General features: G+C 58.2%; 3 protein-coding genes across 9 annotated transcripts; 2 read left to right on the top strand and 1 right to left on the bottom strand.

Moving 5' to 3' along the window:
- Positions 1-271: 271 nt before the first annotated feature.
- Positions 272-12,531, top strand: CAPN10 (calpain 10). 3 transcript variants are annotated; one of them, XM_082396914.1, is made up of 12 exons: positions 273-529; positions 3,097-3,228; positions 4,372-4,568; positions 5,355-5,572; positions 7,157-7,298; positions 7,818-7,984; positions 8,250-8,470; positions 9,258-9,460; positions 9,546-9,801; positions 11,394-11,593; positions 11,848-11,893; positions 12,177-12,531. In XM_082396914.1, the coding sequence occupies exons 1-12, from the start codon at positions 404-406 to the stop codon at positions 12,204-12,206; spliced, it is 1,938 nt and encodes a 645-aa protein (XP_082253040.1). In that variant the 5' UTR covers positions 273-403; the 3' UTR covers positions 12,207-12,531. The 3 variants fall into 3 exon arrangements, with proteins under 3 accessions (XP_082253039.1, XP_082253040.1, XP_082253038.1); XM_082396912.1 differs by having other exon boundaries at positions 3,097-3,240; positions 9,546-9,834; XM_082396913.1 differs by lacking the exon at positions 12,177-12,531 and having other exon boundaries at positions 272-529; positions 3,097-3,240; positions 9,546-9,834; positions 11,726-11,862.
- Positions 12,532-15,214: 2,683 nt separating this feature from the next.
- Positions 15,215-40,184, top strand: GPR35 (G protein-coupled receptor 35). Of its 5 annotated transcripts, XM_082396476.1 has the most exons (6): positions 15,215-16,085; positions 16,174-16,298; positions 32,140-32,209; positions 32,500-32,578; positions 34,453-34,520; positions 38,150-40,184. In XM_082396476.1, the coding sequence occupies exon 6, from the start codon at positions 38,160-38,162 to the stop codon at positions 39,075-39,077; it is 918 nt and encodes a 305-aa protein (XP_082252602.1). In that variant the 5' UTR covers positions 15,215-16,085; positions 16,174-16,298; positions 32,140-32,209; positions 32,500-32,578; positions 34,453-34,520; positions 38,150-38,159; the 3' UTR covers positions 39,078-40,184. The 5 variants fall into 5 exon arrangements, with proteins under 5 accessions (XP_082252602.1, XP_082252601.1, XP_082252603.1 ...); XM_082396475.1 differs by having other exon boundaries at positions 15,215-16,298; positions 34,453-34,506; XM_082396477.1 differs by lacking the exons at positions 15,215-16,085; positions 16,174-16,298 and having other exon boundaries at positions 31,472-32,209.
- A 4,619-nt stretch (positions 40,185-44,803) lies between these two features.
- On the bottom strand, positions 44,804-55,428 carry LOC309630923 (aquaporin-12-like; the record flags this gene model as incomplete). Its single annotated transcript, XM_082396768.1, has 4 exons — positions 44,804-44,943; positions 52,317-52,522; positions 53,951-54,013; positions 54,809-55,428. 4 exons carry the CDS (start codon positions 55,426-55,428, stop codon positions 44,804-44,806), a joined length of 1,029 nt encoding a protein of 342 aa, XP_082252894.1.
- Positions 55,429-57,145: the final 1,717 nt, after the last annotated feature.

Genomic DNA, 57,145 nt, shown 5'->3' with positions numbered 1-57,145 from the left:
GCTGAGACACCTCCGAGCCCCCCGGCCCTGGAAAGAGCAGCGCAGCCAAGGCGACTAACCGGCTTCGCTGGAGCCTAGATCGAGAGCCACGCCCCCTGGGGGCTGGGACTCTGGCGCGGACTTCCCAACGCTCAAGTGGGATTGGGCCGTTCTGTCATGTGATCAGGGGCTACTCTCCTGGTTGGCTGCAGCCTAGATCGACGGTTACCGGGGCGACGGAGCGGGCGGGCACCGGGGCCGGGTGGTACTGTGGGTCCAGCGGGGCTGGGGGGCCGGGCCGGAAGGGGGAAGCGCGAGGCAGGCGGGACCGCGGCCGGTTCGCGCTCCCTCCGGGGCTGCGCGCCCCCTCGGCTGCGCTCGGCACCGGGGTGCGGACAGCAGATGGGACCTCGGGGTGCCCAAGATGCGGGCGCCGGCCAGGGAGCTCTTCCGGGACGCTGCCTTCCCGGCCTCGGACTCCTCGCTCTTCTCTAGCTTCTCCACTCCGCTGGCCCAGTTCCGGGAGGAAATCACGTGGAGGCGGCCCCAGGTGGGGCAGGGGGGCGCGCGGGTCTCACGGGTCTCGCGCCAGGCGTCCAGGCGCTCCTTCCTGCAGGGGTGCGAGCGCGGCAGCCGGGGTTAGCCGGGGCTGGGTGCACGGCGGTCGGCAGGGTCTGCCGCCGCTGTCCTCCTGCGTGGGCTCCCAGGCCCCCTCCCCAGCCCACTTGGGGTGTGCTGGACCGGAGTTTACGGCCCCTACCTGCGAGAGCTCCATTCAATAGGAGATTCAAGGCACAGCGAGAGGGGCGTTTTAACAGACGCAAACTCAGCCCCACTTGCGTCTGCTTTGAAGAGCTTCTAGTCTGCATGGCTCTTCTGGCCACAAGCGGTCTCGTTCTGTTTCTCATGCTGTTCTGGAAGGGCCAGGCTGAGCCTACAAAGCAAAGCCGTTTTGCTCTGCACGTTCCTGTCTTGGACCTCGTGCACTTGCACTTTCAGATGTAATTATTTTAAGGTGGCAGTTTAGAGGGATGCTCTGGCCTAGTGCTATGCTGATATCTTTAGAAATGGTGTATCAGCTGAATAAGACTGTCCAAGGAACAGTCTCTCCCTGAGCGTATGCAGTCTTAGTGGGGACATCTGCGTGCACCAGGCCTGGAAGAAGGCCAGACCTGGCTTTGGCTGTTGAGGTGCTTTCCATGGGCAACACTGAGAGGGCATGTTTGGCATGGAGGTGCCAAGGGCCAAAGAGCCTGATTGGCCATGCCAGTGGAATTTGGGTTAAAAAAAAGTGGGGGTGGATTTTAGGGACAATGGGAGGCCATTAGAATGTTTTTAGTAGAGGAGTGATTCGATTTGATTTATGTTTTAAGAAGCTCACTCTTACTGCCAGGTGTGAAGTGGATTGTTGAGGCAAGAATGCAGGTGGCCATTGCAGTGGTCCTGAAGAAAGATGAAGGAGCTCAGATTAGTGTGACAGCCGTTGGGATGGGGCTTTGGAGTGGATGGATTTGAGAGATATTTTGGAGGGGGGATTGATAGGTCTTAGTGACCGATTGGAAACTAGAGCTGGGTTCATGGTGGTCAGGAAATGGGAAGAGAAACATATTTACATAACACTCATTATATGCCAGTAAAGGCTAGGTATTGTATGCACACAGAATTTATGCTCTTGATTTTATTTAGTTCACCGAATAATTCTATAAGGTTGGTACTTGTATCTCCATTTTACAGATCAGGAAACCAATGTTAAGTCAAAACGTTGCCCAAGGTCTCAGAACTAAGAAGTGGCAGAGGTAGGTCTGAGACCCGAGTTTGTCTTAGTGACCGATTGGAAGTAGATGGTGAGGATGAAAGAGGGATCAAGAATGACTTCTAGATTTCTAGCCTGAGCACCTGGGGGGATGATGGTCCCGGTTGATGTGCTGGGGAAACTGGGAGGTGGAGGAGAGCTAGGGGTGGAAATGTAGGCTTGGGTTGTGCTCTCACAGGTTGAAGTGGAGCTAACAGTAGGCAAGTGGATATGAGAGTCGGGAGCTCAGGAAGACCTGGGCTAGATGCTCCACCTGGGAGCTGGGACTGTAACAGATGGCTTACTGTCCAGGGTCTGGAAGGGTATCTCAGGAGAAAGTACGGGCAGAGAAGAGGCGGCTTGGAACCGAGCCTTGAGGAACCGCAGGTGCCTTGACAGGTAGACTTGAGAAGTGGCAGGCAGTGAGGGGAAAGGACAGCCAGAAGCCCTTGGAATCATGGAAGCCAGGAGGGGGCTGCTGGGGCCGGGGGCAGCCACTGCTCTATGCTGCCGAGTGTTGGGAAAGACAAGGACAGAGGATGCCCGTTGGAGGTGACGACACGGAGGTGACATTGATAAAAGCGGTTTTGGGGGCATGGCTGGCTTAGAAGCAACGAGGTGTTGCAAGGAGCCGGAGGGAGGAAGTAGGGGCAGCAGCTCTTTCGAGAAGTCGGTCAGTGACGGGCCTAGAGGGGAAATAGTGCCCAGGGACAGTATCTTAGAGAAGAGGAGACATCCTCTCCCATGCCTTATGCTGGTGGGATCCTGCCTGCAGAGAAGGAAGGAAGCGGGGATGGTGGGAGGGATCAGATACTGAGGGCAGGAACGGGGTCAGGTCAGGGGGCTTCTGATGGAGCATCAGGTGAGGCCATCCGCTCAGAGGGGCGAGGGTGTTCTGAGAAGAGAAGGAGGAAGGAGAAGGGGTAAACTAGTCTGGGGTGTGGAAAATTGAGCCTTTTAGAGAAACAGTATAGAGGACCCACTTGAGACTTGCCTTTATGAATTTAAAGTGAGACCGTTTTCTAGACCAACATTGCACTGTTTTATGAAAGCGGGGGTAGGATTCATCCAGAGTTGGGAGTTTTGCCAATTAAGGAAGGTAGACAGAGACAGGGACCCCGGAATCTAGGTCGGATGCGATGATCTGAAGCCAAGAGGGGCTGGCGGATACTGGCTGCAAGAAGCCAGCTGCTTCCCGTCCCCTCTTAGGCAATGTGGATGACCAGAAAAGCTCCTCCCCAGCCCCTGTCACATAGATCCTGTGTTCTTAGTTTTAAAGCTAGCCACAGGCATGAAGTAATTCTGGACGATTTTCTTTATTTCAGGAAATCTGCGCCACGCCCCAGCTGTTTGCAGATCGCGCTCAGGAAGGGCAGGTGAAGCAAGGGCTGCTAGGGGACTGCTGGTTCCTGTGCGCCTGCGCCGCCCTGCAGAAGAGCCAGCACCTCCTGGACCAGGTGTCTGCCACAGTGCGCTTCCTCTCCGACCCTTGCTTCCTGTCTGCCCGCGTTGGAAGGAAACAGGAGGCAGCCAAGCTATTGCTCTGCGGGGCTCGGCCCTCGGGCCACGGGGGCTCCGAGGCGCAGACGCAGTGACCCCCTCCCGCAGGGGCCAGCAGGGGTGCCTTCTGCCCTGCTCTGCCATCTCCTGAGCCCTGGGTCAGGCAGGCATTTGGAATAAAAAGGCAAACATGCCAGCCCAGGGTAGGAAAGGGTTGGCTGAGAGGTCCTATGCTGCTTTGGAGTAAGCTTCCTAGCCAGTTGCGGTTGCTTTTTTTTTTAACAGGTTTTGAATATAAATTGGCAAAAGGTGGTTAAAACTGTTTCCAATGCTAAGCAGGTACCACAGTTATAGAAAGCCTGTCAGACTCCTTCCCCAGGAGCCCTCACGGCCTTGCTAAGTGTCACCGATACAGGCAACAGTGTTGATGGTGGTGACCCCTTTCCGAGCCGCTCCCACGTCCCAGGCCCTGCGCTAAGCCCACCCCAGTTGCTGGCTTTCATTCTCACAGGCCTTGCTGGCTTTGACCCTTTCTTACAAACGAGGGCACTAAAACCATTGTCATGTTCCCAGCTAGTAAGGGACAGAGCCAGGCCCAGACGAGGCCATCTGGGTCCAGAGCCCATCCTGTCTCTCAGCATTAGGCCAGAATCACAAACCCAGCAATGAAGAGCAGGCCGGGCACTGTCAGAGTTTCTGAGGTCCCAGGCTCCAGCCAGGGGGTCGCTGTACCTATGGTGACCTGCCACCAGCCGCTCTGTTGAGAACTGGGTCACTCGGGCCTATAAAAGTCACATCTGTTTTGGATTCAGGTCACGTGTTGATTGGGGACACTAGGACATGATGGTTGACTTTGACCTCTGGGAGCCAGTCGGCTCCCTCAGTGTGGCCCTAGCCTCTTTTATTGAAAGGTCTGTTAGTCTTCTGCCCAGTGAGCGGGTTTTGCACAAGCACTGCCAGCCAGGCGTCGGGGGAGGTGGAATCCTTTGCGCGACGGGAGGGTACCGTTGAGCACGGTCACGCTCTGCTCGGGATGCTGGGAGCGCGCCGTGTGGTGGCTTCTCTCACCGTCTCCTTTTGCCTCTCCCCACGCGCGGCAGGTCTTTCCTCCGGGACAGCCGAGCTGGCTCGACCAGACGTACCGCGGCTCCTTCACCTGTCGAGTTTGGCAGTTTGGACGCTGGGTGGAGGTGACCATAGATGACCGTCTGCCTTGTCTTGCAGGGAGACTCTGCTTCTCCCGGTGCCAGAGGGAGGATGTGTTCTGGCTTCCCTTACTGGAGAAGGTCTACGCCAAGTACGCACGCTGGGGGCGGAGGGGCCGGGCCAGGCGGGCTGGGGGCCCGGGAAGCACATCTGCTCGCCCTGGGCTGCAGCGTCCTTGTCAGCAGCGAGGGCCTGGTGGCCAGCCCTGGGTGGGGCGACCCGTCCAGAGACAGAAACTCTGAGACTTGGCCTGTGGTTTGCTCTCCCCTCTGCCCACTCCCTCTTTCCCTGCCCTCATTTCAAAGTCGGGCATGAAGGCCTCGCCTCCAGAAAGAGGGTGTGTGTCTTCCTCTCTCTTTCCTCAAACCCAAGCGAGAGAAATGTCTCCGTCTATCTGTGTCACCACTGGGGACAGGCGGCCTCTGTGCAGGTTGCTGGGAAGTAATGAGGCCGCCGAGGTACCATGCTCGTTTATCGTAGTCCCGAGGCCGAGGGCTTGCTCCCCCAGTGTGCCGATGGCCGTGCTGAAGGGCGCCGGGCCGGTAGGCAGGCCTCCGCGCTGGGAGTGAGCCCTCCACTGCTGCCGCTGGCGGGGCCGAGGGCCTCGATCACGACAGACGCAGGAGTGGGAGCGCACAGCCTCTGTGCCCGCCTCCCGCTGGTGCCCCACAGGGGCAGAGGCAGCAGGGCACCGCGGGGTGCTGTCCCTTATGGCCTTGGAGGCGAGCTTGTGTCTGCACTTGGTGAGGACAGGGTGGGAGGGAAAGAGGGGAGGAAAGAGAGGCGATTGAGGTGGGTAGAAGGCAGACCACAGGGGGCAGGAGAGGGGCAGGGGGCCTGGTGCCGGAGCCTCACGCCCTCCTGGCTGTCTCCCCAGGATCTACGGGTCCTATGAGCACCTGTGGGCGGGACAGGTGGCTGATGCCCTGGTGGACCTCACTGGTGGCCTGGCCGAAAGGTGGAACCTGAAGGACATGGCAGGAACCAGCGGCCAGCAGGACAGGCCGAGGGGCGCGGAACGTAGGACTTGTCGGCAGCTGCTCAGCCTGAAGGACCGCTGTCTGCTGAGCTGCTCGGTGCTCAGCCCCAGAACAGGTAGGGCGGGAGCGGGCGGCGGCACGGCAGGCCTGCGCACCTGGGCCCTCTCGGCCTCCTGTACGGGGCTTTTTACTGTGGTCCTATATGGACTAAGTGGAAAGCAGGACCTTCGGAACTGGTGTCTAGGTGTGTGACCTTCCCTACTGACCGTCCCTCTCTGGAGGGAAGTGTACCCTTTCCCCTTGACCAGGGCTTACCCCTATGGGGAGACAGGAGCCTGTATTGGGGTCACTGGGAACCAGGTGGTGGCACCATCTCTGGCCCAGGTGGTAATCTGGTAAAATCGACACTCAGGTTTTCACTTTAGTAATATATCTGCTCATTGAAAGAAATCCGTTGAAAGAAAAAAAATCACTCAGATTTGACTACTTTGGACTTTTTAGTCCCCTTTCTCAGTTTTTTTTTTTCAAAAAGATGTATACGTTTTGTATTCTATATGATATACCATTCTCTGTGTTGCTGTGTACACTTGGCAACGTCTTATTTTATTAGTGTATCTGCTGTGCTCTTCTTAATCCTTCCCTTGATGTTGGATATTTAAGGCCTTTCCCATTTTATGCTATTATAAATAACATTGCAGTGGACATCTTTATGCACAATTGTTTTCATATTTAGGATTATTTTCATAACGGGATTTTTGTCCGAAGAATAAGAACATCAAAATAAACTGCCACGTGTTGACCGTTACGCTGCGCGGCACGTGCGTGAGGGTTAGCACAACCCCGGTCTGGTTTCCCCACCTGCAGACCTCAGGATGGGGGTGGGGAAGCACACTTTGGGGGTGAGGGGGGCCCACAGAGTGCTGTGCTGGGGCGCCGCGCGAGACACGGCCTCAGAGGGTGGCCTGTAGAGCATCAGCTGCCCCCAGGGTGGGGTATGGCTAATTCTAGGCACGTCAGGCTTTGGGGGAACCCCCAGGCAAAGATGGAGAGCAGCTGGAGCCCACCGAAGTGGCAGGGGTCTGGGGACGTGGGCAGGACACCCAGAGTGGCGGCTCTAGTGCCTTTGTAAGCAAAGCCCTTAAAGACATTCCAGGAGTTTCTTCTCCCGTCTGGACCGCCCCCTGCCCCCCCACTGGTCTCTGCTTGGCCCCTCCACTTCTGCGCCTGTCTGTCCCAAGACCTCTGGCCAGGTGGAGGGTCTCCCACGGGCCTCCAGCTCTCCCCACCGGTTTCTGCTCAGACACTACCTGACGCCCCTGACACCCTAGCGGGCCTCTCCGAGAGCAGGTTTCGCTAGTTTCTGGCGTCACAGACCCACCCGTGACGGTGCTGGGAGCAGCCCTTTTGAGAACCTCCCTCATCATCCTCAGCGAGGACTGCGGCCCAGAGAAGGGAATGACTTGCCAGTCCTGGTGGCAGCCGAGCCAGAGTCTAAACCCAGGTCCTTCACTGTGACTCACGCTGCATAAGGCCACCCCTGAGCTGAGTTGTCTGCAGCGGTCAGGAAAGGAGCCCCTGGTGGCCCGCGGGGACCCGGGTGCCTGTGCAGCCGCAGTTGGGTGGGCTGGGGCGTCCCAGGGAAGGAGGCGGACCTGTGCGTCTGCGCGGTTTGGGGACTTGCTGGCTGTTCCTCACCCAGGTACCAGGGCGCTGGGGGAGTTTCACGCTTTCATCGTCGCGGATCTGCAAGAGCTCCGGGGTCGGGCTGGTCAGAGCATCCTGCTGCTGCGGATTCAGAACCCCTGGGGCCGGCGGTGCTGGCAGGGGCCCTGGAGAGAGGGGTGAGTGCGGGCCAGGGTGCGCTCTGGGTCATCGTGCCGGTCTTGGGGGGGGCGGGGCGGGGCCTGAGGGGCCGCCCAGAGCTGCCTCGACCGCGTGAGCGCCTGGTGTCCGAGGCCGGGCCGTGGTCAGGACAGGGTTTGGTTGCTCTCCTGCTCGTGGGCCACCGTGCTCTGTGCTCGGCCCCAGATGGCCTGTTGAGGCCGGCTTAGTGCTGGCCCTGTGACCCAGGTGAGCCGGGGCGGTCGGGGCCTGTCCTGAGGGCACCCACGGACTGGTGGATGCCCTGCCGGGCTGCGGGTGACAGAGACCCACGGGACGCCTGCACCCAGACCTCAGCTCAGCTTCGAGACCGGGACCGGGGCCGCTCCCCTTCGCCGGCCCAGGGTCCCAGAGCGGGAGCAGCACCCCCCCCGCCCCCGCCACCCACCCAGCCCGGCAAGGGCGCCTCCTGCCCTGCTGCCTGGGCACTGCTGTCGCTCTCAGGCGGGAGGCCTCGGCTGAAGGGAGGTTCCTTCCAGGGGTGAAGGGTGGAGCCGGGTGGAGTCGGCGGCCCAGCCCGAGCTGCTGTCGCAGCTGCAGGAGGGGGAGTTCTGGGTGGAGGAGGACGAGTTTCTGCGGGAGTTTGACGAGGTCACCATTGGCTTCCCCATCACAGAGGCTGGCCACCTGCAGAGCCTCTACTCAGGTAAGGGAGGCCTGCGCCCCGGGGGAGGCCTCATGGGGACGCGGTGGCCCGGACGGACTGGCCCCTGAAGTCAGGCACCACGTCCCACCGCGGGGCGCCTGGGCACCCCTCTTGCCCCTTGGCTTCTCTTCAGGGCAGAGCAACGGTCGGTCGGACCCCCCCCCCCTGCCCTGGGGGGACAGGTGGCGGGGTGGGGGCCCCCTGCCAGTGCAGGGGGCGTGAGGGGGACCCTGTCCCTGCGGCTGACGTGGGGGTCCCCGCCCAGGAAGGGCACTGTGCCACACTCAGGCGCTGCCCGGGGCCTGGGTCAAGGGCCAGTCGGCGGGAGGCTGCCGGAACAACAGCGGCTTCCCCAGCAACCCCAAGTTCTGGCTGCGGGTCTGCGAACCCAGCGAGGTGTACGTGGCCATCCTGCAGAGACCGCAGCTGCGCACGGCGGGCCACCCAGGCAGGGACTACCAGGCCGTGGGCCTGCACCTCTGGAAGGTAACCCGCCCGGGCCCGGCACCACGCTCTGTGGGATGCAGGCACAGGGATGAAGAGGCCTGAGCCCCAGGAGCCCCCGACGTGCCCCTCGCCCCCCCGGCTGTCCTCCCACAGACCCCGCTCAGATCTGAGTCCACAGGACTCACCTCCCTCCCCTGGCCCAGGGTGCGCCCTTTGGCCAAAGGCAAGCTACACAGAGGCAGCCGTTAGCAGAGCTGGCAGAGGTGTTAGGAGAGCTGCGGGGGGCGGCCTGGGACCTCCCTCAGTCCCCTCCCTGCAAAACGGGCATGGGGTCGTTGTGCTCCCGTGGGTTGTCTGAGGGTCTGAGGGTAGGTCTGTGGCTCCCGATGGAGACCCCTGTCCTGCTCTCCGAGGGGACGGGAGGGTGGCCGACGGGACCGCGCTGCCCGTTGGCTTGCCCAGTCGCTTGGTGTTTAACCCTGTATGTGCTGACGGGGTCTGACAGCTCACATCGCACTGTTCCCCGTCCCTGTGCGGCCACGGCCCGCCTGGCGTTCCTTTCCTCTTGCAGAAACTGCTGGCAGGCCGTTTGCCTGGCAGTCCCCAGGTTGCATCAGCCACCTGCCTTTGCGGGCGCGGCCCTGTCTAGATTTGTCTCTTTCCTCCCAGAGCAGGAGGACTTGCAGGCTTCCATGTGGGACGGAGCCGCTGACCCCAGGGCTGAGGGGAAGGCCCGGGTTCACCGGGGATGGCGGGGGGGACCCGTAGGCCTGGGTGCTTCGAGGGGGGCCCTTCTGTGACGGGTGCACGCGGGCCTCCCCTGCAGGTGGAGAAGCGGCGGGTCAGCCTGCCCAGGGCCCTGTCCGCGCCCCCCGTGGCGGGCACCGCGTGCCACGCGTACGACCGTGAGGTCCACCTGCGCTGTGAGCTCGCCCCGGGCTACTACCTGGCCGTGCCCAGCACCTTCCTGAAGGACGTGCCAGGGCAGTTCCTGCTCCGGGTCTTCTCCAGCGGGAGAGTCTCCCTCAGGTGAGGGCGGCGGGCGGGCCAGGGACTGGGGCAGGGCCGCGTGCGTTCGCGCCACGGCCGCCTCCTGTGCTTGTCTCCCTGGCAGTGCCATCCAGCCGGCAGCCCAGAGCGCTGCCCCCAGGGAGGCCCTGCCCGTGGGCGAGTGGGAGACCGTGAGGCTGCGGGGCTCCTGGAGAGTCGGCCGGACGGCGGGGGGCAGCCGGAACTTTGCCTCCTACCCCACCAACCCCCGCTTCCCCCTCTCGGTGCCGGCGGGCGCGGGCCCCCGCTGCGTCCGCATCACCCTGCGCCAGCACAGCCGTGACCACGAGGGCCTCCCCATCGGCTTCCACGTCTTCCAGGCAGGCGCCCCTGCTCCCGGGCGTCCGGGTGGGGTGAGCCGGGGTCGGGGCGAGAGGCCCCCTGGGGTCTGTCCGCGTCATCCAGTCACACGCAAGACTCATTTCTAGGTTTCCTAAAGTCCGTAGCTCACTGGGGGTCACAGCTCAGCTCAGGCAGCCCCGCGTCCCCTCGCCCGGGCTCAGAACAACTGGACCCTTGTGTCCTGAGCTGCCCCCAGCACTGCACCTCCAGCCAGGAGGCCCGAGAGGGCGCAGAGGACACCGTTGTCCAGCAGGAGCCGCCCTGAAGCCGCATGAATCCTCCCCGCCCCAAACCCCGTGCCTGAGTCTGGAACCAGCGAGGGCCTGGGCTCGTGGGGACCAGCAGGAAAGGGAGGGAGGGGAGGCCCACACCCGCTGAGACGCGATGGACGGTCGCGCCACCGAGCGAGGGTCTTTAGATCAGAAAGAAAAGACAGAGCTGGGGGTGAGGAGCTGAGAGCAAGGCCGAGGGGCGGGGCCGAGTCCCAGGCAGTAGGAGGGTGGGGTGGCCTTCAGGAACTCGGGAAAGTGTGCCGGTTGTCCCCACAGAAGAGAGGCTGCCCCCCGGGGTCATGGGGGCCTGGAGCTCTGCCCACGGGTAGCCGGAGACTGTGGAGGCCAGGCGAGGGCCAGGGGCTCACAAACGCCGCCCCGAGCGCCTTCCCCGGCCTCAGTCTGCCCTTCCCCTCCCGGCTCGTGAGCAGGGTGCACCTAGCGGACCTGTAGCTGGAGGAAGCGGGGAGGTGAAGTGCCAGAGGTCAGAGGTCGCAAACCCAGATCCCGTGGTGACGGTGTGGCTCCCCTGCTCCTTCTGGGGGCCCCGCTTCAAGATGGGCTTGGGCAGTGGCAGGTGCCCGAGGAGGGCATGGGCTGGAGGATGGCCCGGAGCTGTGCCATCAGGGGCCCGTCATGGGGCTGGCACGCTTAGCCTGCGGTACCGACGACGTGGGGGAGGGGAGGGTCGGCTCCTCTCTGAGAAGGTTCTGTGCCCTCAGGATCCCAACGGCTGAGGACGCGCTCTGGAGCCTCGCTCCACTGCAGGCCACCCCCGGGGTACCCCCCTGGCGCTTCGAAAAAAGTGCCGGTGCCGGGGCCAAAGAGATGAGTCCCAGGGCAGGGGCTTGCGCAGTGGGGGCCTCCTGGTGCCCTGGGTCTTAATTCCCCCACCTAGCTCCTCCCAGCGGCCACCCTGAAGGCTGGGCTGTGCCCTGGGACACCAGGTGCCCTGGTCTCTTCCCCTGAGAGCCCCAGGCAGAGCTTCTCGGGGCCCAGAAGCTGGGGCTGCAGTGACAGCCCCTGGAGGACGTGAGGGCGGGTCTTCTGCTGGTCCCCAGGCTGGGGCCCTCGGGTGGTGGGGCCCCGGTGAGTGGCGAGTCCAGCTTTGGGGGCCTGGCACGTGTGACGGGGTCCAAGCAGACTGCACCGTTCTGCTCCCAACCCAGGGCAGTGCTGCCGGGAAGGGAGCAAGGCCAAGGCTGAGACAGGGGACTTGCCTTCGCCGTCCTGGCGGGCACAGCCGATTTGGTCCGCCCACGGGCAGGCCGCCCGGTCTGAGCCCGGGCCTCCCCCAGGTCCCGGCGGACGGCAGGGGCCAGGATGCGCCCTCCTTGCTGCTCCAGGAGCCTCTGCTGAGCTGTGTACCGCACTGCTACGCCCAGGAGGTCAGCCGGCTCTGCCACCTGTCCCAGGGGACCTATTGGATCGTGCCCTCCACCTACCTGCCGGACGCAGAGGGGGCCTTCACAGTGACCGTGGAGACCAGAATAGACAGGTGGGGCGCCGGGGCCGTGTGTGTGTGTGTGTGTGTGTGTGTGTCGGTCGGGGGGCCGTGGTCCTCAGCATCTTAGCGCCCCTGGTTCTCTCCCGCCTGCCCCACACATCCCAGCTCTCACTGTCCTGGCAGAGCCCAGAGGCCTGTGGGAGGAGGGTGCGCCGTCTAGAGAGCAGACGGGCCTGGAGCGTGGCTGCCTCTCCAAGTGCGCGGGGAGGGACCCAGCGGGGTGACCGCGGTGTCTTCTCCCACAGGCGCTCCATTCACAGCCAGGAGATGCTGGGGCAGCTCCTCAAGGAGGTACGTATGGGGCCTGGGGGGGCCCAGCTCACTCTGCTTTGGGACCTCCTCGTGCCCTGGGTCGTAATTCCCCCACCTAGCTCCTCCCAGCGGCCACCCTGAAGGCTGGGCTGTGCCCTGGGACACGAGGTGCCCTCCTGGTCTCTTCCCCTGAGAGCCCCAGGCAGAGCTTCTCGGGGCCCAGAAGCTGGGGCTGCAGTGACAGCCCCTGGAGGACGTGGGGGCGGGCCTTCACCCCGCCAACCGGGGCAGTGCCACCAGCCCTCGCCATCTCCTCCCGCAGGCCTCCTTCGTGGCAGTGATGAAAGCCTAACCGGGTGACCCTGCGTGTCGGCTCCGGTGACCGGGGGTCTGAGGGGCTCCCAGTGGCCCACACGCCAGTGCCGCGGCGGCCGGGCCTGAGCGGGACCTGGCAAAGAACCCCCATCCCGGCAGGTGCTGCAGGAAGGGCAAGAAAAACTCAGGGTGGGCACCTTCGTTCCACGCCGCTGAGCTGACAGAGCCTCCCTGAAATCCTCCACACCCTGTCTCCTTGGCCCCGGAGAGAGGCCTTACGGCGCATCGGGACAGATCTTGTTTAAAACTATTTATTAGAAACGTTTTTAGGATGTAACTTTATAAATAAACATTAGCACTGAGCAGCTTCCAGCTGGGTCCTGGTTCAGGTAGCCAGCGGCTTCATTGGCTGTCACTGGGGGAGCAGGTGAGGGGCTCCCGCCCGGCTGCTGAGACATGGGGGGTGACCAGGTGGCCCGAGAGGGGCAGGGCTGGTGTAGGGAAGGAGGAGGTGGGTAGTGAGAAGAGAAAATTGGAGGGGCGGCACACGGCAGTCCGCGAGTGGCCGAAGCAGCATGGTACCATCAACTCCCCATCCACGCTGGGCCCCCAACCTGGCTGCCTTCTAGTCATCTGGTCTACCAGCCGACGGGCTCTGGTGTGAATGCTACCGCCAGTGCCCAGCGGCCTCCTGCTTCCTTCTAGGAGGTGCGGGATGAGGTCCTCTGCTCTTGACTTGGGAGGGGATAGCCCGCAGGCCTCCGACCCCGGGACCCCTCAACCCCTAACCATTTCTGGTGCCCCGATCTTGGCCTGGTTGTCTTCTGCCCCATCTTGCTCCTCTGACTTCAACACTGTGTCGTCAGCATGATCGGGGCGTCTAGCCAGTTGGGTCTCTTTGTCCTGTATTACAACATAGTTTCTTGGAAAAAACGGCCAGTGCCTATTCCATTCCGCGAAAACGTGGGCTGTTCCTCATCTTCCTGACCTGCTCCGTCCCGGAGCACTGCCATGCCTGACGCTGCCCTCGGGGAGCAGGAGTTGTCCTGGGAAACCCGAGTTCTGAGTCAAATGGAGCTAGGATGGGGCCACCACCCCCGATGGGACCACCCCTGCATCTTCGGGGACTCAAGGGGGGTCCCAGTCTCCACCCTCCCCCGAGGTACCATTTGTGATTTGTTGTCTGGGGCGGGTGATGGTTTCAGTCTCGCCCTTGGCCTTCCTGACGGGCGCCTCTGACCCCAGAGAGGGTGTTGGTGATTTGCCCGTGTGAATCCCAGTTACATGCTTGGAAACCAGGAAGTGACGCCATCGCCCGCTGGGAGCCGGTCCTGGCAAGATTCCACTGTCAACAGCCTCCTGTGTCCCACCCTGGAGGGCCCATGAGGATGCGCCAGAGGTCAGTGTCAGCTCAGGACCTGAATGCCCAGTGGTTCTCAGATGTCTGGACGTCCCCTCCCTCTCCCTGAGCACAGCCAAGGAGTAGAGGGCCTAAGGGCCAGGTGGGTGGGGGCATCTGGGGGAGTCTGCTGTGCACACTTGCTGTTGGGGGCGGGTCCTTCCTCTTGGAGCCCGGCCACCTCTGCAGTCAGTGGGCCCAGGCCTGGCTCTCTCTGCCCTGCAGCTGGAGCTTCTTCATGAGTGACCAGAGGCGGCCTCACACCTGGCCCCCAGCCACCTGCCCTGTCACCCTGCTGTCCGTGTATCTCAAACCCCCGGACGGGACGAGACCACCACCTGTGCCACCAGAGGCAGTCCCCCGTCGCCAGGCGCAGTGGGTGATCCAGCTCCAAACCCCGGGGTACCAACTCTTCTTGGACCTCGGAGGCCGACACGAAAACAAGTTTGGGGTGCAGGATGTTTATAAGGGAAGGAGGGGAGGTCTGACACGTGCATCCAGAGTCCCACATGGGGCTTAAATGCAGGGTGTTTACACCCCGCCTGGCTCAGTCTCCCCGGCAGGTTACCCCTTGGGTGTTCTTAGAAGAGGTAGCAGAGCTTCATGTGAGGGCACAGAAGGCGGCTCTCGCAAGCCAGGACGGGGGCCTCCGCCAGGAACCAAATTGGCCAGTGCCTTGACCTTGGACTTCCAGCTTCCAGAATTGGGAGAAATCAATGTCTGTGGTTAAGCCTCCGAGCCTGCGGTGTTTTGTCCTGGCAGCGACTGAGACAGGCTGCTCCTGATTCTTGAGCCGCGGCCTCAGGCTTCCCTGGAGTGGACTTTCTCTCTAAGTCTCCACAGGGTGCATGTGCTCTCTGCAGCTGCCACTGCCTTGAAGAGCCCTGTCCTGAGATCGGCTGTGGGTGGGGGGAGGGGTGCCTCAAGACCCACACGTCCCTGCCCAGCCTCAAAGCCCTTCTGCAGTCAGCCAGCTCACCCGATGGCCCCGCCTGGACGACCAGTGTCACTGCCAGCCAGCTGTGTGCCGGACACCTCTCCCTCGGGCCAGCCTGGGGCTCCCTGCTCCACCGGGGCGGTCTGGGGAGGCCTCCGGGGGGCGCACTCGAGCTGGGCCACCGCGTCTCAACTCTTGTCATCCACTGATCCCCTTCCCTTCCCCACTTGCTTCACTTCGAGGCACTTCATTTACATGAAAATAGAGAAAGTCAGTGCACTGTCTCACCCCCCGTGAGGGTTCAGACAGGGGCCCTGCGGAGCGCCACCCTTCCAAAGGGGCCTGAAAAGTAAAATGCTGCCAACTGCCCCAACACCATCGGCCTCCCACCCTGGGCAAGGCGCCAGGACTCCCAGAACCCCAGAAGGCATGGGTGGGCCTTCCCGGGGCAGAGGGCGGGACGCTGCCGGCTTCTCCCCAGGAGCCCGTGGGGTGACTCACGGTTCCCCTCGGCCAGACACCCTCGCTGTGCCCGTCTGGGGAGAGTCCTGGTCCCTCGCTGGGCGAGGGCCCCATCTGGGTCCCACGGCGGGGTCGTTTGAAGGCCAGGACCGCGGCCGCTGCATATGGGAAGGCGCCCACCACCTGGGCTTCTAGGCCACAGCTGGCGCAGCGGGCGCTGGCCTCGTTTACTGAGCCAGAGGAAGCAGAGTCTGGGCACCGAGAGGCAGGGCGCCGTCGGGGGTGGCCTCCGTGCCCCAAGCCCCAGGCCCCCTCCTGCCATCAGCCCCCGGCTTGCGCCAGCTGTTACATCATCCCTTCACAGTGGCCACCGGCCGGCTGAGCTGAAGGGGGCCCGTCCCCAGGCCAGCCTCAGGAGCCAGGCAGGCCCGGGTCCGCTCCACGCGGTCACCTCCTAGCTGAGCCACCGCCAGCGCAGCTTGTGTTCTCTGGGCTCCAGTGTCCTTGCTGTCCAGGCTCTGGCCACACTGACAGGGTGTCCCGTGCCCACGCTCTGGCCCTATGGTTGGCCCTAGAGTCCTGGGTCTGGATGCGTCTGCTTGGGTGGGGTCCGGCTCAGCCCAGGTCTGCCGACGAGGGGAGTGAAGGAAGGGGACCTGCTCCCCGAGGTCTTGCAGGGTCTGAGCCCGTCCAGCTGCGGTGGCCGTGCCCCCTCCTGCCCATCGTGGAACTCCTGATGCGTTAGAAACCTCGGGCCTTGCTTAATATCATGTCTGATGCTGGCCCCCAGGCCCAGTGCAGGATCCCCCGGGTCGGGGGGCACTGCAGAAGGCAGGGCCCCCGCAGGCTCTGGGAGGGCCTGGGGCCCCAGGGGCGCCCACTGCTGCCTCAACCCTCCACTGTATTGACTGACACAGACTGGGACCCTACTCTGGGCCCACCTGGGCTCCAGGGAACCCACACCGAGCTGAGTGCCCGGTGCTGAGCCCGGGGCTGTGTCCAGGGCCAGGCGCTGCCTGGGGTCCCTGTTCTGTGGACATGCCACTGGGTAAAGACCACCTCCCTCCCATGTGCCGTGGCCCTGGCTGACCCAGATGGGCGGGCCGGGGGGTGTGCAGGTGAGGATGCCTCCTTTCCCGGGCTCTCCCTGCGGACTTTGCCCTGAACCACCTGCTTGAGTTTTGTGTTTATCACTTCCTGCTCCAGGCACAGGAGTCAGTGCCTCCTCAGTGGGAACCGAGCCCTACTCAGTCCTGATCCTGATCTTCTCTCTCGCCATCCTCCCTCCCTCCCTAGGCCTGGTCAGCCTTGGGGGCGGCAGAGCTTCTGGGGTGAGTATCGAGATCCTGGTGCCCTGAGAGCAGATTGTCAGGGAGGGGGCCCGGCGGGGCAGGGCTTCCTGAGCAGGAGGCAGGATGGGGCCAGAGTGAGCTGGACAGGCCCAGCCAGGCCAGGGCCAAGGCTCTCAGATGCTCCAGGCCCTTTTCTCTCCATCTCTATCTCTCTGTCTCTGTCTCTGTCTCTCTCCATTCATAAGTATGCCTTGCGCAGTGTCCCATGTATGCCTCTTTTAGTTTTACTGAATTTTATTTTCTTCCCTGATGTTTAACAGATTAACCTAGCTTTTACTGCCGTTTGAAGTGAAGGGAAAAGTCACTTTGCTCCTGGGGACACAGCACGTGGCCTTGGGCATGGTGCTCCATCAGAGGAAGAGGCTTCTCCAGTTGAGAGGACGAGCTTTGCGGGCAGGCTGGGCTCGCCAGTCCCAGGAGTGCGCAGCTCTGCCGCTCCGGGGCCCTGTCCGTCTCCAGGGTTCTGGCTGCAACCCGGGGGCGGTCCAGTCTGTGCAGCGACCCTCAGGCCATTCCTCTCTGGTCCCTGGAGAGTACGGGCTGCGTCTGCCCAGCCTGCACAGCCCCGAGTATGGCCCGGGAGCCCTGCTCACTCAGGGTCCCTGGGGCCAGTGGCCGTGGAGGTTTAGTCAGGGGCAATCTTGTGCACGATTTCCTAAGCCTCCTGCCTCCCACCCCACTGCCCCGCCCCCCCCCCCCCACCCTGCCACAGGGCCGGGGCCTGTCCTCAGCTGCCTGGGGCTCCTGGTCCCTTCACAGATCACCCAGGAGGTGAGGCTGCAGGGTGAGGACCAGCACTGGCTTGGGCTGGGCTGCGGCTGCCCCGTCCGGGGCCAGGCCAGGTCCCCTGCAGGTTCCGGGGCCTGGGCAGACGTGTGCATGTCTCTGTGGGCTCCCCCCTCATCCCCCAAGCCCCATGGACAGGACCCGCCGGCATCTGCGATCCCTGTCCGCCACCTTGCTCCCCCGGTCCCTTCACGCTGAAGCCCCTCTGTGAGCACGTGCAGCTTCAGGCATGCAGGGTCCCCAGGTTGGACCGTCTGCACACAGGTCACCCAGAGAGTCATGACAATGACAATGATAGATGACGCGTGGGGGTGGCGGTGGGGCTGGGGGGGTCTTCGACCAGCCTGGGGTCTGCCAGGTGCAGGGCAGGGGCTGGCGGAAGAACCGGGCACCCTCAGAGAATGGAAAGAAGCTCTCTGTGCCTGCAGTGCGGGGAATGGGCTTGGGGAACAAGGCAAGAGCTGAGGCTGGAGAAGTATGTGAGGGTCCCGAGGCCGTTCCAGGAGCTTGGGCCTCACGTCTTGGGCAGTGGCAGCCATGGCAGTTTCAAGCAGGGCCCCACGTGTGCCTATTTGACATCTGTCTCTGGCTGAAGTCTCAGGAACGGACTTGGGGGAGGGGACCGACCAGAAGACTGCCGCCTTCTTGCAAGCGAGACAGGAGGGTGTCCCGGCGGGCGGGGGCGGGGGTGGGCGCTGAGGGAAGAGGGCAGTGCTGTGGTCTGCTTGGAAAGCAAAGCCCGCAGCACGTGATGCTTGATGCTTACTTAATAGGTTTGGTTATGCAGATGGACGTGAGGAGAATTGGGACCTTCAAATGCATGAGCATGGTGTAGCTATCCATTTTTGACATCTTAATTTCTCTCAGCAATATTTTGTGGTTTTGAGCATACCTGTTTTCCATTCCTAGTTTGCTGAGAGTTTCTATCATAAATGGGTATTGAATTTTGTAAAATGATTTTTTTTGCGCCTATTAAGAGGATTATGTTCTCCTTTATTTTATTAGTATAGCGAATTATATTGATGGGCATTCTAATGTTAAAATAAACCTTACAATCCTGGGATACTTGTGCATGGTGGATTATTTGGTTTCTATATTGCTGGATTCAATCAGCTAAAAATATTTTATTAAGGATTTTTGTGTCTATGTTCATACATGATGTTAATCTGTAGTTTTCTTGTAATAACATCTTTGTCTAGTTTTGCTATGAGGGTAAAACTTGTCTTTGAAAATGTGTTGGGAAGTGTTCCTCCTTATTTATTTTCAGAAAGTCTTTAAGATTAGCATTATTTCATCCTCAAATGTTTGATGGAATTCACCAGTGACATCATCTGGGTCAGGAGTTTTCTTTGTGGAAAGGTTTTTAATTATAAATTCAACAACTTTAATAGATACAGGTTATTCAAATTTTATATTTCTTGTACAAATTTTGGCAAGTTGTGACTTTCAAGGAATTTGTGAATTTCAACTGAGCTGTCAAATGTCTCTGCATACAGTTATTAATAATGTTCCTTTATCATTCTTCTAATGTCTGTAGGATCTAAGTGATGTGTCCTCCTTCATTCTTGATATTAGTAATTTATGGATTTTTTTTTTAATTTTGTTTTATTTATTTATTTTTACAGCAGGTTCTTATTAGTCGTCCATTTTATACCCATAGTGTATACATGTCAATCCCAATCTCCCAATTCATCCCACCACCACCCCCCTGCTGCTTTCCCCCCTTGGTGTCCATAACGTTTGTTCTCTACATCTGTGTCTCCATTTCTACCCTGCAAACCGGTTCATCTGTACTATTTTTCTAGGTTCCACATATATGCGTTAATATATGATATTTGCTTTTCTCTTTCTGACTTGCTTCACTCTGTATGACAGTCTGTAGATGGATCCACGTCTCAACAAATGACCCAGTTTCGTTCCTTTTTATGGCTGAGTAGTATTCCATTGTATATATGTACCACAACTTCTTTATCCATTCATCTGTCGATGGGCATTTAGGTTGCTTCCATGACCTGGCTATTGTAAATAGTGCTGCAATGAACATTGGGGTGTATGTGTCTTTTTTTTTTTTTTTTCCACACACACACTGTATTTTATTTTTACAAGAGATAAATAGACTGACACCAAGCTGTATGTGTCTTTTTGAATTATGGTTTGCTCTGGGTATATGCCCAGTAATGGGATTGCTGGGTCATATGGTGATTCTATTTTTAGTTCTTTAAGGAACCTCCATACTGTTCTCCATAGTGGCTGTATCAATTTACATTCCCACCAACAGTGCAAGAGGGTTCCCTTTTCTCCACACCCTCTCCAGCATTTGTTGTTTGTAGATTTTCTGATGATGCCCATTCTAACTGGTGTGAGGTGATACCTCATTGTAGTTTTGATTTGCATTTCCCTAATAATTAGTGATGTTGAGCAGCTTTTCATGTGCTTCTTGGCCATCTGTATGTCTTCTTTGGAGAAATGTCTATTTAGGTCTTCTGCCCATTTATGGATTGGGTTGTTTGTTTTTTTAATATTGAGCTGCATGAGCTGTTTATATATTTTGGAGATTAATCCTTTGTCTGTTGATTCATTTGCAAATATTTTCTCCCACTCTGAGGGTTGTCTTTTCGTCTTGTTTATGGTTTCCTTTGCTGTGCAAAAGCTTTTAAGTTTCATTAGGTCCCATTTGTTTATTTTTGGTTTTATTTCCATTACTCTAGGAGGTGGATCAAAAAAGATCTTGCTGTGATTTATGTCAAAGAGTGTTCTTCCTATGTTTTCCTCTAAGAGTTTTATAGTGTCCGGTCTTACATTTCGGTCTCTAATCCATTTTGAGTTTATTTTTGTGTATGGTGTTAGGGAGTGTTCTAATTTCATTCTTTTACATGTAGCTGTCCAGTTTTCCCAGCACCACTTATTGAAGAGACTGTCTTTTCTCCATTGTATATCCTTGCCTCCATTTGTCATAGATTAGTTGACCATAGGTGTTTGGGTTTATCTCTGGGCTTTCTATCTTGTTCCATTGATCTATATTTCTGTTTTTGTGCCATTACCATATTGTCTTGATTACTGTAGCTTTGTAGTATAGTTTGAAGTCAGGGAGTCTGATTCCTCCAGCTCCGCTTTTTTCCCTCAAGACTGCTTTGGCTATTCGGGGTCTTTTGTGTCTCCATACAAATTTTAAGATTTTTTGTTCTAGTTCTGTAAAAAATGCCATTGGTAATTTGATAGGGATTGCATTGAATCTGTAGATTGCTTTGGGTAGTATAATCATTTTCATAATATTGATTCTTCCAATCCAAGAATATGGTATATCTCTCCATCTGTTGGTATCATCTTTAATTTCTTTTTTTTTTAATAAATTTATTTATTTATTTATTTATTTTTGGCTGTGTTGGGTCTTTGTTTCTGTGCGAGGGCTTTCTCCAGTTGTGGTGAGCGGGGGCCACTCTTCATCGCGGTGCGCGGGCCTCTCACTGTCGCGGCCTCTCTTGTTGCGGAGCACAGGCTCCAGATGTGCAGGCTCAGTAGTTGTGGCTCACAGGCTTAGTTGCTCTGCGGCATGTGGGATCTTCCCAGACCAGGGCTCGAACCCACGTCCCCTGCACTGGCAGGCAGACTCTCAACCACTGCGCCACCAGGGAAGCCCTAATTTCTTTCATCAGTGTCTTAAGTTTTCTGGATACAGGTCTTTTGTCTCCCTAGGTAGGTTTATTCCTAGGTATTTTCTTCTTCTTTTTGCAATGGTAAATGGGAGTGTTTCCTTAATTTCTCTTTCAGATTTTTCATCATTAGTATATAGGAATGCAAGAGATTTCTGTGCATTAATTTTGTATCCTGCAACTTTACCAAATTCATTGATTAGCTCTAGTAGTTTTCTGGTGGCATCTTTAGGATTCTCTATGTATAGTATCATGTCATCTGCAAACAGTGACAGTTTTACTTCTTCTTTTCCAATTTGTATTCCTTTTATTTCTTTTTCTTCTCTGATTGCTGTGGCTAGGACTTCCAAAACTATGTTGAATAATAGTGGTGAGAGTGGACATCCTTGTCTTGTTCCTGATCTTAGAGGAAATGCTTTCAGTTTTTCACCATTGAGAATGATGTTTGCTGTGGGTTTGTCGTATATGGCCTTTATTATGTTGAGGTAGGTTCCCTCTATGCCCACTTTCTGGAGAGTTTTTATCATAAATAGGTGTTGAATTTTGTCAAAAGCTTTTTCTGCATCTATTGAGATGATCATATGGATTTTCTTCTTCAATTTGTTAATATGGTGTATCACATTGATTGATTTGCATATATTGAAGAATCCTTGCATCCCTGGGATAAATCCCACTTGATCATGGTGTATGATCCTTTTCATGTGTTGTTGGATTCTGTTTGCTAGTATTTTGTTGAGGATTTTTGCATCTATATTCATCAGTGATATTGGTCTGTAGTTTTCTTTTTTTGTAGTATCTTTGGTTTTGGTATCAGGGTGATGGTGGCTTCATAGAATGAGTTTGGGAGTGTTCCTTCCTCTGCAATTTTTTGGAAGAGTTTGAGAAGGATGGGTGTTAGCTCTTCTCTAAATGTTTGATACAATTCACCTGTGAAGCCATCTGGTCCTGGACTTTTGTTTGTTGGAAGATTTTTAATCACAGTTTCAATTTCATTACTTGTGATCTGTCTGTTCATATTTTCTGTTTCTTCCTGGTTCAGTCTTGGAAGGTTATACCTTTCTAAGAATTTGTCCATTTCTTCCAGGTTGTCCATTTTATTGGCATAGAGTTGCTTGTAGTAGTCTCTTAGGATGCTTTGTGTTTCTGCAGTGTCTGTTGTAACTTCTCCTTTTTCATTTTTAATTTTATTGATTTGAGTCCTCTCGCTCTTATTCTTGATGAGTCTGGCTAATGGTTTGTCAATTTTGTTTATCTTCTCAAAGAACCAGCTTTTAGTTTTATTGATCTTTGCTATTGTTTTCTTTGTTTCTGTTTCATTTATTTCTGCTCTGATCTTTATGATTTCTTTCCTTCTGCTAACTTTGGGTTTTCTTTGTTCTCCTTTCTCTAGTTCCTTTAGGTGTAAGGTTAGATTGTTTATTTGAGATATTTCTTGTTTCTTGAGGTAGGCTTGTATAGCTATAAACTTCCCTCTTAGAACTGCTTTTGCTGCATCCCATAGGTTTTGGATTGTCGTGTTTTCATTGTCATTTGTCTCTAGGTATTTTTTGATTTCCTCTTTGATTTCTTCAGTGATCTCTTGGTTATTTAGTAATGTATTGTTTAGACTCCATGTGTTTGTGTTTTTTATGTTTTTTTCCCTGTAATTGATTTCTAATCTCATAGCATTGTGGTCAGAAAAGATGCTTGATATGATTTCAATTTTCTTAAATTTACTGAGGCTTGATTTGTGACCCAAGATGTGATCTCTCCTGGAGAATGTTCCATGCGCACTTGAGAAAAGAGTGTAATCTGCTGTTTTTGGATGGAATGTCCTATAAATATCAATTAAATCTGTCTGGTCTATTGTGTCATTTAAAGCTTCTGTTTCCTTGTTTATTTTCATTTTGGATGATCTGTCCATTGGTGTAAGTGAGGTGTTAAAGTCCCCCACTATGATTGTGTTACTGTCGATTCCCTCTTTTATAGCTGTTAGCAGTTGCCTTATGTATCGAGGTGCTCCTATGTTGGGTGCATATATATTTACAATTGTTATATCTTCTTGGATTGATCCCTTGATCATTATGTAGTGTCCTTCCTTGTCTCTTGTAACATTCTTTATTTTAAAGCCTATTTTATCTGATATGAGTATTGCTACTCCAGCTTTCTTTTGATTTCCATTTGCCTGGAATATCTTTTTCCATCCCTTCACTTTCAGTCTGTATGTGTCCCTAGGTCTGAAGTGGGTCTCTTGTAGACAGCATATATATGGGTCTTGTTTTTGTATCCATTCAGCAAGCCTGTGTCTTTTGGTTGGAGCATTTAACCCATTCACGTTTAAGGTAATTATCGATATGTATGTTCCTATGACCATTTTCTTAATTGTTTTGGGTTTGTTTTTGTAGGTCCTTTTCTTCTCTTGTGTTTCCTACTTAGAGAAGTTCCTTTAGCATTTGTTGTAGAGCTGGTTTGGTGGTGCTGAATTCTCTTAGCTTTTGCTTGTCTGTAAAGCTTTTGATTTCTCCATCAAATCTGAATGAGATCCTTGCTGGGTAGAGTAATCTTGGTTGTAGGTTCTTCGCTTTCATCACTTTAAGTATATCATGCCACTCCCTTCTGGCTTGTAGAGTTCCTGCTGAGAAATCAGCTGTTAACCTTATGGGAGTTCCCTTGTATGTTTTTTGTTGTTTTTCCCTTGCTGCTTTCAATAATTTTTCTTTTTCTTTAATTTTTGCCAATTTGATTATTATGTGTCTCGACGTGTTTCTCCTTGGGTTTATCCTGTATGGGACTCTCTGTGCTTCCTGGACTTGGGTGGCTATTTCCTTTCCCATGTTAGGGAACTTCTCAACTATAATCTCTTCAAATATTTTCTCGGGTCCTTTCTCTCTCTCTTCTCCTTCTGGGACCCCTGTAATGTGAAGGTTGTTGCAATTAATGTTGTCCCAGAGGTCTCTTAGGCTGTCTTCATTTCTTTTCATTCTTTTTTCTTTATTCTGTTCTGCGGTAGTGAATTCCACCATTCTGTCTTCCAGGTCACTTATCCGTTCTTCTGCCTCAGTTATTCTGCTATTGATTCCTTCTAGTGTAGTTTTCATTTCAGTTATTGTATTGTTCATCTCTGTTTGTTCTTTAATTCTTCTAGGTCTTTGTTAAACATTTCTTACATCTTCTCGATCTTTGCCTCCATTCTTTTTCTGAGGTCCTGGATCATCTTCACTATCATTATTCTGAATTCTTTTTCTGGAAGGTTGCCTATCTCCACTTCATTTAGTTGTTTTTCTGGGGTTTTATCTTGTTCCTTCATCTGGTACATAGCCCTCTGCCTTTTCATCTTGTCTATCTTTCTGTGAATGTGGTTTTTGTTCCACAGGCTGCAGGATTGTAGTTCTTCTTGCTTCTGCTGTCTTCCTTCTGGTGGATGAGGCTATCTAAGAGCCTTGTGCCAGTTTCCTGATGGGAGGGACTGGTGGTGGGTAGAGCTGGCTGTTGCTCTGGTGGGCAGAGCTCAGTAAAACTTTAATCTGCTTTACTGCTGATGGGTGGGGCTGGGTTCCCTCCCTGTTGATTGTTTGGCCAGAGGTGACCCAACACTGGAGCCTGCAGGCTCTTTGGTGGGGCTAATGGCAGACTCTGGGAGGGCTCACGCCAAGGAGTACTTCCCAGAACTTCTGTTGCCAGTGTCCTTGTCCTCACGGTGACCCACAGCCACCCACTGCCTCTGCAGGAGACCCTCCAACACTAGCAGGTAGGTCTGGTTCAGTCTCCCCTGGGGTCACTGCTCCTTCCCCTGGGTCCCGATGCGCACACTACTTTGTGTGTGCCCTTCAAGAGTGGAGTCTCTGTTTCCCCCAGTCCTGTCAGAGTCCTGCAATCAAATCCCACTAGCCTTCAAAGTCTGATTCCCTAGGAATTCCTCCTCCCGTTGCCCTAGTCCTAGGTTCGGAAGCCTGACGTGGGGCTCAGAACCTTCACTCCAGTGGGTGGACTTCTGTGGTATAATTGTTCTCCAGTTTGTGAGTCACCCAGCCAGCAGTTATGGGATTTGATTTTATTGTGATTGCGCCCCTCCTACCTTCTCATTGTGGCTTCTCCTTTGTCTTTGGATGTGGGGTATCATTTTTGGTGAGTTCCAGTGTCTTCCTGTCAATGACTATTCAGCAGTTAGTTGTGATTCTGGTGTTCTTGCAAGAGGGAGTGAGAGCACGTCCTTCTACTCCGTCATCTTGGTTCAGGCTCCAATACATAATCTTGTATTATGTGTGTTTTACAAAATGAGGATAAAGAGGAACACAGAGATCATCTGGCCACAGCTAGTAAGTAGCAAGCGCTGGGATTTAAAGTCAGTCTGTTTGTATCCAGTCTGAGTTCCATTGCCTCTAGCTGATCAAGGAGTGAATGATCCTTTGTCTGGATTTTTTTTTCTTGATCAGTTTAGCCAGAGGTTTACCAGCTTCATTGATCTTTTCAAAGAACCACCTTCTATTTTATTGATTTTTCTATTATATTACTTTTACCTTTTCTTATTTCCTTTCTTCTACTTACTTGGGTTTAGTTTGTTGTTGTTGTTTTTTAGCTTCCCAAAGTGAAATCTTAGATGAATGATTGTAGGCCTTTTCTCTTTCCCAGTATTAGCACTTAAAGCTATAAGTTTTTCTCTAAACACTGCATTAGCTTTATCTCACAGATATTGATAAGTTGTGTTTTCATTATTAATTAGTTCAAAATATTTTCTAATTTCCCTTTTTTTTAATAAATTTATTTATTTTGTTTATTTATTTTTGGCTGTGTTGGGTCTTCGTTGCTGCACGTGGGCTTTCTCTAGTTGCAGAGAGTGGGGGCTACTCTTTGTTGCGGTGCACAGGCTTCTCATTGCGGTGGCTTCTCTTGTTGCAGAGCACGGACTCTAGGCACGCGGGCTTCAGTAGTTGTGGCTCACAGGCTCTAGAGCGCAGGCTCAGTAGTTGTGGTGCACGGGCTTAGTTGCTCCGCAGCATGTGGGATTTTCCTGGACCAGGGCTCGAACCCGTGTCCCCTGCATTGGCAGGTGGATTCTTAACCACTGCACCACCAGGGAAGCCCTGATTTCCCTTTGATTATTTACTTAACCTTGAGTTTATTATACTTATGTTGCTTAATTTCCAAATATTTGGGCATTCTTTAGATAGCTTATATTTTTTGCTACTGATTTCTCATTTAGTTGTGTTGTATTTGAAGAACATATTCTATATGATTTAAATCCTTTTAATTGTTTTGAGACTTGCTTTCTGGCCCAGTATATGGCCTATTTTGGAGACTATTCATGTGTACTTGAAAAGAATGTGTATTCTGCTCTTGTTGGGCATGCTGCTCTGTGGACATAGGGGTGGGCAAGTCGATTGATGTTGTTCAAGTCTACTATATCCTTAATAATTTTTTCTCAGTTACTGAGAGAGGAGTGTCAAAATAACCTATCATAAGTGTGGATTTGTCTATTTATTCTTCTGAGTTGATCCTTTTATCAATAGGAAGTGTCACCTTTTTATCTCCAGTAAGAGTCCCTGTACTGAAGTCTACTTAGATATCAATATAGCCATCCCAAATTTCTTATGATTAGTGTTTTCATTTTACATCTTCTTCCATTCTTTCACTTTGTTTTCACTTTTTACTTTTAATCTATCTGTTTGTTTAAAGTGTATATCATTTAGAGAGTGTATTGTCACTTTTTGCTTTTGTAACCAGTTTGATAATTTTTGCCTTTTAATTGTAGTGTTTAGACCAGTTATATTTAATGTAATTATTGATATGGTTGGGTTAGATCTACCATCTTGCGATTGTTTTCTATTTATCTCATCTATTCTTTGTCTCTTTTCCTCCCACTTTTGGATTAATTGAGTACTTTGTTTTGTATTCCATTTATCTCCTCTGTTGGTTTATTTATTATGCCTCTCTGTTTTATCTTTTCAATGGTTGCTATTGGGCTTACAATCTGCATATTTAACTTATCAATGACTGATTAGATGTAGGAGGGAGGGGAAATTTGTGTGTTAAGAATGACACTCAAATATCTGGCCTGGGCAACAAGAGGGATCATTCTCTGAGATGGGGAACTTTGAAGGAAGATTACAGCATGGGGGTATGATGAAGGGGCTTGATGACGTGGTCAGTTCTGGTCAAGTTGCGCTTAAAGTGCTTGTTATATGTCCAAGAGAAGATGCCTTGTGGACAGTCCATGTGTGGTCCAGAGGTCTGGGCTGGAGCTGGCAGAGGGGTCAGGGCATAGGGGTGATACTTGAATCAACAGGACTGGGTGAATCTGTATGGAGAGTGTGTGATGGGGCGAGAAAGGGCCCAGGACCAAACCCCAGCGAACCCCAAGTTAGGGACCCACATGGAGAACAACAGGGATGTGAGAGGAGAAGCCAGAGAGGAAAGAGCAAAATAAGGCGAGTGCACCACCGTCACAGAGCCAGAAGGGCAGTGGCCCAGCAGTTAGCCTGTCCCCTGGGTCCTGCTGCCAGATCCAGACAGTATGCAAGGGCGCCTCAAAGGTCATCTGAGGACCTCCTCCTTACCTGTGCACAGGTACCTGGTGTGCACTTAGACCTAGTTAACATTTTATTAAAACATTTTAAAAGTAAAGAACTAGGGATGGTTCATCTCTGCCAAACGCTGCTGGGAGATGGGACAAGGTGGTCTGCCAGGGCCTGCTGGGTCTACGACATGGCAGCCAGAGGGCCCTCAGGGCGGATGCCTCTATGTGCCGACCATGGTGGGTCCCAAACCCCAGTGGCGGAGTGAGGAGGGGTTGGGAGAAGCAGACACTGTGCGTGCAGACGTCTTTTGGAAGAACGTGTGAGCCTGAGGCACCGTACTGCCCTCTAGCCAGGCTCTGCAGAGGGCTGGGCCCCCTGGGGAGGCAAGCAGTCAGCCAGACCCAGGCCAGGCTTCTCCAGAAGGGGAAGTGCAGCGGGGGGGGGGGGGGGGGGGGGGGCATCGCAGCACCATGGCCGATAGGGGGCCCATCCTCTCGGCCGGCAGCGCTTCCCTGCAGACCGGTCTCACAAGTTGTGCTCTGTCCTGCTTCGGCAGCTGCTCTTGCAGCCAGCCGCCCCCCAGGGCAGGTTCCGCAGGCCCCACCCCTCTCCTGGCCGCTTATCCAAACAGGAGCAGCCCCAGCAGCTTTCCACAGCCCTGCAGCCTGACCAATCTGCCCCAGTGCTGACTTCCTCGAAGTGCAACCCCACCGCATGGGGCTGTGCAGACTGACTCTGACCTCGAGCAGGAGACCAGCTGCTCGGCTCAGGGGCCGCCGGAAAGCGCTCAGCAGATAGTGGGGGGAAACGAACAGCTGGTGGATGGGATGGCGGGCCTGCCGCAAGGGGCCCAGGATGGGCAGGTGGGGGAGGTAAGAGCAGAGGTTGGTGGCCCAGGTGAGGGTGAGCAGGTGCAAGGGTAGGGCCATGAATCCGCCCTGAACCGCTGTGGTGTGTGTGCATGTACATATACGTGCATGCATGTACACATATATGGGTGTACATGTATGTGTGCCTATGATTGTGTCTGTGTGTCTATGTACGCGTGTGTGCGTGTGTGTGTGTGCATGCATGTGTATGTACATGCATGTGTATATACATACATGTGCATAGGTGGGTGGGGTGCTTGTTAAGTTGGGCTCGCCCCAGACAGACTGGCTGAAACCAGCCTGAGCTAGAGGCTGGCTGCCCTTAGGGTAGGGGGGATGGGGAGAACCCCTCATGGAGAGACAGGACCCTTTCAAGGGAGACGCGCCCCTCCTGCTCTGAATCCAGCTGCTGACTTTAAGGCAAGGATGGTGTGTGCTGGGCACACACTTGGGTTGCTCTCTGCCCATCAGACTCCCCAGCCTGAGGTCGCCGCCGGGAGCAGGGCCTGGGAGCTGCTGTTGGGCAGTGGGGGCCCCTGCAGGGGAGTGGCCACCCGGTGAGGAAGGAGGGTGGAGAGTGGGCAGGGGATGCCCGAGCGGGGCGGCGCGGGCCGGGATGGCCATCTCTGCTGGGAAGGGAAGCCCGAGGCCAGGCGGGGCGCTGGTGCTGGAGGGCCGCCCGGGGACGTGGTGTCCCAGAGGGGGCTGGCCTGGGGCCAGCAGCTGCCTTCCAGGCAGAGAAACCCCGGGCAGAGAAAGGGGAAGGAGGCCCTGGAGCAGGCAGGAACCTGCGGTTGGACCAGCACCACGGCCCACCCACTGCCCCTGCGGGAGGGGTCCCGGGGTTCAGGGCAGGAGGCGGAGTGAGCAGCCTGGGAGCCGTCCCAGAGGAGGCCCGATGGGCCCTCAGGCGCCCCTGCCCTCAGCCAGCTGGGAGAGGACTGGACATCCCTGGCTTGGCCTCTGTTGGGCGCCACGGGGTCCCAGGGCGAAGGGAGCACGGGGGGAAGGAAGGGGCTGCAGAGCATAGGGGGGCGGAGGCGGGGTCTGCCTGGGGGCACCAGGGGTTTACGAGGGGGACCAGCTGGGGGAGCTTGAAGTGGGAGAGCAGGGGCGCCGGGATGCCGGACGCCACAGATGCCCGCCTCAGGGCCCCGGAATGCGTGCCCTAGACCCATGGCCTCTGTCCGCCGGGCCCCTGGCCTGTGCGATGGTCACAGATGGAGGGACAGTCCAGAGCCTGGAGAGCATCTGGAGCGCTGGCCGTCTGACCAGAGGACCACAGGCTCCCGCCCCGGACGTGCCTGCTCGCTCCTGGAAACAGGGCAGCCATCCTTGGGCCACTCAGAGCCTGCCCCCCGTGGGCTCACTGGCCGGGTGGGGACCGGGTGGCAGTGGAGGCCAGAGGCCGAGGGCAGGCAGGCAGCGTGGCCGCCACGTCCTCCCTGGTGTTTCCACGCCCGGTGCTCTCCCTCTCTGGCTGCGTCCCACTGACTCCACCGTTAGAGGGGGAAACACGAGCCCGTGCGGGGGACACAGTGGGCGTCCAAAGGTGGCCCGTGGAAGCTGGCCTCCCCGTCCCCTGTCCACAGGCACAGCCAGGCCCTGAGGGCGGCTGCTGGGGCTCTGGCACCCCCTGCCCTCCTGCCCGCACCCTTCCCCGCTCAGCCGCATTTGCTGAGTGGGTGAACGAATGAGCGAACGGGGTGGGGGGTGGTGAGCAGGGCGGGTCTCAGAGTCCATGTAGTGGCTTTGTGGAAGGACAGAGGTGGCGGCCGCAGGGGCAGGGGCTGGAGGCCTTCCCGCGGGAGGGCCCCTGCTGGCTGGGGCGGCATCTGCAGCTGAGCCAGGCGGGGCTGGCGGGCAGCAGGTGGGGTCTAGGAGGGAGGCGGGTGGCAGAACTGCCGGCTGCTGCGTGCCCGTCCCCTCCTCTCCGCCCACACGGGCCGAGGCCTTGGCTTTCCCTGCCCCTCAGACCACTTCTGTGGTGCTGTCCCCTCTCCGCCTGGCCAGCGGGCAGTGCACGGAGATGAGTCACAGGTCGTTCCCGAGGCCCTGCGCTGGCGGCCGGGTGAGCGCCGGGCTTGGCACAGAGCAAGTCTCGGGTTGAGGGCACCTCGGGCCGAAGAGCTGGACTCAGGGAGCCAGCCCCTCCCGCTCCACGTCCCCTTGCTGACCGGCCACCTCATCTGCCCACCTAACACAGACCCTTCCCCAGCCACGCACCTGTGTCTCTATTTTTATAAACTTTTTATTACGGGAAAGCTCAACTATATATCAAGGTAGGGAGTCTAGTACAGAGAACCCCAGGTCTCCTGCCCCATGAGGATCAACTCCCTGGCTCGTGTCCAGTTCCAGCCACTGTGTCACCCCAGCCAGCGACACTTGAGTGCGCTTCCAGCAGACAAGGGTCCAGCCAAGGTGCCATGATGGCGCCCAAGGGCAGAGGGCTGATTCCTGGCCTCGTCCCCTTGCTGGCCAATTCCCATCGTCCAGTCACAGAAGGATGCTTTCCCCAGGTGGCTCTCCCCAGGTGGCGGGCAGTCGGGCCCGCGAGGCCGCATCTGGCCGTGCCTCTGGTCTGTGGATCCCACCGCCGGGTCCCCTGAGGGGCTGTGAGGCTGGGGGCAGAGCCGGGGGCCTGGGTTCATCCACTGCCCCTTTGAGAGAGAGAGAGAGAGAGAGAGAGACCAACCTGCAGGGAGACAAAGGAAGCGAGGCTGGGAAGAACCAGGCGGGAGGGGGGGCTGTCGGGGGTGGGCAGGCCCAGCAGAGAAGGGCTCCTAGAGGCCAGCGGCTGCTGGGTGGGGTGACGGGGGAACGGTGCCGGAGAGGAGGGGCGAGGGGGCAGCCCGGCCAGGAAGGGTCTGTCCCCTGCCTCTCCCAGCCTTCCTCTGGGGAGCTGAGGCTGGTCTGACGGCTCAGGGGGGACCCCGGGGCCCAGGGCCTGCGGGGGAGAATCAGCCCGCCCAGTGCGAACAGGGCCTGCAGCGGTTCAGGTTTGGGGTGGAGTTCAGGGTGTTTCATTTTCCTGCGGGATGGGAGGGACGGTGACCCGCCAAGGGGGAGTGTTGAGCGGGAGCTCGAGTGGCCGGCATGAGGACCCGGGACAAGGCTGAAGGGCCTGTGAGTAAGAGCAGGACGGGGAGGTCCAGGGCAGGGCTGCCGGCCAGCGGGAGGAGGGCAAGGGCGATGCCGCCGCGGACGACCTGCACCGGTCACCTCCTCGCCCTCCCCCCCCCGCCGTGTCCCCATGCCGCTCAGTTTCCTGAGGCATGTGCCCCCCATCCTCCTCCACTCCCCCGCGTGGCATCCTGCAGCCACCCCCGCCTTGCCCCACTACGGTGATAGCAGGGGCAGATAACAGGGCCCCCGGGCTGGCTTTTGGCCAAACCAGCGGGAGGCGGGAGGGATGTTTCCCAGGCCTGGTTTCCGAGAAGAGGGGAACAGAAAGTTCCTGCAGTGACAGAAGTCCACGCCTTCTCTCTCAGCTCCGCAGGGATACCAGGCCCAAGGCTGAGCCCAGGGCCCTCGGGTGCCCCCCATCGCCCACCCCGGCCGGGCGCTTGGGCCAGGGCTGGGACCAGGGTGAGGCAAGTGAGGCCTCGGCCTCGGCACATCTAAGAGGCTCCACAGAAGTCAGTAATCAAGATAAACTGTCCTTCAGTGCAATATTTTAATACATCAGAGATAATGCAGAATCCACGATGAACAAAGAATCAGCATATTAGAGTAAAGGCAGGGTGGTGGGACCGGCATTCCTTTGCCGCAGGCTGAGAGGCGCAATGGAAGACCAGCCTCCACCCGGCCCGTCAGGCTGCACAGGGTCCCCCTCTGCCTGCACCAACGGCCACATCTCCCTGCGGGCAGTCAAGCTCCCCCCCCGCCCAGCTGCGCTGGGGATTGTGCAAGAGAGGTTGTCGGCTCCATCTCCAGCCTCTGTTCCCAGGGCCGAGGCCTTGCTCGCGCCCTTCCATCTTCCAGGAAGCCCCTCCCCCTCTTCGCTCCTCCCACTTTCCAGGTCCAGCTCCAGGGCCTCCTCCTTCAAGAAGCCTCCAGGTCCTGACCTGCCCTCTGTGAAGCCTCGCGATGTGAGTGCACGCTCCCCCCGTGCTGGGCACGCTCACCTGGGCACGCTCACCTGGGCCATCTCCCCCGCCCCCGCCCCCCGCCAGCCGTGTCCAGCACGTTTGCCCACGCGTGGGGCGGCGAGGGTGGGCACAGAAGAGGGGCAGACCGTAGTGTAGAGTGAGGGCGGAGTGGACAGAGTGCAGCCTGGGGAGGACAGCCTGGGTGGGTCAAGGCCCTTGGCCAGTGGCCGCACTGCCCGGCTCAGGACACCCCACCTGGGTGTCCTCAGGGTCCTTCGTCCTCTTTCTAGGCCAGCGTCCTGAATCCCCCACCCTCAGGGCTTTGTCCCCTCCTGGACACTGACGGCAGGGGCCTCGCTGCCACCTGAGGTGAGGAGGCGGGGGCTCCCGGAAGCAGTGGGGTTCCCGGGTGGCGGTGCGGTAGGGGCCCTGGGCCACGTCCACAGCCTCCGCTGGAGCGACTCCGCCTCCCGGGGGGCACTTCCCTCAAAGGGAGGCTCACCTAGATAGGGTAGCGATGCCAACTTCCACCCTTGTGAGCATATCTCCCAGCTGCAGCTGTCGCCAGCAGCCTTTTTCTCTCGAACCCCAAACGTTCGGAGGGGCGGGGGGCCGGGAGGAAGGGGCAGGAGAGACCCTCCTTCAGACCTGCGCCTGGCCCGCCACCACCCACGGGCCTGCCGCGTGGGCTCCCTAGCAGGTGCCAAGCAGGAGAGGAGGGTGCTGGCACGAGGCGCGGGGGCTCCACGGGGGGTGCCAGCAGTGGGGTCCTTCCCGCTCCTTCTCTGAGGATGGTCCTTTATGGTTTGAGACCAGCAGGCAGCGAGAATGGGCCAGGCCTCTCGGAGCCCCGGGGATCCAGTGGGACTGGGCCTGCCCTGAGCCGCCCCAGCTCCCTCCACTGGGAGGGAGCTGGCCGAAGGGCCAGTAGAGGGAAGGGCCGTGGGGCAGGATGGTGGGGAGAGGTGCTCCATCCCACTCCCGGCCGACAGGGTTCTGAGCCTGCGGCCACTCCTGTTTACAGAGCGCCCGCCCGCTATGGGCCAAGAATCTGCTTGTTCCTTGGCACTGGCCACCCGGTTGGATTCTCCGGTTGGGGCCCCTGCTGACCGGTTAATGGGATTTGTTGAGGCCCTACTATGCACAAGAGTGGGTGGGGTCCCAGCCACCGGCCAGAACAAGGACACAGGAGACATTCAGGGGAAGCCCTGTGGAGGACACCAGGCAGGGTGGGAGGCTAGGAACGGGCCGGCGGAGGAAGCTGGGGAGACTGGGGGCCGGGGGACGGGCAGAGAGGAGGCAAGGCAGGGGAGGAGCCCACGGTGGGACCCTCAGGCCTGGGTCTGGAGGGTGGAGCCCAGGCCCCGCCTCAGAGGCCTCTGGGCAGGGTCCCTGGTCCCAGGGTTAGGAGGCCTGGGCCAGCCACTCCCCTTCTCGGGGCCTCAGTTTTCACCTGTGGAAACGGGCAGGGCTGGGGTCGGAGCTCTCCCCAGCCCCTCGCAGTCTGTGCAGAGAGAGGTGCTGAGGTCAGGTGCTGCGGGACCCAAGGAGGTGGGCTCTGCAGGGGGCGGGAATAGCCCTTTGAGCAGGGTCTCCCAGCCCTGAGCTCAGAGTGGGGAGAAGAGAACAACCCCGGGAGGGCCTGGCGGAGCGGGGGAGGAGAACACTCTAGACCAGGGGAGGGACGGTCTGGAAGGAAGGCCCCTGAGGAGGTGGGTGTGATGAGGTGCATCTGGTGGACGAGCCGGCGGCTGGAGCCGAGCGGCAAGAAGCCCACGTGTGCCGGCGGTCACCGCGTCGGCGTCAGCGTGGGCGTGGTGCGTGCGAAGGTGCAGGCCTTCCTGCCAGCGTGCCGGGGTGGGGTGCGGGCACTGACTGCAGCCACGGGGCTCAGTCCTGGGAAAGGCTCGCGCCGTCCAGAGAGGCCAGAGACGACGGGGAGAGGATGCCGCCCGCCGCCCGGTGGTCTGGACCCGCTAGCTCGGGCGTCTCCAGAGCGCGTGCTCCGTCTTAGCAAGCACGCCGCTCCTCTGGAGGTGTTGACACAGGAGGCCTCTGGCACCCCACTTCCTCTCCCAGAAACTCCCCCAGGCAGCCCTGGGGTGGGGCTGGTGCAGGTGGTGGGGAGCCCCGCCACCCCAACTCTGCTGTCATCAGCCCGCCCACCGCCTGCTGGCTTTAAGGAGGGGTACAGTCAGGGGGACCGGCTCACCCCAGCCCTGCTTCCCCACCACCCCCATCAGGCAGCACCTGCAAAGGCTTCGGCAGCTCAGGAGGAAAACCAAGGCTGACTGCAGGTCAGTGCCAGCAGGTCAGTGCCCCTGGGGCCAGGGGTCTCAGAGCGGGATGAGGGCTGGGATGGGGGTCTCAGAGCGGGATGAGGGCTGGGATGGGGGTCTCAGAGCGGGATGAGGGCTGGGATGGGGGTCTCAGCAGGTGAGGGCTGGGATGGGGTCTCAGCAGGTGGGGGCTGGCATGGGGGTCTCAGCAGGTGGGGGCTGGCATGGGGGTCTCAGCAGGTGAGGGCTGGGATGGGGTCTCAGCAGGTGAGGGCTGGGATGGGGTCTCAGCAGGTGGGGGCTGGCATGGGGGTCTCAGCAGGTGAGGGCTGGCATGGGGGTCTCAGCAGGTGGGGACTGGGATGGGGTCTCAGCAGGTGCGGGCTGGCATGGGGGTCTCAGCAGGTGGGAGCTGGGATAGGGTTTGAACCTCAGCAGAGTGTCCTGATGGAGGAGCTCTGCGGGAGGTGATGTTCTAGAAAGGGGGCATGAGCGTGGACAGCAGTGCAGAGGAACTTAGGGTGTCTCCCAGGGCCTGGACTCCCACCTCATTCAAGTCTCTGAAATGTATCCGTGGGTTGAGACAAGCACGTGAAGCTGGAAGAGGAGGTGTCTGAGTGGGGTTTTCCTAGCACAGTGAGCGCTGCTTTGTGAAACTTGTCCTGGATCCTGGGCTATTTCTAAAGTGGGGTCCCAGCTCCAGAGGTCTCTATGGTGCCCAGGCAACGGGGGTCTGCGCCCACTCTCTGCCCCAGATCCCATTCAGGGAGTCTGCGGGGTTCCTTGGGGGGCCAGCAGGGAGGGCTGGCGGGAGGCTGTGCTGTGCTCAGACCTCCCAGACACGAGCAGACTTATCTCCAGTTGACAGCAAAGGTATCTCAGCGCATAATCAGAGGGCGGCTTCCTGCGTCTCGTAGGGGAAGCAGCCTGATCTCACTGTCACCCCTGGAGCAGGAAGTGACACCCCTGAGGTACTCCTACCCCTCGGGCCAGCCTCCCCCAGCAGGAACTGGCAGAGGGCCCCTGACAGCCGAGCGCGCTGAGCACCGGCCGTGCTGCAAGGGGCCCTAGCCGCCACAGGGCAATGGCTGCACAGTGTCTGTGGGAGGTGACAGGTCTGCACATCCAAGCAGGAGGCCAGCTGGCGTCCCTGTTCTCCACAGAGGGCCCCATGCCCTCGCCTGGCACAAGCAGGGACATGCACTTGTTGCCGTGCCTTCTGGGGACGCCATGCTATTGGAGCTGGACCTTGGGACTTGACTCCCCAAACTTTTTTCACCCTAAAGGACAGAGATGAGGTGCCATGAACAAGGCATTTCCTCAAAGTCTCATGTGCACCTTGAGACTCTTGCAAAGTTGGTGTCCTTCTCCCTGACAGTTAGTTTGTTTTATTATAAAAGGGAAAATTGAAAGACTGCAGTTAGATTTTTTAACTTTCCTGCACAAAATATTGGGCCACACTGAGGCTACACTGAAAGCTATACGCCCCCAGGTGTGTGGACCGGGGCCCAGACCCTAGGCAGCCGTCTGAGTGGAGGGCATCGAGGGAGGGGACAGGCCCGCCTCCTTCTTCTCCCGCCCAGGCAGTGCCCTGGGCCGCGGCTGACCCAGAAGGGACAGCAAGCATCCACTGCTGCGGGCACCGCTGGCCAGAGTAGCGAGGGGCAGGCCCTGCACCCGGCTCGGGTGGGGAGCCCCTGTGGCAGCTGGGCCTGCAGAATCGGGGGATATTCCCAGTAGGCTCCGAGGGTTCTGGGCTGGGGGTGCCACACACAGCTGGCCTGGCTGCGGCCAGCAGGGCAGGCAGACAAGAAGGGAGGAACCCAGCAGTTGTTCCAGTGGGTTCCGGGGTCTGAGGAGACTGCCTGCGGGGGTCCGGGGGTCACAGAACCTGTGCAGAGTGACGTGTCGCTCAGAACAGGGAGAGAACAAGCAGAATCCTGCAGAAACGAGGAGAGAGGCTCCTTAGGGGCTGTAGAGATTTCATACACAGTGAAAGGGTCCATGAAAATTTAATTGCTGGCGAACGTGCCGTTTAAAATTCAGCAGAGATGGAACGGGATAATTGGTGGAAGACTTCTGTTCTGGCTACAGTCGGCGCTCCCGCCTCCCTAGGGGACTGTGGCCTGGAGGCTCCCAGGGGGCCGTGGCTGAGGAAACGGGCACCCTCGGCCAGGCACCAGTGAACCTGACACTGCGGCCGCTGGGCTCTGGATGATTCTTCCCTTCCTTGTGCGGAGGGGGCGGGCGGAGCAGAACCCACCAACCTGGCTGTGGGCCCTCCCCTGAGTGGACTGAACCCCCTTCCCTACCTCGCCTAAAGGTCAGCGAGCCCGCAAGAGGGCCTGTGCTCATGGGGTAAGGAAGGCCACTCCCACCCCACCCCTCCTGGCCCTTCCAGCCAGAGAAACAAAGGTGCGGGGATGGGAGGGGGTCTGGGGGGCATGCGCCACTCACGCATGCGTGCTCCGTGGTCCCACACGTTTGACACCAGCACCCCTGGGTGCTGCCCGGCTCAGGGTGAAGCCGGAGCCTGACCTTTGCACCATCTGCCACGCCCGGAATGTCAGACCGCTGACCCCAGCAGTCCTGGGCGGTGTCACGGAGCATGTCCAGGGGAGCGAGAGGCATGGAGGGTGAGGGCACGCGGGTGCTTCTGCTGATGACAGGGTGTGCGACGCCCAGTGCCACCCTAAGACCGGCTCTGCGCCACGGGCCTGCAGCTGGAGGAGCAGGGCTGCCCTCATGGCCCTGACTGCAGGGAGCTCAAGGGGACCCCCGACCCCAGAGGCGGCCTCAGGCCAAGCTAAGTGGGACCTCAGGGCAGAGGGCTGGGGAGGGTCTCGGAGGGAGGGAGGGAGGCTGGTGTCTGGGGTGGCCGCAGCCACTGTGCCCTCAGGAAGAGGATAAAGGACTGGAGGGAGGGAGGGAGGAAGGGAAGAGGGAGGGAGGGAGGAGGGAGATGGAGTTCTGGAGCTTTCTGGAGAGCTGGTTGACTGAGCCACGGACCCTGCTGTCCTGAACCTCAGCAGCCAGGAAAGGACAGGTGGGGCAGATGCCGGCCCACCGAGGTGCAGGTGTGGGTCAGACTCAGGCACCACCTGCAGCTGGGTGTGCCGAGCGGGTGGAGGCGGCAGTAGGCGGCCCTGGGCTTTGTCCTCGGCCTGTCTTGGAGTCGCCTCTGAGCGTCCCCCTACCCTGTGAGAATGGTACTGGGTCTGGGGCGAGGCTGGCCCCCCCCTCCCGAGAGCTGGCAGAGTGAGGGTCCCTGGGATCTGAGAGCTGGCGGAGTTGGGGCGGCTGGGACTGGAGGTGGGCGGTGGGCTCCCGCCTTCCTTTCTGCCCAGCGGCAGGCAGGTCCCTGCAGACGAGGGCTCGGGAGAGGGGAAGGGGAAGGGGAGCTGGGTCCAGCCCTGGGCCCGCTCACTGTGCCACCTTGGGCCCGTGGGCCTCTGAAGGCCTTGGCTTCCCCGCCCACCCAGCTGGTGGGGGGTGGCCGGGAGGGTGCCTCAGAGCTCCTTTCGGTTTCTTCTTTGGGAATGTGAACTGGGGGCTCCTGACTGCGGGGTGGGCACTCGCCGCCTGCATCCCTGGCCGGAGGTGGGCGGGCCCAGGCTCCCCTCCCGGCCTGCGTGCCTCACGCCCTTCTCCCCTCCTGCAGCCCCAGGACCATGAACAACAGTACCTGTGGCTCCAGGGAGCTCCCCGGGCCCCAGGCGGCCAAGTACCTCTTCCTCACCTACATGGGCGGGCTCCTGGTGCTGGGTCTGTTGCTCAACGGCCTGGCGCTCTGGGTGCTGTGCTGCCGCCTGCTGCGCTGGACGGAGACCCGCGTCTACATGGCCAACCTGGCCGTGTCTGACCTGTGCCTGCTGTGCGCCCTGCCCTTCTTTCTGCACTTCCTGAACAGCACCACAGACACACCACTCTGCCAGCTCTCCCAGGGCATCTACCTGGCCAACAGGTACATGAGCATCAGCCTGGTCACGGCCATCGCCGTGGACCGCTACGTGGCCGTGCGGCACCCGCTGCGAGCCCGCAGGCTCCGCTCCCCGCGCCAGGCCGTGGCCGTGTGTGCCGTGCTCTGGGTGCTGGTGCTCGGCTCCCTGGTGCTTCGCTGGTTCCTGGACATGCAGGACGGCGGCTTCTGCTTCTCCAGCCGCTCCAGGCAGAATTCCTACACCGTGGTCTTCTCGCTGCTGGGCTTCTACCTGCCGCTGGCCGTGCTGGTCTTCTGCTCTCTGCAGGTCGTGACCGCCCTGGCCCAGAGGCCAGCCGCCGACGCGGGCCAGGACGAAGCCACCCGGAAGGCCTCCCGCATGGTCTTGGCGAACCTGGCCGTGTTCGTGGTCTGCCACCTGCCCTTCCACGTGGTGCTGACGCTGCGCGTGGCCATGGGCCTGCACACCTGTGCCATCCGTCTTGCCCTCCAGATCACTAGCAGACTCTCAGATGCCAACTGCTGCCTGGACGCCATCTGCTACTACTTCATGGCCAAGGAGTTCCAGGAAGCCTCTGCGCTGACCGCCCTCCCCGCCAGGGCCAAGGCCCACAAGAGCCAGGACTCTCTGTGTGTGACCTTGGCCTAGGAGACGGGCCACGGGCTCCTGGGAGGCGCTGCCGAGGCGGGGACCTGTGAGCAGAGACGAGGAGTTCCGGGACGGGGCTGGGGGCACTTTCAGGAGGCCCAGGTGGGCAGAACAACCCAGGCACGGAACCTGGGGAGGAGACACCCCTACCCCTGGGGCCGAAGAGGAACAGGGAGGAGGGCAGGAGGACGAGGCCTGAGCGAGGCCAACCCCAGGGACCCTGGGTGGGGCTGCACATCTGTTGCACCCGGAGCCTGGTACATCTGGGGCGCTGGAGGGTGGGGCCTTCTGGGTGCTGGGAAGCTCTGATGGCCAGCTTTCTGCTGCTGCCCCACAGGGGCCGGAATAAAGCTCTCCACCAAGGCTCTGTGTGTGCCACCCACACTCACACGGTGGGAGGTGGGGGGCCTGGGGGCATCTTCCCAGGTAACTTTCTAGAGCTTTCCACCTGGGGGCTCTCCTAGGGCCCTGCCACCTGCTTCCCACCCCTGCCCACTCCGCATCCGTCTGGAGCTCTGGTGGGGCGGTTGGCAGCTCCTGGAGGGGCCACGCTGGCCGCCATGGAGGGCTGGTTCGCATCTGCCTTGTCAGTCCCAGGCCCGGGCCACGCCTGAGTTAGGCAGCTGGTCCTGAGCTCTCAGTCCAAGTGTAAGGAGGGGCGGAGGGGACAGTTAACTTCTGTGTCTGGCAGGTGGCACGAGTGAGCGTCTGTAAGGGCCAGAGGTGGGAGGAGCCCCATGAGCCATCTTGTGCCTCAGCCTGGGGCGTTAGGAGGCCCTGTAGCCAGAGACAGTCTCTGGAATAGAGAAAAAGTGAGAGATGGGAGAGAATGAGAGACAGATGAGGAGAAGGCAAGAGGGAATGGGGGTGGTGAGAGAGCCTGGGGGTGGGAAGTGTGGAGGAAAGAAGGGGGGAGCGGGGACAGAAAACAACGGGGGGAGAGTGATGGGGACGGGAGGAGAGAAAGACAGGCCAGAGACGAGAGTGAGGAAGACATTAAGCAGAGCGAGAAGGGGCATCCGAGGAGGATGAGGAGAGAGCACGAGGGCAGAGCCGGAGAGGAGGGACAGAGAGGCTAACAGAGAGAGACGACAGGTCAGCCTGGTCTCCCCGAGGCGCCAGGCCCTCATGCTCTCCTGCAGACCGGGAGCCCCAACGGCTGGCCTGGGAGCCCTCCTGGTCCCTCAGAGGGCCCCCGAGAGCAGGTGGGGGTCCTGGATTCTTGAGGAAGGACCGGGGGCCAGCTCTGCCTGCCCAGGAGTTTGGGGACCCCGCGCCTAGGGCTGCAGGAGGATGGACCTCACAAGGGGCCACGTGGCCTGGGCAGACAGGGTAACTGGGCAGAGGTGCGGACCGGCAAAGGTCCTGGGCTGAGCGGAAGCCTTGGGTGGAGAGGTCCAGAAAGGACCCCCCACAGAGCCCCCTGTCTGGAAGGATGCCACGGTCCATGCCCAGGCACAAGGCCAAGGGCTGGGGCCCCTCGTCCCACGGGGCGGGGCAGGGGAGGTGGCGGGTCCACAGGCTGGAGGGGGCCTTGGTGGAACCCCCTGAGGTTAGGGGAGGGGGCACCCTGACCCAGGTTGTCCGGGAGCCCTGGGGCTGGCACTGGAAGTCGGGGAGAGAGAGGGAGAGAAAGCTGGAGGGGCTGGGGGACGGGGAAGAGAAAGGCGGCGGCCTCTCCCTCCCCGGCCCAGGTGAAGCTGAACCCAGCCGGGGCAGTCCTGGCCCTGAGCCCGCTAAAGCTCCCACCATCTTCCCGCCCCTTCCCAGGCCGTTGGCCTCGGTGTCTGTGGCCGCTGTCCCCGGGAACGACTCCAATGGCTGCGGTACGGGCAGGAGTGTCCTGTCCAGGTGGTGACCAGTGTCTCCGTCTGCCTCCTCACGGCGCTGGGTCTGCCCTCAGCGGGCCGGCGTGCTGTGTGTTCTGCCACTGCCGGCGTAGGTGGGCAGAGACCCGCATCAAGTGGTCAACCAGGTGGTGGTGACCGCCCGCTGCTACTGAGCTGGACGGATCCTTTCCCCAGGGCCGGGAGGACGCGCCGTGCGAGGTCCTGCAGAGTGTCTCCTAGGTCAGCACCTACAGGAGCAGGTGTGTCATTTCAGCGCGGCCTGAGGGGAAGCTCCGGGGGACCCTGCTATGCCCAGATCGTCATGGATCTCAGGATGTGTCCACTCCACTGGGGCCAGAGGGCCTGGCTTGGAATTAAATGACTGGATCAGCACAAACACCTGCGCTAAGAAGCCCAGGAAGGCGACCATCCTGAGGACTCGTGCTAGAGCCCGGAACCCCCAAACTGGGGCCGGGGCAGTAGCGGTGGGTTCTCCTGACAACCTCAGGTGACCAGGTGACCAGCAGAAGGATCGGGAGACCCAGGCCCCTCGCTGGCCTCCTCAGACACACAGGGAGATGTGTTCATGCAGAATGAGGGCGGACAGGCCGCAGGCAGGGCAGTGTCCCAGGCCAGACCTGCTTTCCTGCCTGGCCACCAGCCTCAACCTGAGGGAGACAGACTTCTTGGCACTGAAACAAAGCATCAGGGCCCTGGACCTGGCCAGCGTGGCCTGCTGGTAAACCCCCCTCCGCCCATGCAGGTGCCCCACCCATGGCCTGGCCCCGGGGTCTTCCGCTGCCAGGAGGTCCAGGCTCACCTGGCTGCCCCGGCCACGCTGACCGCCGGCAGCTACTCACCTGCCCCCTCCCGCACTTGCTCTGGTGAGGTGGGGGGGGGTACCTCTGGCCCCTGGGCACACTGCTCTGGGCCCAGGCACAGGGACGCTTCAGATGGCCCGTCAGCGGGCTCCTCAAAGAGGCTGTTTGTGTGGCCAAGGCCGGTGGCGGCATCAGTGCTCTTGGCCGCTGCTCCAGTGCCAAGGAGGTCAAGAGCAGCTGTCCTGTCCTCGGCTCAAGTGCAGAGCTTCTCGGGGTGCCAAGATCACGGCCACAGCCCCTGCCCCCATCTCCTCTCGGGGCTGCGGGCTGGCCAGAGTGGCAGCTGGCCAGCAGAAGGAGGTGTGACCCTGGCCCGGCATCCCTCACTCTGGAAACTGCAGGGCATGAAGTCCGCCCCACGGGGTCCAATCCTGACCACCAGTGGGCGGGGAGGGGGTTCCTGAAGGGGGCACCGCCGTGTCATCGTGAAGAGGCAGCGCCTTGGAATACAACCCTGAGCTGTGAGTGACCCCCAGAGGGCCAGACCTGAGTTGACTTATTCATCAGCAAGTAGAGATAAAACCAGCCCCGTGACAGGCACTGGACCCCAAACGTGCACCCTGGAGCCTCAAGGGCTGCGTTCCGAGGCCTCACATGGAGGGAACGGGGAGGAGAGAAGCTGGGAAGTGGGCCAGATAGGATCATGGGGCCTTGCAGGGGGGTGCAGGGCTCATGGGTGTTCTGAAGTTGTGGGAGGGTTTGTGTCAGAGGAGCCGGGAGGCACTCTTCGTGCTGGCCTCTCCTCGTGCTGCTCTGGGGGGTCCAAGGGAGGGATGGCCAGGGCCAGGGTGGCAAGGGCAGATGTTGGCCAGGATGAGGGCTCCGACCGTGATGAGGGGCAACACGGGACTCAGTGGGACACTCTAGAGGGGCGTGGCTAAGGAGGAAGAAAGGGGGCCTCCAGGAGTCGCAGTGTCCTGGTTCCAGTGCGGAGGGGTGTGAGGGCCAGAAGGAAGCAGGGAGCAGGCAGATGCAGCGGAGTGACCCTCCGTGACCAGGAGGGATTGCCCAAGGGGTCACGCTAGGTTCCGTCTCTTCTCAAGGACACCCCGGACCCCACCCCCACCCCTGCAGGTACCGGTTCTGCAGTCTTTGCGCCTCACACACTGGACTGGAGGCCGGAATCGCTGTCCTTCGCGATGCTCAACTTGCTGGTCCCAGCCCGGCGCCCCGCACGGGGCAGGGAGAGGCTGGACAGGACAGCCCTGGCAGGCGGGGGCGGAGCTTCGGCGAGGAGGGGCGGGGCCAGGCCACCGGAGCCGCCCACGTCCCCGCCCCTCCAGGTTCCGCCCCTCGGCGCCAGGCCCGGCCCATGCCCAGGGCCCCGCCCCTTAGCGCCCCGCCCCGCCGACTCCCCTCCTTTCCTGGCAGGTTCCGCGCCCTGTGGGGCTGGGGGCCTCTGGTGCAACCCCTCTTCCCTCCCCAAAGACGGTTCAGGCTCCAGGAAAAGAGCCCGGGGGCGGCTCCCGGCGCTGGTGGGGAGGGGGAGGAGGGCCGGGGCTTTGCCTCCCCCCTCACCTGCCTCTCACTACGCAGCTGTGTCCAGCTCTGGTTAAGGTTTGGTTAAAGTTAATTTACGAAGGGGATGTGAATTCTGCACTGCGACCCAGATCACCAGGGTGAGGATAGCATGCTCAACAGAGACCCAGCCGGGGGCACACAGGCAGCTCGGGTCATGGGTTTGTCCTGCCTGCCGCTGTCCCTCGGCCCTGACTCCTTCCTGTAGGACTGTACCAGTCTGCCGAGACGGGTGGGGCGCTGTAACGGAACCACAGGCTGGGTGGTTTATAAACGGAGCCCGACATCAGTACCCACTGGGTCCGGGTGCTGGTGGGGCCGGCTCCTGGTTCCCAGACCACCGTCTTCTGCTGGGTCCTCACATGATGGAAGGGATGCGGGAGATCGCCGGCATCTTTTTCATAAGGGCGCTAATCCCGTCCCTGAGGGCTCCACTGTCGTGACCTAATCAGCTCCCGAAGGTCCCACCCAGTACCATCCCATCCGGCGTTAGGATTCCAACATAGGAATTTTGGGGACACACAGACATTGTGACCATAGCAAGGGGCAAGTGATTTGACTTAGGTAATCACCTAGAGTTTGCCTGGCACATAGTATCACAAAGTGCTGGTGTCTATTAGGAACTTCCAAGCCCCCCTAGACGAGAAGCACTTGGTTAGTGAGATGTGCCACCCGAGAGAAACAAAACTGGGACCTGGGCCCCTGCCCTCTCCCCTCCCTGCATCTCGGCCAGCACACACACGAGAGCACCCATCTCCCCTCGCCTTGCCTACCACCTCCACATTTTACACCCCAGCTGCCCTGTCCCCAGCCTGCCATAGCCTCTGGAGCCCTCCCGCCTTTGCCCTGTTGGCCTCAGCTGGGAGCCCAGTGTGCCAGGCCGGCAGGCTCTGACCTGCCTTTAGGATAGCCCGAGGTCCCGCAGTCCAGAGCGTGGTCCCGCAGCCCGGCTGCCTGAGTGCAGATTCGCGGGGCTTCCTCACCAGCCTCAGTGTTCTCGCCTGTATCCTGGGATCCTTGGATCCAGGGTCACCTCTAACATTTGTGGGGCGGAGGACATGAGTACAGGTGAGACCCAGGCACGTCCAAGTATTGAACTTACACCCGAACCCTCGGAGTCTGGCCTTAGTTCCCAGCCCAGGTCCCCAGCCCTGGAGACCACAGGGGGCCCAGGGGCTGAGGAGGGGGCCCATCCCTGGCAGCGCTTCCCGGGAACCTGAGCCATATCCCCATCTTCAGGGGCCAGGACTCCTGGGAGCGGTTCCCTGGCTGGGAATGATGGGGGTCAGGGCGGCCTCCCTCAGGCACCCCTTTTCAGACTTGGGATCCCGAGGACTCCCCCACACCACCACCTGAGCAGAGGACAGGGAAGGGCACGTCCCGCCTGCACTGTCCCTGTGAGCAACTCTGAGAAGCGGTTTTCAATGCTCCTCCCATCTCATCCCCTGGACTTGCTGCAAGGCCCCTGTGGGTCCAGGCACTGCAGGCCTTGGTCCCTCTATTTGTAGGTAATATTGCCACAAATGGTCACTATCTTCCTGTCAAGATGCCAAGGCAGCTCTGCATCAAACTCGGGGAAGGTTGTGGGCCTGGAGAACCCCAGGCAAAGCTTGAGTTTCGGGGTGTCGGCTTTGAGGCCTGGAAGTGGGGAAGCCGTTAGAGGGTCAGGATAAATGGCCACCCATGATATTTAGCGGCGATACCTTTGATAAAACGGTCACCTGCATAAAGGCCAGAGCCAAAGATCACCAGGAAGTCTCCATCAGCAATCAGCATCTGTTTTATTACTCACTGCAGTGGGGGACTAATAAGATTCACATTTATAACAGGTACATTTATAAAACTCTATCCTAAGAATTATAATTCTATCAGGTCCCCATGTGAGATGTTGTTTGATCACTTAGATGATAGCATTAAAACTGAAAGAGAAAAACATCAAAATTATTTTAGAAGACAAAACAAAATTCTTGCTGTGGTACTGGATTATTTTATTACCCTGTTTGCGACAACAAGATACTGTAATTACACTTCCCACAAATGGAATAACTTGGAAGCCCTCACCTTCTAAGGGAAAATAAAAAGGATTTTAGTGGGGAAAAGCATCTCTATTGGTTCTAGATCTTCAGAAGCTCGTGGGAAGGTGGGGGCAACTCGGAGGTGACTCATTTCTGGGACCCCTTGACCTAGAGCCCATGCCCTGTGTTTCCAAAACCTGTGGGTGAAGTCCCAATAGAAGCGAACGTTAGATCTTAGGAGGAGAAAGGAATGCAAGAGTTGATGAGATTGAGGTGAAACTTTGGATGAAAATTGAAATGCTTGAACAGACTGCAGGCGAGGTGTTTGCATCTGCTGCAGCAGGACGTATTCTGGGGATACGTACTGTGTCTGACTGGGGACGGCATCCCCTACCTAATCCTGTAAAACAGGAGGCGTGTAAACCCACCCTTCAGCCAACATTGATTGGGGAGTTCTAAATGCGGGTCAGTGAGATTGTCCAGCCCACAGAGGTTATTAATATGAAATAGTATAGGGCGCCTGATGGACGAAAGGGGATTACCATCTTCATTATGTCCGGTAGAAGCTGGAGCGCAGTAAGGACAAATTGAACTATAAGGCAAAAGAACTATTGCCCCATGTGGAGCACAGACTGGGCCTTAGAGTAAAAGTCAGTGAGCGCCACCCAGCGGGGACCACTGGGATGCTGGACCGGAACATTTCCGTCTGAGATGATTGGTCAGCTATTGGGCTTTGATTGAGACCACTCCTCTTACCCAGGGACATAAAGTAATTCTGAAACATCCTAAGTGATGCCAAAGAAACCGCCAGTGGGGAGGTCAGTGACCGGAAGAGCTCCAGAATAAGATGGAAATTTTATTTACTTATTTATACAGGTGCATGCTCCCAGAGGAATATCCACGATCAGGGAGCCTCTTTCCCCCTTGCACTGACTTTGGAACCCCTGAGGAGCCGCCAGACGCCACTACCGCATGGACGGTGCCCGATAAGCAGCTCTCAACGGACCAACAGAGGGCTGCCCGGCTTTCGGGCGGCAGTTCCAAGGGGAATGGACAGCATCCTGCTTGGATGGTCACCATCTGATCAAAGAAGGTAAAAACGAATCAGCTCAATGGGCTGAATTGCATGCTGTTTGCCTCTGCGTTTGAGTTTTTACTGACTCATGGGTGGTGGCCAGTGGCCTGGCCATACGATCAGGTAGATGGTCAACAGAAAACTGATCTGTTAAGGAGATGGTCCCATGCAAATTACTATGGAAATTTAAGGGGTGCATTAAACTAGGACATTTCGATACCCAACAGAAGAACCCCCTTCCAGGATCAGAGGTGATTGGAATTGGCAAATGGCTATCCCGGTGCTCTTGCCTAAGGTGGCCACAGGGACCCATGAAATGAGTGGACGTGTGGGCACTGCAGCCCTGCAGAGATGGGCTGAATCTCTACAGGGTCCTCCTGCACCCGCTGAGGCACAGAGTGCCAACAAAGGCTGTGTGTCCATCAGCGAGAGAGACTGAGACTGCAGATGGCTGGGGGTAGATTCCCGGCTGGCAGTGGCTCCCACAGGGCTGACAAGTCAGATTGATGCCCCATGGCCCCAGGTGGCCACAAATGGGTCCCACTAGGAGCAGATGCTGACCGTGCCCTGGGCTTTGCGGGCCCAGTGGTAGATGCAAGCGCTCAGAGGGCCAGCAAATAACTGGAACAGCAGGGTTTGCACCAGTTTGTATGGTCGAGTTCCGTTTCTTCAGACCAGAGAAGACACTTTCATCCTCAGAGTAATGGTCTGACGGAGAATTGGAGCAGGCGATTGAAACACTGGCTGTCTAAGCGGTGGGGAGATGTGGCACAAAGGGCCGGTGTGTGCTCACCCTCAACACAAGGGGCCACGGGCAGCTCCTCCCAGAGCGCTTCCTCTGTTTTCCTGGGGGGTCCAGGGAAAGGGGGTGAGGGAGAAGCTCGTCCAACTATACAAGTCTAGAAAGACTTGTTGAAACGGGGAAGGATTCTAGTGTGACTGTGCGGTTTGGTGCACATACATTAACGATTGCCTTGTCTTCTTAGTGCATTTAACCCCTCTTATCAATGTGTAATATCTCTCTCTGTCCCTGGTAATTCTCTTTGCTCTGCAGTCTATATCTGATATGAACATAGCCACTCTGACTTGACTTTAGTTCATGTTTGCATGGCGTATCTTTCTCCATCCTTTTACTTTCAGCCTCCCTGTCTGATGATGGTTGAAGTCAGCTTGTGAAAGGCAACATGAGCTAGTGTTTTCATGTCCATTCTGCCAGGCTCTTTCAGCTGGCATATTTGATCCATTTACATTTCATGTGGGTATTGACATGATAGGGCTTTGTTCTGCCATTTCATTTTTTATTTACTGTTCGTTCCTTCTGTTTTTGTCTTTCTTCTGTAGAATTTATTTTTAGAATAGTTTTAGATTTGTAGACAAGTTGAGAAGATCGTATAAATAGTTCCCATGTGCCCTGTACTCACTTCCCCATTATTAGCATCTTACATTTGTGTGATTCATTTGGTACAGTCAACGAACCAATATCGACTGTTGTTATTGACTACTGTCCATAGTTCATTCCTATAGTGTAGTTTTACCTAATGTACTTTTCATGTCCCAGCATCCCATCCAGGATGTCACGTTACATCTAACTGTCCTAACTCCTGGGCTCTCCTTGGCTGTGACAGTTTCTTAGACTTTCCTTGTTTTTGATGACCTGGGCACGTATTTTGAGGAGTACTGGGCACATATTTTGTAGGATGTCCGTCTATTAGAATTTATCTGGCCTTTTTTCACTATTAGACTGGGATTGTGGGCTTGGGGAGGAAGACACAGAGGTAAAGTGCTATTTTCTTCTCGTCATATCTGTGTACATACTATCAGCATGATAATTCATTGTGGATGTTGACCGTGGTCACCTGCCTCAGGTGGTGCATGTCAGGTGTCTCCACTGGAAAGTTGCTCTTTCTCCCCTCTTTCCATCATGTCATCTTTGGAAGGCAGTCACTAAGCGCAGCCCACACCTAAGGAGTGGGAGATAGGCTCCCCTCCTTGAGAGCAGAGTATCTGCATCAACTGTTTGGAATTCTTCCACACAGGAGTTTCTTCTACCTCATTAATTTATTTATGCGATCATTTATTTTTATCAGCATGGATTCGTGGATATTTATTTTATACTTTGGGTTATTGACTCAGTTTTTTTTTTTTTAAAGTTTTATTTTATATTGAGTATAGTTGATTTACAATGTTGTGTTAGTTTCAGGTGTACAGCAAAGTGATTCAGTTATACATACACACGTATCTATTCTTTCTCAGATACTTTTCCCATTTAGGTTATTACAGAATATTGAGTAGAGTTCCCTGTGCTATACAGCAGGTCCTTGTTGATTATCTATTTTATATATAGGAGTGTGTATATGTTAATCCCAAACTCCTAATTTATCCCTCCCCCACCTTTCCCCTTTGGTAACCGTAAGTTTGTTTTCTAAGTCTGTGAGTAGTTTTTTGTTGTTGTTGTTGCCCAAATTGTTCCAGTCTTGGCCATTGGGGAACCTTTTCAGTTGGGTCCTTGTCCCTTTGACATACTCCCACCAGTGTGGGTGTTTGGGGGGGTTTCCTACCTTCCTGGCGCTACAAGATGCTCCAGGCTTACCTTGTGTATTTCCAGCCCCAGCCCTAGAAGCAGCCATTTCTCCAGGAAGTGCTGGTTCCTTTGATCTGAGGATGGGTTTAGAAATCAAGCTCTGGGAGCTGGAGGGGTGCCTTTGGGCCCTCTCTGCAGGCACGGGACTCCTCTCCGAAAGACCCCTCCGTCGCCGCAGCCAGGATGGGTGGGAGTGTGCCGGGGGAGGGAGGGGCAGCGGGCCGGAGATGCGGAGCTCTTCCCGGAGCCTGGCGTCCGGAGCCCAGGAAGCCAGAGGCGTGACAGGGCAGCCCGGCGCTCCCTGCAGGCCCACTAGAGCAGCCCCTGGAGTGCACCCCCCAGCGCCCCTCCCGCCACTACCCTGGTCACTTCCTGCCTTCAAAATGGGCAGTTTAGACCATCAGGGGCTGGAGGGTCTAGGAGGAGTAGGGGGGCAGAGAAAGCCCCTGGGCTGTGCCTGGAGACCTCAGCAGAGGGCAGCCCCTCTCGCCCTGTAGCCAGGTTACGGTTAACGCCCACTGCCCACAGCGGGCTCCCCTGATTCCTATACCTACCGCAGCAGGCCCTGAGCAGCCCACGCCTGGGGGGCTCCCCCCAGAGAAGCAGGGCAGCCCCAAGGCCTCCTTCAGCTGCGCACCGGACTCTCTGGCCTCCCACTGACCTCTTTCCCGTCGCGCCTCCTCCCTGGAGGGCCCGTGGGCTGCGATGGGCACCGCGCGGTCAGACCAGCCTCTCCCACCCCCGGCACAGGGGCTGTGAGGGCGCAGCCAGGGGACCAAGGAAAGGCCCTTGGAGCAGGTTAGCGGCGCTCGTTCCTTAAGTGGCCAGCACGGGGACAGCGTAGGGGCTTAACCAGCACCCGTCAGGACGATGACCGGTGCGTGCCCTCCACCACAGAAGCAGGCGTCCAGGCCACTTAGCGCACGTTAGCACAGGTGCTGCCAATGGCCAGGCGAGCCTGGGGCCCAGACCCCGACGAACGCCACGGGCAGGCCGGCTGCTGGAGGGGCCTTCTGGGGGCTCTGCCCTGAACCGCGTGTGTAAGCACGTGTGCGTGAGTGCGTGGCCGCACCCCCTGGGCTTGTTCATTTTGCCTCTTCCGTGACTCTGGCGTTTCGGAGTCCAGGTCAGGGTTCCTGTAGAACAGCCCACGCCCTGGGTGCACCCCACCCCTTCCCGGAGGTGGGTGCTGTACTCCGCTCCCTCCGTCCCTGCACTTCCGGTGAATTAAAATTGGGTTAGAGGCTCTGTTGGATTTGGCTCACACGGGCTTGGCAGGAGGACTTCAGAGGTGACAGGCTTTCCGGAGAGCAGCTGAGGGCGGGGAGGCTTGCCAGCCCCAGAGAGCCCGCAGCGTCACAGACACACACCACGGGGAGCACGAGATTATGGGGGGAAAAAAAAGACCCAGGAGATCACTCTAATTTGGAAATCACACGCACAAGCCCAGAAAGGTTGCATCTCCTAAAACCGGTTTCAGGGGCCCCTTGGAAATCTAGCCAGGCTGATTGGGGAAGGCCTTAGCCCATACAAAGCCAGTCTCTAAAGCCTGGGAGACGTGACTCTTTTTTTTGAAATGCTTAGAGCTCAGCAAAAATATTCAAAATATTCCTCTGTGTACCGTGTGTAGTCCCTTTGTTTCGAATGGTTCTGTTTCTCCAAGAACCGCTCTTGAGTCCTGCTTGGTCCAATGGACTTTTTGCCTATTAACAGCTCCTCCCAAACCCGCTTCTCCTCTATGGAAGTTTCCTCCCCATAGCTTTACCAGACTCGCATATGGTTGCGTGTCCCGAACTGCAATTATTTGCGGCTCCTAAATAAACCCATTTTGCTGGTAAAATCACTGGCTGTTTTATTGTTTTACAATGTAAACTTAGTGTGAAAAACATGGTGTGACTTTTATATCACACAATAAACAATACTTTATCAATGAGAGATTTTGATCCCTCGTCCGATTTTCCTGTCTCCCTTTTCTGCAAATTCCTTAATTAGGTAATCAAAATTTATACATTCGGCAACTTCATTTTCAGTTAATCTAACTGAAAGCAGTATCCGTCACTCTGAGCAAATACAGGATTGCAATCATTTTTGACAATTTTTAGCTTTGAGAAGGATCTTTCTGCTGATGAAATTGTTGCTCGGACCGTTCAGAGTATGAATAGGCTGTGAGAGCATTGGGATACTTTCTAATCATTTTGAAATGTAAATTTTAGGACATTTAGAGCTGATGATTCTTTCAGAGCAAGTTTTCTGAAAAGATTTAACTCTTCATACAAATCAGTTTTGTGACAGTTTGAATTTAAATGTAAATCTATACAGTGCCATTTTCATATTTCCTGTAGCTTGTGGAGGTCATATAAGAAACTGACTCATAATTTGTGTGTAATTGCAAACACCTCTTTGTGCATTTTATCACTGTATCTTCAATTATATCGAAAAATTAATTATTAAGTTGTCGTGCATGTTAGTAATTGGTTCATCAACGCTTCACGTGGAAATTGTGCTCTTTTCTGTCTAACGCCAGGTTCCTTAAATTTAATTTTTGTTTCCAAGCCTGTGGATTTTGGTTTGCAATGTTAACATTTTTCAAAATAGAGATTCTAAACTCCTGGAATAATTCTAATATCTTGCTGATATGCTTTATCACGCTGCCCACATATTTGCTTTTCTTGAACTAATTTCCTGATACAATTTACTGCCCAGGCAGCAGCGGTTTCTGTCCTGGAAGGGTTTGTGCAGAGGCTGCAGGGACTTTCTGCGGGGACAGATGTGCGGGTGCCCCACCTCGGGTCCTGGTGCTCCAAGCGAGGGGCCATTGCTCCGCGGACACCGTGGCTCTGGAGAATGGCCCCTGTACCCACAGGTGCCCAGCCCCTCTTGCTGCACCTCTTTTAACCCTCAGGTGGATGCTGGTACCACCCACCCCCGCTACAGAGGAGGGACAGGCCCAGAGAGGTGAAGTGATTGCCCGGGGTCAGCCAGCACAGGGGAACCCCTGACTTCCCGCCCGTGACCACTACGGGCGCTGCCTCCAAGCCTCCGAGTCCTCAGGGCAAATTCTCACTGAACTTCTGGATAAAGATGGAAAATGGAGCACAAGGCCTTGTTTTGTTGTTTCCTGAAACGGCTCTAAAAAGACTGAAAGAGGTTTTGGAAACGGTGTCAGCCCGCCAGGATCGGGCGAGGGGAGCAGAAAACAAGGCGAGACAAACGCTAACGGAATCAGGGGGCAGGCTCCTCTGGCACGATGCAGAAAGCCGGGGAGCCGCCCAGAGTGTTCCAGGAGGTGCCCCAGAGTTTCAGCAGGTGGCAGCCCAGGCCCCCTGGAGGTGGGGCTCACCTGGCACCAAGCTAGGAGGAAGAACTGCAGGTCTGCGGGAGAAGTGCTGGGTCCCAGGACCCTGGACGCCCGCCTGGGCCCTCATCACGGTCGAGAGAGGCCGTGGGGACCAAAAGCGGGCGCGTGCCCACGGGTGCTCGCCCCCAGCCTCCTCCCCAGGCGGCTCCCGAGGGGATCCTGACGGCTTCGACGTCGCCATGGCAGCTCTGGAGTTAGAGGCGGGACAGACCTGAATGGTGGTGTTCCCCCGGATTCAGGCCATTCCCGGAACCTCGCAGTGTGACTTTATTTGAAATAGGATCTCGGCAGGTGTAAGTAGTTAAATGAAGATGAGGTCACGCTGGAGTAGAGTGGACCCCGAGCCAGTGTGACTGGTGTCCTTCTAGGAGGAGGAGAGGTGGAGACACAGTGAGGACGGGCAGAGACGGGAGCGATGCGGCCACAAGCCCAGGGGCGCCCGGGAGCACGGGGAGCACAGAGCCAGGGAGTCAGGGAGGGACGTCCTCGGCCTCAGACACAGCACGGCCCCCACCCTGATTTCTGCTGCTCAGCTGGGGAGCTGGGTGAGCATGCGACCAGCGGTCTCGAGCCTCTCACTGTGGGTGCTTTGCTGTGGTGCCCGGGGCTGAGGCAAGGCCAGGAGAGTTCCATCCCCGCCCAACCGGCAATCATGGGGGCTCGGAGCCAAGACGTCTTATTTCAAATTTCCCTGCCAGGACCCCGTCTCAGGACTCTGGGGGAGACGTGCCCCACCCCATCCAGCGGAGGGAGCAGAGGACGCGACCAGGGCATCCCCCGAGGAAGGATGGAGCTGTCGGGGGAACTCCCGGTTGTCCATACCTCTTGGGCGACATTGACAAAGGGGACACTGGTGTTGGAGTCAGGAAACATACGTAGAACACCGAGCGAGGCCTCCGGGCTCCTCTGGGCCAGTGTTGACAGGGTCAGAGCGGAGTGGAGCCTGGCCGCTGGTCTCACCCAGCGGATCTGCGCCCTCCCCAAGGTGAGGCCTAAACTGAGAAATCCCCGTGCGGCCCAGTAAACCCGAAACACTCAGCTGAAAGGGAAGACGCGGCCTGGAGGAGGGGATCCGGGCGGAGGAGGGGACATGGCCTTTTTTGTACATTTCCTAGGACTAGGTGCACCCAGAGCGGAAGTTACAAACAGTAACAACGGCCTAGGAGCCCCCCTCGCTTGTTTCCCTTCCCCCAGGAAGCCTGAGTGCTCACCCGGTGTAGACAGAAGTGGGAGGAAGCTCCCAGAGTTGCGCTGGACCCCGACTCCCATCTGATGAGGTTGTGGAGAGCTCAGTGGAGACAAGGGGCTGCGACCAGAGGCAGGGGAGGGTGTGACCTCCACCCGGGGCCTCAGACTCCCCGGGGCCGGATCCCTGAGATCTGGTGGCTGAGGACAGCACCGTTACCTAGCCCTGCGGCCACACTGCTAATGGGCCTTTGCTGCTCCTCTGCCCCGGCACAGGTACAGCGAAGGAAGGGCACCCACGGCAGGGTGAGTTGAGGGGGTGCCCCCAGCTTCTGGGAGTCACAGGGGGCCCTCACCCAGGAGCCGCAGGAGAAGGCTGGTCCCTGACCCCATGTCTCCAGGGACATCCAACACCCGTCCTGACCTCTCACCCCTGGATGGACTCTTCTTCCCCAGCCCTTTTCTCCATACCCCGCAGCTGCAGGAGGTCATCTCTGAGAGAAAGAGAGAGATAGAGAGACACAGAGATGGAGAGACAGAGACAGTGAGAAGGGGAGACAGAGACAGAGAGACCGTGGAGAGAGACTTGGCCTAACGAAGAAACAACAGGAGAGAGGGGTGGAGGGGACCGAGAGGGGTCACGTGGAGAAGCACCAGCGTCCCTCAGCCCCAGGCCAGCTGACCATGGCCGGTGATCAGGGTCCTCCCCTGGGCAGGGCCAGAGCAGGGCCTGGGCCTTGGGGAGAGCCTTGGGCGGCTTCCACAGGGGCTGAGAGGCCCCATGAGAGCTTGGTCAGGAGGCTCGTCCTGGGTCGGGGGACGGACCCAGACAAGGGAGGGGGATGGGAGGTGTAGGAGGGGGAGGGGGGATGGGAGGGGGGATGGGAGGGGTGGGGGGCTGCCTCTCCGGTGACACATGGGGCCCAGAGGGAGGGGGGAGGGGACTGAGGAAGAAATGGCAGCCCTGAGTGCTCTAGGAGGGGTGAGCGAGGGTGCAGGGGCTTCCAGACCAGAGCCTGGGCCCTGAAGAAGCTGCACCGGCCGCCCTACCTGCCTCAGGTGTAGGCCTTCAGGTATGAACAGGGACAGCTGGGGGGTGTAGACAGACCCAGCTAGGAAGGACAGCCCTGATAGGGGCCGGGGTCCCAGCCCAACACACTGTGTCCAGCCCATCTGGCCGCCATCCCCACCAGGTGCCCAGGAAATGGCCACCCCCAGACTCTGCAGCCCCTCGACCAGCAGCCCCTCTCCTGCGTGTCCACAGGCACGAGTGTGCGGGGTGGCCACACGGGCCCCGGGGGACGGGCAGCCAGGTCTCACCCGTGTAGGCCATGATGGTGACCAGCAGGGCCCCGGCCAGCACCCTGTAGACGGGAAGACTGTTCCGGCGGCGGAGGAGGGTCAAGCGGAAGAGGAAGGCGCAGGAGCCCTCCACCAGCGCGCGCAGGGCCGAGCCGCAGTGCACGTCCATGAGGGTCTGCAAGACGCGCAGGTCGCTGAGCTCCCAGGCCCAGTAGAGCCGCGTCAGGGCACAGGCCGCCTGCACGCCCAGTGCCTGGGCTGCCAGGTCCAGCAGCGTGCCGGGCAGAGGGGCCTCGGCCAGGAGGCACTCCTGCAGGGACACGGCGGGATCGGCCGAGGCCCCGTCCAGGGCGGCCCCGTGCACCAGGAGGAGCAGGAAGAGCGGGGTCAGCAGCAGGTCGGGGCCGAAGCCCCCTCCCCAGGGGCCGACATCCGCCAGCGTCCGCATCTCCAGGCAGCAGGCCCCCAGCTGGGCGGCGCCCACCACCTCCCGGGCAAAGCAGGCGTAGGTGCCCCCGGGGAGCAGGGCCTTGGCCGCCCTCCTGGCCACCTGGCAGAGGGCGAAGGTGGAAAAGAAGAAGGAGAGGGACGTGTTCAGACTGGCCATCGGCCTGGAGGCTCCAGGAGGGCCCGGGCTCAGCAGGGGACTTGAGCTGACTGATGTGTCAGGGGCTGGCGGCCCGGGCCCAAGGGCGGGGGGTGGGGGCTGTGGGAGCGCCACACCTGTGCCCGCACACCTGTGCCCTCACCACACCTGTGCCCTCACACCTGTGCCCTCACCACACCTGTGCCCTCACCACAACTGTGCCCTCACACCTGTGCCCTCACCGCACCTGTGCCCTCACATCTGTGCCCTCGCCGCACCTGTGCCCTCACACCTGTGCCCTCGCCGCACCTGTGCCCTCACACCACCTGTGCCCTCGCCGCACCTGTGCCCTCACACCTGTGCCCTCGCCGCACCTGTGCCCTCACACCATCTGTGCCCTCGCCGCACCTGTGCCCTCACACCATCTGTGCCCTCGCCGCACCTGTGCCCTCACACCATCTGTGCCCTCGCCGCACCTGTGCCCTCACACCATCTGTGCCCTCGCCGCACCTGTGCCCTCACACCACCTGTGCCCTCACTGCACCTGTGCCCTCACACCTGTGCCCTCGCCGCACCTGTGCCCTCGCCGCACCTGTGCCCTCACCGCCAGCCCCGCCTCTGCGGCCCTGCGGGAGGTGGGCCAGGAACTCCCCCAGCAGCGGCCCGCCCCTCGGCCACCCTGCGCTGCTCCTCAAAGCCTCCGTCGGAGCCGGCAGGGCTCTGTGACCCCCACCCCACCGGCTCCTGGCTCCACGGGCACAGCCGGGCAGCTCCCTGCACCTGCGCCGTGTCCCCTCCTGCGCGAAGGTCCCCGGCTCCGCCTGCCCTGTGGGTCTGCTGCCACCAGTTCGCCCGGGGAAGGCAGCGGCATGCTGGGCCAGGAGTCCCCGCGTGGGGAACTGTGGGCGCCCGGCAGGGCTGCTCTGGACGCCTTGGAAGCTGAACCTGCAGAAATGGGCCCACTCCACCTTATACTTAATTTGTCTGCCTGGAGGGTGGGCACGTAACATGCATTTCTAAGAGAGCAGTGAGTCAGTCCTGAGCAAAGCAGGTGGCTGGGAAGTTCAGGGGCTGCCTCCAGCTCCCAGCATGTGGTGAACTTGTTCCAGGGCAAGTGGGGATCCCCTGTGACCCCCCTCCCCGCACCCCAGTCACGCCCACAATGCACCCCCTTCCTGGAGACACGTCGCTGGGCCTCAAGTCGGAGGGACCGGGAGTCCGGGACTCTGCTGGTGACTCGGTGCTGGACGCTGGCCGGGCTGCAAGAACACAAGGCCCGAGGTCGTGGTCATGGACGCGCCTCAGGGACCCCAGGACGTGCAGGAGGAGGGGCAGACACTCGGGGGTGGGCTGCACTGGATCCGCTGGGCAGCCCTGAGGCAGCAGTCATTCCAGCAGAGGGGACAGGCTGAGTGAGGCTGGAGGCCACTGGGGGTGGAGGGAGCCTGGCAGGGGCCGGGGCCGGGGCCGTGGGCTGGGCTGAACCCCCTCTCCCAGGCCTGTCCTGGAGCGGGAGGAGGGGGCCGGGCCGGGGCAGTAGGGGGTCCTGGGCAGGACGCTCCCAGGGCAGGAGGAATGAGCTGGGGGTCGGAGGCACCTTCTGTTGAAGACCCAGGTCCAGGTCTCTGGGACGCGGCTCTGTCACCCGCCAGCCCTTGCAGGGGCCGAGGCACAGTGGGGCGGAGGCATCAGCAGGGCGGGGTCGCCCGGGGGAGACGGGTTCCCTCTCCCTGAGCCC

Source organism: Balaenoptera borealis (assembly GCF_965194805.1).
Source record: "Balaenoptera borealis genome assembly, chromosome: 6".
Lineage (NCBI taxonomy): Eukaryota > Metazoa > Chordata > Mammalia > Artiodactyla > Balaenopteridae > Balaenoptera > Balaenoptera borealis.
This window is presented reverse-complemented; position numbering and strand designations above follow the sequence as displayed.

What these genes read in the sequence shown, in the direction of transcription:
- CAPN10 (XM_082396912.1), top strand. Translation starts at nt 404, where the DNA reads ATGCGGGCGCCGGCCAGGGAGCTCTTCCGGGACGCTGCCTTCCCGGCC. An exon ending in CTGGAGAAGGTCTACGCCAA is followed by an intron (nt 4,569 to 5,354) that starts GTACGCACGCTG and finishes CTGTCTCCCCAG; the next exon opens with GATCTACGGGTCCTATGAGC. An exon ending in TGGGCCTGCACCTCTGGAAG is followed by an intron (nt 8,471 to 9,257) that starts GTAACCCGCCCG and finishes CCTCCCCTGCAG; the next exon opens with GTGGAGAAGCGGCGGGTCAG.
- GPR35 (XM_082396476.1), top strand. Translation starts at nt 38,160, where the DNA reads ATGAACAACAGTACCTGTGGCTCCAGGGAGCTCCCCGGGCCCCAGGCG.